Genomic DNA, 72089 nt, shown 5'->3' with positions numbered 1-72089 from the left:
CATATCATATGAGGATGACTTACCATATATTCAAACTATAAAAGATCAGACCATTCAAGATTCCATTTCAGATTCTTCCTCATATGTCTCATGTTTTGAAATGTTATTTCAAGAGGAGATCTGCTCATCTACTTGTTCAGAATTTTTTGAGGACCAGGAACATACTCTTTCTGGAGTACATGATGAAGGAAGATCAGAATCAAGAGAAAAAGACACCTTGCTCTTTCAGCAGGAGGAAAGACTTTATGTTTTTCAAGATCCAATGGCAGATCTCTTGCATTCAACAGTGAAGGTGATTATTGCAGTATTCAGTGATGAAGGAGAATATGGTCAACTATGTTTTTGGATGCCTAGTGATAGGTTTGTATTGTTGACCAGAAGATTTAATCAGGAGAATCAATCAAGAAGGCATCTGCTTGATTGGTTGCATTGGCATTTTGATATAATTTGATGTATATTGTCTTGTAAGAAACACAGGTGGTTGTCATCATGATTTCAAATCTTGATGGACTGCTGCCCTTCAATAAGCTTTGTAAGTTCTTGTTTTAGTTAAGTCAGTCATGAGTCATTTGTGAGTCATTTTTCAGTCATGATTGGTTTCATAATTGTGTCGGCTTGAGTCAGGTTTCAGTCAATAAATGAGTCAAAGTCTGTGTTGGTTGTCGAAATGATGACTCCATAGCCCAATGGATAAGGCACTGGTCTGCTCTCCCAAAGATTTGAGGTTCTTGGCACCTCCAAGGAGCTACCATCCCCATTGGAGCCAATTTTAGTGTCAGTCTTTCCAGCCTTCCTCCAGTGATCAAATATGCTCTTACAAAGTGATTTTGAAGTGTCAAGGTCAAATTTTGTCATTTCAGTGAGTTTTCAAGCAAAATTTGGTCACTAGGCATTAGGTCTAGGGTTTGCTTTCACTCCTTTCAAAATTGCCCAAATGCCAACCCATGTCATCATTCAGCTGAGTCTATCATCATTCAGAGGGTTGTCATTATCATGTCAGTGTCTAATGAATCATTTTACACCTTGTTCATGCTTCAGTTGCGCCTAGGCAAGGTCATTTCCCTCTCCTAGGGTTTTGAAAGCTAATTTCTCTTGGATGGTCAAATCACTAGCAAAACTTGTATCCAGATGTTCATACACCTTCCCCTATCTTTCATGTACCTTATCAAACACTTCCCATCACTGAGATCCCTCAAATTCCTCATTTTTGCACAAACCCTAGTTTCTAGCTACAACCTGGCAATTTTCTAGGTTTGGCCTGTGTTTTGCCCTTTTGGACCCCTTCCCCTCACTCAATCTCTGAGATTCCACTTTCCCCTACTTCCTAACATCCCTCCCCACTCCCAAAAATTTCCCCAAGAATTTAGAAGCCCCCTATCCCCTTCATTTCGCTTCATTTCCACGAAATTCCTTGTTTCACACATCGGGATCAGTTTCACTCAAAAGATGTTTCAGATAAATCAAAGATGAATTTTGGAAAACTGAGAGAGGTTTTTGTCCAAAACATGCCAAAGAAGAAAAACCTCCATCACTTTTTGCACAAGTGTCATGGTTTTAGAGAAATGTTAAAAATACAATCGCTAGATCCAAGGAGGTTGGCCAAGGCACTAAAACGACGGAAAATGCCCGATCCACTCCAAATTTTGTCCAAAGCCTCTTTGAATGAGCATGTTACTTGATTGGGGACTCTCAGCCCAAATTTCAAGAAATTTGGAGAAAATTTTGTCAATTGTGAATTTTTTGTGCCAAAAATAGGTTTTCTTCACCAACGCGTAGCGCGCCGCGCGCGACCCTTTAGATGGGCAACTCCATTACAGGAAAACTCAGCATTTTTGGATTTTTCATGCAAAAATACACCTGCTCAGAAATTACCAAGAAATTTCACCAAGTTTTGAGCCTCCAGAAGGTCAAAAAACATGCAAAAAATGACTTTCTACCACTTTTTTGACACACAGGAATCAGTCTTGGGATATTGCAATTTTGGAGGGGCAAATGGACACCAAATTCAGAAATTCCACTTGGGTTGGAAATTAGACATCCAGACCTTTTCAAAAAGCCCACTTTTGCCTCATTTGGACACCTGTAAGTGCCTCAAAAGTTGCTCCAAAGGCGCGCTACGCGTTCAGAATCAGGGTGCTACGCGTTGGGCAATTTTCACAGAAATGCACCTACAGCTCATCAAAACGTAGTTTTGACTGGATTTGACTTTTTGGAGTGGATTTTGATCCTCCTTGTTGTAAATGATGTAATTTTATGATATTTTGACACTCATTTATCTCTTCTAGAAGATTCATTCATGAGATAGGCAAAAATTTAATGAATGAATTGGTTTCCTAGCTTATAGAGGCAAGTTGTTTTGACTGCCTAGTTTTCAGTGTTCAATTTAGAATTGGTTGAAACAGCTCCTAGGATAGTGAGCTCGATCCCTATAGGCAAGGAAAGATGTTAGATTGCCTATATTATGTACTTTCTTGGTCATTTTCATGGTTGGACGCTTGAGGGAGAAGCTTCTATTGTATTACTCATTGTATCTCTGCAATTTTGGCAAAGGAAGAAAGACCAGGGTTTTGCAGTCCTTTTTGGGATTCCTGTGGTTACATGTATTGATGGTGTGCTTCTCTTTGTACTTGTAAGTTTTTTATGTGAATCATATTCTTACTTTTCCTTCTGCAAATTAGGAAAATGAAGTGTTAAAGTAGAATTCATGATTGCCATGCTCTGCTTTTAAGTTTGCTTAATATCAATGTTTTCATCTGTTTAAGGATAACTCAAGGTGTTTTCTTGCTCTCCTTAGCTCCTCACCAGTCATTCTCATCCATCCAACTCTTTCAAAGGCATCAATACAGTCTCCTATCTTGCCCCAAAGAGCCCCCTGCGAAAACTGTGTCCGATCCCCGCACCCAAAATTGCCTTTCCCCGATTTTCCACCAAAAACCCTAAAAATCCCAAATCAAACCTTTTATCAGTTTACTAGCCTAAAATCAGTGTTCTTTATTGGTTATCTCCACCCTTAGAAGATCTTTGCCGAGATATACCGGAGAGAGCCCTCTCCTGCCCCGTAGGGCTAGCTACGAGGCTAAGTGGTTTGATGTTGCCTTGGAGTTTGCCTTTCTCAGCTTGAGGTGAAATTTCAAGCGCTAACACAATGCTCCTTCCCTAGTTTTGACATAAACCTGCTCAACACTCCCACTGCATGTGCAATGTCCGGTCTAGTACAGACCATTGCATACTTCAAGCTACTGACTGCACTTGCATATGGAACACGGGACATGTCCTCTTCCTCTTCTTGTGTCTTGGACACTGTTCAGCAGATAACCTCACACCTATAGGAATAGGAACCTTCATCGGTTTACTATCCTGCATATTAAACCTCTGCAATATTGTCTCGACATGCTTCCTCTAATTTAACCAGAGCTTCCTCTTTGCCTGATCTCTTTTAATTTCCATGCCCAAAAGATAGTCTGCAACACCAAGATCTTTCATGTCGAATTTGGAGGACAATTGGGTCTTCAAATCCTGGATAACTTCTTTGTCATTTCCAACCAACAACATATCATGCACATACAAGACCAGATAAATAACACGGTCACCAATTAATTTAAAATACACACAGTGATTTGCTTTAGTTTTGGTGAAGCCAAGTCCCCCTATAAATGTATCAAATTTCTGATACCACATCCTTGGTGACTGTTTTAACCCATATAGAGACTTCTTTAACTTACATACCAGTTCTTTCTTACCCTTCACCGCAAAGCCTTTAGGTTCATGTAGATCTCCTCTTCCAAATTCCCATGAAGAAATGTTCTCTTCACATCCATCTATTCTACCTCAAAATCAAAAGCAGCAGCAACAAATAAAAGTAATCTAATAGAATTTACCTTGGCAACATGAGAAAAAATATCACCAAAATCAATTCCCGACACCTGGGAATAACCTTTTGCTACCAACCAAGCTTTGTATTTCTCCACCTTTCATTCTGCATTTGTCTTCTTTTTGAACACCAATTTGCGGCCAATGGGTTTCCTTCCAGCTGGCAACTCCACCAGATCCCAAACCTCATTTTTGTGCAAAGATGCCATTTCATCAACCATGGCCTCTTTCCAGAGTTTTCCATCCTCTGAATCCACTGCTTCCTTCACGGTTCTAGGATCATCATCAGTAACAGACAAAGAAAAATTTGAACAGAAAGCAGATGGACTATACCTTTCTGGCTGCCTTCTTTCTCAAACTGATCTTCTCACAGCCGGAGTTTGTGGCTCTTCATCTTCTTATTCCTCCTCTGCTATAGAGTCTGATTATTCTTCCTTTAGCTCAAACTCTATCTTCTCAGGTTCCTTTGGTTGGACTTCATGTTTAATAACATCTCTCACCTCTCTAAACACCACATCTCGGCTGTACATAACCTTCCTTGTTACTGGGTTCCAAAGCTTATAACCCTTTAAACCATCCTTATACCCAATAAAGATGCACTTTTCAGATTTACTATCCAACTTTGTTCTTTTCTCCTTTGGAACATGTACATATGCATCACATCCAAATACCCTCAGATGTGAAAGAGAGGGTTTCTTACCAGTCCATACCTCTTGTGGAGTCTTATCCTCCAACACTAATGAAGGTGACCTGTTGACCAGGTAACATGCAGTATCCACCGCCTCTGCCCAGAATTCCTGTCCTAACCCGACACCACTGAGCATGCTTCTTTCCCTTTCCATCAATGTCTTGTTCATTCTTTCTGCAACTCTATTTTGCTGAGGTGCATATGGAGTAGTCTTATGCCGTGCTATACCACACTTCTTGCAAAATTCTTCAAATTCCTTACTGCAAAACTCTCCACCATTATCTGTCCTCAGCACCTTTATCTTCTTCTCTGTCTAGTTTTCCGCTAGAGCCTTAAATTCTTTAAACCTATCAAAGACTTCAGATTTCTTCTTAAGGAAATACATCCATGTATTCCTTGAGAAGTCATCTATAAATGATACATAGTACACAGACTTACCTAATGATGGAACCTTCACAGGTCCAAACACATCACTGTGCACAAACTCTAATATATGTTTCGCCCTCTTACCACCAGAGGGGAAACTCACCCGATTCTTCTTCCCCTATACACAATTTTCACTGAAATCAAAATCCATAGAGCTATTACTCATACCTTCTACCATACCTTTACCATGAAGTATTCGAAGGCCCTTCTCTCCAATATGTCCAAGCCTTTGATGCCACAACATGGTCTTTTCTCCAGAGGCCACTAGATTTTCTACTCCACTTTCAGGAACCACAGAACTGTTGCACCCATCAACAACAGTGCTACCTTGCAGCATGTACAGAGTCCCAATCTGAACTCCCCACATCAATACCAGTGCTCCCCGAACCATCTTGCAGGTATCCTTCTCGAACACTATTTTTACACCTGCATCATCCAGCTTAACAACAAAAATCAGATTTCCGGCTAATGCAGGAATATGCAGAACACCTGGAAGTGTTCTAACCGTTCCACCTTGCAGCTTCAACTTTACTTTTCCATGACCAATGATTCTAGCCTTCCTGTCATCCCCCAAGAAGACATCACCACCATCATATTTCTCATACTCACAGAACCACTCTCTATGGGGAGTGAAGTGAAAGGATGCACCTGAGTCAATCAACCATGCCTCATGATCTACATGTGTACTTGAAGAAGCCAAGTACACATCCCCACCTTCATCTGAAGTGGTTTTCGCCTCTGCAGAAGGAGCCTCATCAGATCACTTTCCTTTGTCAGGAGCTTTAGATTTACACTCCCTTTTGAAGTGGCCTTCCTTTCCGCATTTCCAGCACACCACCTTTACAGGTTTTCCTAGAGATTTAGATCTCCCACTCGATGACTTATTTTTGTTTCTGTTCTGGGACCGTCCTCGTACAGACAAGGCATCACCATTTTGGTTCTCCATATTTTTCCATCTCATCTCCTCTGTCAACAAGGCTGAGACTATTTAATCAAACTGCAAGGCAGTTGCATTGCTACCTATTGCAATAACCAGACTATCCCACGAATCTGGTAGAGAACACAACAAATTGATGCACTTATATTCATCTGAAATTTTAATATCAACAGATGCTAACTGACTTACCATAGTATTAAATGCATTCAGATGCTCTGTCACCGAGTCTCCATCTTTCATCCTCTGGTTATACAGCTTTTTCCGCAGGAACAGTTTATTCACCAGAGACTTAGATTGGTACAAAGTCCCTAACTTGTCCCACAAAGCCTTTGTTGTAGCTTCCCCTGATACATTCAGCAATACTGAATCTGAGACACACAATCGTATTGTGCTCTTTGCCTTCTGACCCAACTTCTTCCATTCTTCATCGGACACTCTCGTTGGTTTAGTACCCAGATCTACCGAGATCCACTGATATTTATCCACCAAGAGATCCTCCATCTTGAGTTTCCATAACTCAAAACTTTGACCATTAAATTTCTCGATCTCTATCTTTCCACTGCTCGCCATCTTCTTTCACCACCAGAATCGATCTCGCAGATCTCCCACTGAACAGGGTCTACCATAGGCCCGAGCGAAACCCCTCAGCAACAAAGGTGTCCCCTTGAAGCCAAATCTGCTCTGATACCAAATGTAGGTTTTATCCCCATACAAAAATTATCTGCATACAAATTCTAAAACACAGAAAATAAATAATGTGAGAGCAGAACACATAAAACACATATACATAGATATTTTCCCCTGGATCCCAAAACTAGGACTACCAGCTTGATTTTTCATTATGTTCCTCTCAATGTTATAATACATATTTATACATGCCGAAGCATCCAATACCATGGACCGAAAACCATCGTGTCTAATACCATGGATCGAAAACCATCGCGTCTAAGAAACAAGTGCGAAAATCATGCACAAAACCATAGGTGGGTCTGCCCAACCTAACATAGGGTCCAAAACCAAAATTTTATGGGGCGGTGCCCTAGACCCCATAAAGTGGGGTTACGGGTGCCCCTCAAACCCACTATTAACTACGTGGACAGAATATAACACAACCCAACATCATCAACAGACAAAAGTTCACGAATCTGCTCATCAGAATGAACAGGATCAAAAAGTGTTGATGAAGCTGAGGTTGATATTGAAAGTGATTCCTCATGGACCACATTCATTAGATCAGTTTCGGTTGAATAGGAATTAGAAAACGACTGTACAGCTTGATATGAAATTTCAAAGGGACTCAAAGGCATCACGCTACCAAATGAATCCACCTCAGAATCGGAAGGAACGATCCAAGGATCATCAAAAGTAACAGTATTCGATGAAATCATATGAATAGTTGCAATAGAAGGCAATACGTTAGGAGGAGGGAAGGAAAAAGTTCCTAGTAAACCAAAATCTTTAATCAAACCTACGCCAACATCCTTGTAAGGGATAGTCATTTTACCGATGTGCTGAATACTATCTGTAGAGGCTGGGTTAGATGAAAAATAAGTCAGTTGTTCTATCGTAACAATTTTTCCATTACGAGGAAACTTGATAAGCCGAAAAACCAATGAAACAATAGCAGTCATAGCATAAGACCAACTGCGACCCAGTAGAAGGTTGTAATCTAGAGGGGCATCAACCACTTCCACATCTAGATTTACGGTTTTGCCTTCGACCCCTATAGGTAAATCCTTCAAAATACCAAAAGGATGGAACCCTCGGCCATCAAAAGCCTTTAGAATTGTCGAACACTGATTGAGTGTGGGAGAACCAAGCGATTTCCAACACTAGATCGACATAATACACGTAGAAGCCCCTTCATCAATCACAGTCCAAAAGCAAGGTCTGTTTTTGACTAAAACTGGAATCTAGAAAGCCATTTAATGAGGTAGGCGGGGTGTACTATTCTCTAAATCGAAGATTATTAGGTTCGAATCCTGAATATCGACAGCTCCTATAGCAGACAATAGTAATTTACATTGTTCTAGGCACGATTACAGCACTTCCAAAGCTGACATTGCTGAAGGGGAAATAGCTAAGTCTTCAACAATGTTATAATTCTGAGCAGCTCTCGCACGTAGATTGAAAGCTGATTTCGAAAGTATATCTTTAGCAAGCAGTTTGATTACTAAGTCAGGGTTGGGTTTCTCGATCTGTAGTGGACCGAAACCAGGAGGAGGTGTAGTTGATGTGTTTGAATTTGAAGATTTTGCTTCTTTACCACCAACAGGATATTTAATACCATAATCTTGCGATCACATCGCAATCCTGACATGAGACATCATCATAATGGGTTCTTCTGAGGCATTCGAGGAAGAACCAATCATCTTACTATCTTGAGTGGGAAAAAGATCCTTCAAGACAGCAGGCGTTTGAGAACCTTTAACGATTTTTGAAACCTCTGCTCGATGTGGGCAATCTTTGGTAAAATGATCCTCATCACAAATGAAACAAGGATAACGAGGTTTCTGTTTTGATTTGGCCGTAGATGATTCTACGACATGGATGTCGGCAGAAATTTCAGTGGAAGAATCTTATGTCGGGGAATCAGGTAAAGTTATTATAGGAGAAGAATTCTTTTAAGATTTCTTCTTACTTTTAGTTCTAACTGAACCAATCATACCATCAGTGGCATGAGACCCTGAAGGAGCTGCAGTTATTTGACCGTGTTTTGGAAGATCGGGGATTTTTTCATTTAAAGTACCTGACTGCGTATAGACGAGGTCAAGGTACTAAGCTTGAGCAATTACTTGCTCTTTAGTGATAACTCCTCCCTTAGCTACATCTTCAGTGATTTTGGGTAACAATGATTTAATGAACCATTCCGCTAAAATTTGTTCCAGAATGAAAACTTTCACTAAACGCCTTCTATGTCGCCATTCATGAATATGATCAGAAATATATGTGGACATGGATTATTTCAGTGAAGTTAACAGTTCGTGCCATTGTCATATCTGACAGGCAACTGAAAATGAGTTAAGAAAGCAGTGGCTAACTAATTGAAATTATAAAAATAGGCTCGTGGTAACTCAATGTACCATTTGGCAGCAAGACCAATAAGAGTTCGTTGAAAAAGACGCAATCGAATGGAATCATCAATGATGGAATTAGATGCACACCAGAGGTGATAAGTCATAACATAATTTGACAGATCCTCTCCTGACTTACCCTCGAATTTCGGGATATCACTAGGCAACTTACTAGTCATTGGCGGCCAATACAGAAGATAGTAAATTGGATCGTTCGTAAGGCGGAACAAATTAGGTAAATCCAAAGTTGCAATAAATGGTAACTGACGGTTAGGGTCGCGAAAACATTGAGTAGTGAGACCAGTTCCAGGAGGAGGATATCCAGGATAACATGGAATTGGATTTGCATTAGGAATGTTGTAACCTCCTGGAAAACCAAGATTAACCGGACCAAAATTGGGTTGTTGAGGCTGTTGATAAGTATAGCCAAGATACGGTTGATACTGATAAACTGGGTTTTGTATAGTAGGCACGAATTGATACTGTCCCTGGTACAATTGATATGTGAATTGTGGTTGACTTGTGGCAATTGTAGTAATTGTGCTAGCTTGTCCTGCAGGCATCTGAATCGAAGTCTGAACCGTAGGTCCTGACTGTGGCACAGAGACTTGAGGAATTTGCACTGATGCAGGGGTAGTAGAAACTGAAGCTGCAGATACTCCAAAAACAGGTGTTGTAGGTTGAACAGAAGTTGCAGTAGTTGCAACAATTTGAGGCGGAGTACGAGGTGAGCTATGCCCAGGCTGCTGAACTGTACCAGATGCAGGGATTTGAACAGTAGGTTGGACAGGTTGCTGGGTGGAACCAGAAACCAAAGGCTGTCCAGGTTGATTAAGTAACTGCACATTAGGTTGCAAAGTCTGTTGAGTTTGAGACAGATCCCACACCATGTTCATTCCGGAGTATGGACCCATAAAAGGTTGTGCATATGGAGGACCATAACCTGGTTGAACGTAGGGCTGATAATTAAGCGGTGCATTTCCAGCTCCTTCAAAAAATGGTTCACTAGAAGGCAGTTGGAAGCCTTGAGTTGGGTACTGACCTTGAGGTTGATAACCCTAAGGCACGTACTGAAACTGGGGTTGACCTTGAGGTATGTACTGAAACTGGGGTTGACCTTGGGGTATGTACTGAGTCTGAGGTTGACCTTGGGGTATGTACTGTCCTGAAGGTTGAAAAACTTGAGGAAGCCCTTCAGGCGGTAACTGACTACCTTGGGGTTGCCCCCCAAGTGGTAACTAACTACCTTGGGTTGCCCCCCAGGCGGTAACTGACTACCTTGAGGTTACCCCCTAGGCGGTAACTGACTACCTTGAGGTTGAGGATTTGGAATACTACCAGACATCATAAGGATTTGTTCTGCATTCAACATTTGAGTTCCATTACTTCCATATGATAACACTTGTTCAATCGGTCGAGGAGTTGCTCCTGAAAAAGTACCAGAGAGTGACTGGTACCCCGAAGGAACAGAAGGACTATCGGATAAAAAAGTTTCTGGTGATTGGAAAAACATAGATGATTGTCTTGACATAATCGATGAAGGATAATAACCTCTTGGTGTAGGATGAAAAGGAATTCCAGGTGGTGAAAAACTAAGACCCAGGTTTTCTAAAAAATTTGTCAATGATACATACCAAGCATCACTTCTAAAAGGACTGTAGAATATTGATTCACGCTCCCTAAGATTTAAAATCTGTTGGTTTTCGGGAAGACTTACGTCTTCATTTGGATTAACAAGTTCTTCAATAGAAATGAGGCCAGAAGGAAGATTTTGAGTAATGATATTGCTTACCCTAGGTGAACCAAGATTACTAGAAGTTGAAGAAGCAAATCCTGAAGTTGGAGTAACAGCAGGTTCAGTGTCAGGCTCAGAAATTTCAGGTTCTTCAGCTAATTCATTGGAAGGAGAAATACTACCAGAAACTTCTGAAAATGAAATTGGCTCTTGAATATACTTTGTTGTTTGTATTTGATAATCAGGATGAAAAATTAAAGATGATTCTCTGGCTTCTGGTGATCCAATTCTACTGTCACTAGGTGATACAAGAGCTTGTAGCCCTTCAAGCTGGCTTGGTGTATACTCAGGAGGTTTCCCCTAAAGTCTATGAGATTGTCTTGGTAATTCAGCCACGATTAAATTAATTAATCACACACAAACAAAGAAAATTTCAATAAAAACACCAAAAGTCTCTAAAGAAACAAACAATTGAATCACACGCCTAAAAAATCTAAGAGTTAAAACCACACACAAACAATAACTTCCCGTACTAAAAACACTAGTTGGTGATGAAATTTAAAACAGAAAGAGCGGTTGGAACAGTTACCCTGACAACCTGCTTAACGAAACAGACTGGCACAAGTTTCTTCACAAAACCATCTCGAGTGAAGAGAACCCACCAGAGAGTCCAAGTGAGTCTAGTCGACGTCTGCTCTAGGTACAGTGAGATCATTCCTTCACCGTCACCTTAGGAAATAATATTAAGTTTATAGACACTAAGGTTACCAACAGCAACAAATACAACCGAGGGAACAGTCTACGATCCAATCTATGTGCAAGGGCAAAGTAACAAAGCTCAATCCCCTTGAAGGCTCCTCGACATGGTCAATTTGAGGTTTACCAACAAGTGACCCCAGGCTCCTCAACAATGGTTAATCCAAGGTTTACTGTTTATAATACGCGCAAATCTTCTATCTTTCCCAATGAAACAGAATTGAATGTCTCAAAGGTTCGGACATGATCTCGTGATTGACTCCTTTAAGAGAAGCTTCCCAGAATGTATCAATTACAATTGGATTTATTTCCTACCATAATATGTAGCTACTTGTTTGTTTTAACTATCTTGGAGAGTTAATTACTCCCTACTCCAAGATACTAGCCTAAGCTATATTGGTGATAAGAGCCCTAGAAATAGAAAAGATTACTAGATCAATTTTAATTAAGCGTTGCTTTTATGAGTTGTTCTTTAAGTCGATAGGTATGGAAATGAAACTTTGATGGTGTGAAGACTCAACTCCAAAAACACTAAAAAGATGCACCTAAAATGATAAGCAATTCGTTTTTCTTTCAATGAAATTCTAGCTAAAAGAAAGAGTTCGAGAATGCAATTCTTTAAGAAACAATTCTTTCTTTCAACATGGAAATGGGAAGAAAATCTTTTTGTCTTTTTCAATAAGAACTCAAAATGAGACTAATAATTAATGCTCACAATAAATCCCTTTCCTTTTTTCAAAACTAGAAACTACAAGAAAACAATTTGCTTCAAAAGACATCTACAACTTCTAGAAAAACACTCAAAACTACAAATATTAATTTTGAGATCTAAAAACTTTAAAAATCTAATTAAATAAAAGCTTCAGTTCTTTTTGAGGATGTTTTACTTAGTTGTTCAGTAAACTAAGGATTCATTTGTTCAGAATAACAAACCAATAAAAAAACATCCATATATGTTTTCTTTTGTAAAAATGAAATTCAGAACTTATAACAAAGTTTGTTCAAAAATTTGCAAGGAGAAAACTAAATCTATTTCTCACAAAGGATAGATTTCACAACCAAGTCAAACTCATCAAGAAGACTAAAAGACACCAGGGTGATCTAAGGTTTCTCAAGCTTCTGATCTTTGAGTCACTACAGAGACAAAATGAAAACCACTCCAAGCATGCAAACTTCTAGAAAATCATCTAAAACAAAAATACTATCGGAAATCACTCACAAGAGATTTTTGACAGGAAAAATACAGATCTGGGTAGACACTAAAACTTCTAAATCAAACCTAAACCTAACTGGAAGAAGGTATTTTAGGTTTTTCAAAAACATTTACAGGGTCCGCAGGCTCCAGAAGCAACAGGTGCGGTTCCGCTCTGTTTACTAAAGGAAAAGTGCAAAGATGCCCGCACTGTCTGTAAATAGAAAGTGCGGTCCCCTGAAAACTTCAGAAAAAAACAAAAATACTTCCAGATTCTAAAAGCTACCCAAGCCAGTATACATCAATCAAAAACCAGAAAAGAAAACAATTTTCTCAAGTCAAAACAAAGGAAAACCAAAAAGCAAAGTCAATCCCCAGCGAAGTCGCAAATTTGTTGGCCGGATAAATCGATCTTGCGGACAAGACCAATCTCCCTAGTATCAGAAGGTAGTCTAGCAACAAATGGACAAACAAACCTATCTTTCTCTAGACATATGCGATATATAAATAAATACTATAAAGGTGTTAATATCCTACCTTAGATCTCCCGGATGCGGGTGCAGCGGCTATGTGTTGATGGCGTTAGCCATCACGTGGGCAGGTGGCAAGCCCGCGTTGTCAAGGGGTACCATGCGAGGCGAGATATTAACCCGCATGAAATTCGACAGCCGAATGCATTAATGCCTGTCTTCTCAGCTCGCGCGAGGGGCATGGCGATCGATGCAGTGGAGCGATTAAATGGGAGAGTGCTCGGTTTGCAGAGGAACATGGGAGAGCAATGTGTTGAGGCCCTGCTCCGCTCAGAGGGGAACGAGAGTGAGGATTTGAAGTGCGCTCCGCCGGTTTCAGGGCAAGGAACGAGCACACCCTGCAACTGTGCTGAGATTGAGTTTGTCTTCATAGCGGGAGGAGCTCCGGGTGCTTGTGTAAGGCTGCAACTGGAAAATTCAGAAATGCCGAGGGAGAGGCCGCGTATGGGCAGCAGACAAGGAGGAACCAGAGGCAGGGCCTTCACGCAGCGGCAAGACCACAATTTGCCCTCCTCCTCCATTGAAGTAACGTCAATGCCTCAGAGGTACCAAGGCAGCAATGAGGAGGATGGTGGTTATGATAGCAGAAGCCCATGTTCAGAGGAGGGTCAGATGGAGCTCCCCACGCTCAGGTATCGGCTCCCCTGCCCTCAAGCTAATTCTACTCTGGTTGTTTCCATTACGATTGAGCCTGGCGTTTCTCAAAACACAGAGGCAGAGCCTTTACCGGATGGGCAGCGCTCCAGAAGAGAGGAATCCCCCATTGCGTGCCTTCCGGTTGGGGTAGGAACCAGTTGTTTGGCCCCTGGACGTAAGCTCGGATCTGACCTTGCGAGCCCAGCTACTAATTGCGTCTATGCTACCGGCCCTTCAGCGCTTGCTGGTCCAAGCAGGCCAGCACAGGAAGGGAGCCCTGACGCGGTCATCCAGCTCTCAGACTCCAAAGATTCTCTCCATTTCGGGTGCCGAGTCGAAGAGGCGCCCCAGACCACCGATGACGAATGAACTCGCTCCCGGTAACCTCAGCTGTTTTCTTGGGTTTTCTGTGTATGACTCTGCCAAGCGGCATCTACATCTTTGTCAATGTGTCGGATGTAATTATTCATGTGTCGGATGTAATTGTTCAGGTGTCTGTCTGTCTTTGTCCGGGTCAGTCTATGGCCCTGGTGTCTATTCAGATTCTATGTGTCATGTCAATGTGTCTTCAGTGGTCAAGCATCAAATTCCAATTTTGAATCTGCTCAATTTTGGAACTGGAATCAGGGCAAGGAAAGGGCTGATTGGCAAAACTTCTTAGCCTTGCCCACTGTACTCTATATGTATCTCTGTTTTGTATGATAATAGAATTAGTCGCATTCAGAAAAAAAATATATATATATCCTACCTTAGATCCAACGCTTGTTCGTAGTAGTCATCCTTCAATCGTTTGAAAGAGTTACCCTCCAATCGTTCGAAAGAGTTATCTTTTAAGACCTGCAATCACAAACAAGCAAACATTAAATAGCACCTGCATAGAAAATATCATAAATCATGTCTATTATGGTGATCAAGGAATCCATAAAATAAACCATCAATCAACAGCTTATTAAGAAAAACAAACTTATTTGTATTAACTTTGAAGTAGAAGAACCTTACAACCTTTTCAGCCTTGATGTTGAACAAGCTCTTCCTGGGGTCCGAAACAAGAATTTCCTTTACTTTGACAAGCCTTGCACTTTTCCAAATGAGATCTTAGAGGTATGTAATCTCTCCTCATAAAAACTCAACTAAAGAAGACTAAGTTCCAGTAGCATTTCACCTCAAAAATATTCAGCTTCTAACCTCCCAAGTAACCAGCCTGTTACACTAAAAAATGTCACCATGGCTATTTACAGTTAGTATGGCTCTATCAACAGTCATGCTATCCTCTTAGGCAAGTCTTATGCCTCTGCTCTCCATGTCAAACTCCAAAAAGAGAGAAAGTCTTTGTAAATGTATTTATCTCTGGGTACGCAGGTTCTCTCAACCTTACCTGCGGGTACGCACCCAATGTTCACAAAAGCTGCGTACTTGTACGCTCTGTATGTAAAGGGGCAGGTGCGTACCCCTGTAAAGGTCAAAATGCGCAAGTTTCATCTTTAAAAAGTTACTTGTGGTCATTTCTAGAGCATTCTAGAAGGTTGTTCGACGTGTATTGAGCGCCTCCAGATGGTTCATGTACCCCTACCAAAGAGGAACTTATCCCATCAATAAGGGAGCTATCCCATCCAAAGAGGGGATTATCCCATTGATGGTGGACCTGAATAACTTCCTCTAGAGCACTATAAATACAGGCATTGGGCCAGAAGGAGGGGAGGTTGGAAGCTAAACATTTCTAAGGGTAGATGCTGCTGGAATTAGGACTCCCATTTAGAAGCTTGTGAGGAGAGATTGCCATCTTTGCTTGTTCTATTTGGAAGTGGGTGAGCTTTGTCAAAGTAAAGGAGAACTCTTGATGGACCCTGGGAGGGACTTGCACAACACCAAGGCTCAGGTTGTAATTGTTCCTTTTGTTTCCTATTAATGCAAATGAGTCCATTCTTCTCAATAACTTGTTATTTATGAGTTGTTTCATGTACTCCTTGGTCTATGTGTTAAATATGTTTTATTCTATGAGATTATCAAGTGCTATTTAATCGTTTGATTGTTAGTGGATGCAGGTTTCAAAAGTGAAGGAGGAGCTCATCCGGATCAGTGAGGCTGGACTGCTACAACAGCGTTGGATTACAGGTAGGATCTAAACACTTGATTTCTTATATAGTAAATGCATGTTTAGAGAAGGATTGCTCTTGTTTGTCTTGTTTGTCACTAGAGAGTCTTAGGCTCCTAGGGAGGTTGGTTGTGTCCGCACTATCGACTCTTTCCGCCTGACAAAATGGCGACTCCGCTGGGGATTCCATTGATGTGAAAGTCTTTTCCTTTGTATGCAACTTTGATCTGAGAAAAGTCATTTATTTTCTGGTTTTTGGCTCTGTGACTTTGTTTTTGGGTGGGTTAGCTTAGGGTTAGATTGAATTTAGTTTTTCTTGGTTTTTTCAGTAGTACGCACCATCTGAGTATTGCACAGTGCGTACTTGTACGCACTGTTTCTTTGTGCACAGAGCGGGCCCGCACCTGGCTTAACAGGTTGCCTGCGTACCCTGCTAAAAATTAAGAAATTTCCATTTTTTGCATTTTTTCTCTTAGATTTTGCTTTTTCTTAGTTTTTATTGCCCAGATCCATTAGTCTCTTGTCAAAGATCTTCACCTGAACTTGTTTCGATAGCATTGAGTGTTTTAGTGGATTTCATAGAACTTTAAGCCCTAGGGTTTGATTTTTGAGTAGGTCTTGTAGTGACTTTGGCGGTAGAAGTTGTCAAGCCTTAGATCTCTCTGGTTTTGTCAGCCTTCTTAGAAGTCGGACCTGTCATAAAGTCTACCTGTGAGAGCAACTTACCTTTGAGTTGTCTCTTTGGCAAATTTCGAAGTACTTGTTGATTGAGTATTGAATTCCATTTTACAAAAAGAACAAAAAGATTTGAGTTTTGTTTTGACTGGTCTTTTGATTCTGCATTAGCTGGTCCTTGGCTTGATTTTGGTCAAGTAAAACAACCTAGAATCATCTTTGTAGGCTTTTGCCTCGTTAGATTTGCTTAGAGTAAATTTCTTTTTGATTTGCTTGTGAGTCAAGTTTTCATAGATTTTATAACTTTTGAGATTGATTTTCGTTAAAATAGATTTATATGCTTTATTAAATAAGAGAAAATACAAAAACATCTCCTTTGAAAAGTTTTGTTTCAAGTAGCTTTGAAGGGTTTTGAAAGAAAAAGAGTTTTTCGTGCACGTAAGGAGTGGTCATGTTTGTATGCTTGAAAAGATAAAGAGAATTGTTTCTTTGATTGTCTTTACTAAGAAAGTTGTTTTCTATAAAATTTGCATTTTCCAACTCTCTTAGTTAGGAATTTCATTGAAAGAGAAAAGTAGCGTAAATCATCTTAGGTGCATCTTTGTAGTGGTTTGGGTCGAGTCTACACACCATTGGTTTCATTTCCGCTACCTTTTGTCTTTAAGAAAAGCCATAAAATTAACGCTTAAAGTAAAATCAACGTAGTAACTTTTATTTACTAGGGCTCTGAAACACCAATTTAGATCAGGCTAGTGTCTTGGAGTAGGAGAGTAATTAACTCTCCAAGACAACAAAACCAAACAAGTAGCTTATCTTGTGATAGAATAAATCCAATTGTCTCATTTGTACTCTGGGAAAGCTCCTCTTAAAGGAGAAGCACGAGCTCGTGTCCGAACCAGTGAGGGGATCAATCCTCCCTCGTTGGGAACGACGCCAGACACGCACGTATTACAAACGGTAAACCTCGGATTAACCATTGTCGAGGAGCCAGGGGTCACTTGTCGGTAAACCTTGGATTATTGTCAAGGAACCGGCAAGGGGATTGAGCTTGATACTCTGCCCTTGCGTGCTGTCGGAGTGTAGACTGTTCCCCCAGGTGCATTTGTTGCGGTTGGTAACCTTAGTGACCATTATCTTTAGGATTCTACCGAGGTGACGGTGGAGGGAAGATCCCACTGTACCTGGAGCAGATGTCGGCTAGACTCACTTGGATTTTCCGGGGGGTTCACTTCACTCGAGACGGTTAAAGTGGAGGAACTTGTGCCGGTCTATTCATTAAGCAGGTTGCCGGGGTAACTGTTCCACCCGCCACTTCTGTACTGAATCCGGCGATGTTGGGTTTCATCTCCAACTAGCGTTTTCGGTCTGGAAGGCTACTGTTTGTGCTTGGTTTGACGCCCTAGATTCTTTAGGCGTGTGATTCAAATTTGTTTGGTTCTTTAGAGACTTTAGGTGGTTTTGATTTGAGATTTTACTTTGTTTTCGTGTGTAGTAGTTAAAAGTTTTTAGCTGTGGCGGAATTACCGAGACAGTCCCGTAGACTTCGGGGCCAGTCTCCTGAAGTTGTTTCTGTGGCCGAATTGTTGAGAAGATCCCGTAGACTTAGGGGTGAACCTCCTCGAGACGACCCCAGTAATCTAGAAGGTTTGAAGGTCCTTGTAACTCCTCCTAGTGGCAGTAGAGTAGGTTCACCTGAAGAAGGAGAATCTTCCTTGGTAGTCCATCCAGATTACCAAAGTCTAGAGACAGGTTATAATCCCGAAGCTGTTACAGTTTCTGAGCTTGTTGGTAGTTTTTCGTCTACTAGTGATACAGGCGAAGAACCTGAAATATCTGAACCTGTTACTCTGACTTCTAGTGTTCCAGATTCACCAAGAGTAGAACGAGTTATCACCGAAAATCTTCCTACTGGTCTGATTGCTATCGAAGAACTTGCTCCAGAGGAAGAAATAGGCATCTCTAACCTCGAAGATCAACTTACTATTGAGCTCAGGGAGCGTGAATCTATCTTTTACAGTCCTCCTAGAAGTACTACTTGGTACCTTTCGTTAACCAATTATTTAGACAACTCAGGGGTAGGTTTTTCTACACCTCGTACTCCCTTTCCACCTGGAGGTATTTATACTCCTGTAAATATGTCTGGTCAGTCGTCCGTGTTTACTCAAACTCCTGAATCTTTCTTACACGGCGGTCCTTCTGTTCCCACCGGGTATCAATCACTTTCTGGTACCTTTGCGGGGGCATCTCCTCAACCCGTTGATCATGGGTTATTAGCTGGAAACAATGGTAATATACCATTGGGTGTAGGAGACATTTACATGATGTCAGGTTCAGTTCCCGTTTCCCAACCTCAAGGTGGCCAATTACCGCCTGGGGGGCAGCCTCAGTTAACGCCTGGGGGGCAACCTCAAGGTACACAAATCGTGTCTGGGGGGCAACCTCAAGGTCAGTATGTACCTATGGTGCAATACATGCCTCAAGGTCAACCCCAGCCTCAATATGTACCCCAGGGTCAACCTCAGTATCAATATTTACCTCAAGGGTATCAACCCCAAGGGTATCAACCTCAAGGTATCAACCTCAAGGTCAAGGTCAACCCCAGTATCCGTATTTACCTCAAGGTTATCAACCTCAAGGTCAATACTCAAGTCAAGCTTATCAACCTCAAGGTCAGTCATATGTTCAAGGTATGGGAACTGCACCTTTCAATTATCAATCCTATCCTCAATCCGGTTATGGATCTCAGTATCCTCAACCTGTTACGGGTCAATACCCCGGAATGTTAGTGTGGGATCCATCACAGGGTCAACAGGTGATGCAGCCAAGTATACAGTTGGTACCTCAAGCTGGACAACCCGTGGTTTCTGGTCCACCCCAGCAACCGCAACCTGTCCAGTCAAATGTGCAAACTTCTGTAACTTCGGTAGTTACTCAGCCGCCAATTGCACCTAGTACTCCATCTCAAACGGCTGCTGCAACTACCGCTACATCTGCTGCACTTACTTCTGGAGTATCGACAGCTCCGGTTTCTACTGTCTCTGTAACCACTCCTCAGACATCTTTACCGTTGTCTGGATCTACGATTCAAACCACGGTCCAGATGCCTACAGGTCAACCTGGTATAAGTACGGTTGTCACTACTCAACCTCAATTTGTTCAACAACCGTACCAGGGACAGTACCAACATGGGCAAGCTGTCCAACAGCCGGTTTACCAGTATCAACCGTATCCTGGGTACACTTATCAACAACCTCAACAACCCCAGTATGGTCCGGTTAATCCTGGTTTTCCAGGAGGATATAATATCCCTAATGCGACTCCTGTTCCTAGTTATCCTGGATATCCTCCTCCTGGGACTGGTCTTGTGACCCAGAGTTTTAGAGATCCTAACCGGCAGTTACCGTTTATCGCAACTTTGGATTTACTAGACTTGACGCGCCTAACGAACGATCCAATTCAATATCTTCCGTTCTGGCCGCCAATGCCAAATAAGTTGCCCAGTGATATACCCAAGTTCGAAGGTAAGTCTGGAGAGGATCCGTCCAATCATGTGATGACTTACCACCTCTGGTGTGCTTCAAATTCTATCTCGGATGATTCGATCCGCTTACGTCTTTTCCAGCGTACACTCATTGGTCTCGCGGCCAAGTGGTACATTGAGTTACCACGGGCCTCTTTTTACAATTTCAGCCAGTTAGCTACTTCATTCTTAACTCACTTTCAGTTGCCGGTCAGATACGATAACGGCACGGAGTTATTAACTTCACTAAAACAATCAACGTCCACGTATATTTCTGATCACATTCATGAGTGGAGACGTCGAAGAAGGTTAGTGAAAGTTTTTATCCCGGACCAAATCTTAGCTGAATGGTTTGTTAAATCATTATTACCGAAGATTACTGAAGATGTAGCTAAGGCCGGAGTAGTTACTGAGGAGCAAGTCATTGCTCAGGCGCAGTACCTTGACTTAGTTTATACTCAGTCGGGTACGTTACACGAGAAGATTCCAGATCTCCAAAATCGAATCAAATCGCTGCTGCTCCTTCGGGATCTCATGCCGCTGATGGTATGATTGGTATCGTGAATACAAAGAGTAAGAAGAAGTCTTCCAAGGCTTCAACTACTCCTATAATCACTTTGCCTGATTCCCCGACAGGAGAGTCTTCTCCTGAACTTTCCGCCGATATTCACGCTGTAGAGTCATCTACGGCCAAATCAAAAAACGGTGGAAAGAAGAAAGGAAAGAAGAAGGCTAAAGCAGACAAGGCTCCGAAGGAGAAAACAGAAAAGTCGAAAACCAATGAAGAAAAGCGCAAACCTCGATATCCTTGTCTTATTTGTGAAGAGGATCATTTTACAAGAGATTGCCCTCATCGGGCCGAGGTTGTGAAAATAGTCAAAGGTTCTCCCACTCCTGCTGTGTTAAAAGATCCATTTCCAAAGCAGGAGAGTAAGATGATAGGTTCTTCCTCGACTGCCAGTGAAGAACCCATTTTGATGATGTCTCATGTGCGGATTGCGACTCGATCGCAAGATTATGGTAGTAAGAATCCTGTTGATGGTAAAGAAGCAGAATCTTCTCATTCTAATCCATCAACCTCAGCTCCTGGTTCCGATCCACTACAGATCGAAAAACCTAACCCGGACTTAGTAATTAAACCACCCGCCAAGGGTGTACTTCGAAGGTCTGCTTTCAATCCACATGCGAGAGCGGCCCAGAATTACAACATTGTTGAGGACTTAGCTGTTTCACCCTCAGCAATGTCGGCTTTAGAAGTGCTGCAATCATGCCCAGCACAACGAAAATTACTTTTGTCGGCTATCGGAGCTGTTGATGTTCAGGACCCGAACCTGATAATCTTCGATCTAGAAAATAGTACACCGCGTCTACCCCATCAAATGGCTTTCCAAATTCCAGTGATAGTCAAAAACAGCCCTATTCATCGGACTGTAATTGATGAGGGAGCTTCTACGTGTATTATGTCGATTCAATGTTGGAGATCGCTTGGTTCTCCTTCGTTGAACCAATCCCCGACCATCCTTAAGGCCTTTGATGGCCGTGGGTTCCGTCCGTTTGGTATTCTACAGGAATTGCCTATAGGGGTAGAAGGTAAAACCGTTAGTCTGGATGTGGAGGTGGTTGATGCCCCTCTAGACTACAACCTTCTTTTGGGTCGAAGTTGGTCATATGCTATGACAGCAATCGTTTCATCGGTCTTCAGAGTAATAAAGTTTCCATATAACGGTAAGATCGTGACCATTGATCAGCTGACATACTTTTCATCCGACCCAGCCTCTTCAGAGAGTATCCAGCATGTCGGTAAGACGACAATCCCTTATAGGGACGTTGGCGTAGGTTTAGTTAAAGATTCCGGTTTACTGGGAACTTTTCCTTTCCCTCCAATCAACGCAGACCCTTCATTTGCATCAATTCATATGATTACATCAGACAACATTATTTATGATGATCCTTGGATTGTCCCATCTGAATCTGAGATAGACTCATTCGGTGATGCTATGCCTTTGAGTCCATATGAAATTGCTTATGAAGCTGTCATGTCTTTTACCGACTCGCATTCAACCCAAATCGACCAAATGAATGTGGTCAGTGAAGAATCACTTTTCACATCAACCTTAGAACGGATAGCGTTTCCCGAAGTCGTGTCATCTGACGAGCAACTTCGCGAAATCCTAAGTGTAGACGATCTACCATGGGAAGATCTTCATCACAGATCTTCGTTTTTACCTAAGGATGATGTTTTTGAAAATGATTTTTCATCTATCTTTACCGCTGAATATGTCAAAGACGCTCAGAATCCAACGAAACATTCTGATTCAGAGTTGAATTTAGGGAATATTTCTCGCACTATTCCCATTGATATTTCAGTGAAGCCCGGAATTGAGGAAAACATTCATATAGGTGCCTCATGTACAGAAGATGAAATCCAAACTTACAAGGCCCTATTCCAAGAATTCCGCGATGTGTTTGCCTGGTCTTACGAGGAAATGCCGGGAATCGATCCTGCCATTGTTGTTCATGAAATAAAGACCTACCCGGACGCTAAACCCGTCCGGCAACGGTTGCGTCAGATTCACCCTCAGAAAGCGGCTGCAATTAAAGCAGAAGTCGAAAAGCTGTTGAAAGCAGGTTTCATTTATCCAATCCCGTTAACGGATTGGGTATCGAATATTGTTCCGGTCAACAAGAAACAAGGAACAATAAGAATCTGTATCGACTATAGGGATATAAATCGAGCTTGTCCAAAAGACAACTATCCTACACCCTATATCGATCAAATTATTGATGATTGTGCCGGAAGTGAAATGTTTTCCTTCATGGATGGTTTTTCGGGCTATAATCAAATCAATATTCTACCTGCCGACCAACCAAAAACGGCATTCATTTGTCCATGGGGGACATTTGCTTATTGCAAATTACCTTTTGGGCTTAAGAATGCCGGGGCCACTTTTCAACGGGCGATGTCTTATGCATTTCATGACATCAAGCACATTGTGCAACCGTACCTCGATGATTTGCCTGCTCATTCTTTACACCGAGCTGATCACCTTGTCCACTTACGAGCAATCTTTATGAGGTGTAGGCATTATCGAATTCGGTTGAATCCCCACAAGTGTGTTTTCTGTATAGAGACGGGTCGATTGCTGGGATTTGTTGTTTCAAAAGCTGGCATTCGTGTCGATCCCTCGAAGGTCGAAGCTATCATCAAATTGCCTCCTCCTTCGAGTTTGCGCCAACTCCAAAGTTTGCAAGGGAAAGCGAACTTTTTACGCCGATTCATTCCAAACTACGCCGAGGTCACTAAAGGTTTTACACGGTTGTTGAAACAGAACGCTTGGGATGAGATTGCCCAACAATCTTTTGATGCACTTAAACACGCGTTGACCCATGCACCGTTGTTGCATCCTCCCAACTACAACCAGGACTACTTCTTATACCTCGCAGCTTCGCATTCCACCATTGGAATGGTGTTAGTTCAAGAAGATGAATTCGGAGCAGAACATGTGATATATTATCTTAGTAGGACATTAAATCCCACTGAGCTAAAATATTCGCATGTGGAGAAATTGGCCCTGGCAGCCGTTCAAGCTGTCCAGCGTTTTCGTCACTACATTCTTCTCCGTAAAACTACAGTTATTTCAGATTGCAACCCTATGATTTATATTTTGACAAAACAACTGCTAGGGGGCAAGTACTCTAAATGGATCGTTATCCTGCAAGAGTTCGACTTGGAGTTTGAGAAGTCCAAGTCTAAGAAATCCTTAGTTTTTGCGGAATTGATGTGTGATTTCCCACATGCTGACACAGAAACTGTGGCAGAGGAGTCCATTGCGGACGAATCTTTGTTTCTTATCAGTACTTTAGATCCGTGGTACGGGGATATAATCATCTATCTCCAAACCCAAACCTTTCGGCCTGAAGCTTCAAAGTCGGAACGTCGAAAAATTCGGTTTCAATCCCAGCAATACAAGATTATTGGAGATACACTTTATCGCCGGGGGGCAGACTTAGTTTTTCGACGTTGCTTAACTCACGAAGAGGCTGAGAGGGTTTTGAATGATTGTCACTCTGGAGCATGTGGCGGTCATATGTCTGGGTATGCCACAGCTCAGAAGGTGTTGCGCGCTGGCTATTTCTGGCCGTCCATGTTTAAAGATTGTATCATTGCAGTCCGGAAGTGCCACAACTGTCAAGTGTTTGATCGCAAGATGCGCGCACCACCTGCTCCTCTCCATCCTATAATTGTCGTTGGTCCATTCGCCAAATGGGGTATCGATTTTATTACTTGTAACCCTCACTCGGCCGGGGGGCATGCGTATATCATCCTCGCGGTTGATTATTTTACTAAATGGGCCGAGGCGATGCCTACATTCGACGCAAGCGGCAAAACAGCTGCAGTTTTCGTATTCAATCATATTATAACTAGGTTTGGTGTCCCACAAGCAATCATCACTGACCATGGGAGCCATTTTCGAAACATCATGATGACTGAGCTTACAAGCCAGCTTGGTTTGCGCCACGATAGCTCTACTCCTTATTATCCGCAAGCCAACGGTTTGGTTGAGTCTATCAACAAAGTTCTGGTTATCATGATCCGACGAACCATTGGTATTCATCGGTCGAATTGGCACAACATGTTATTTTCAGCGCTATGGGCATACCGAACCTCAGTGAAAACTTCAACAGGGTTCACTCCTTTCCAGCTAGTTTATGGCTTGGAAGCTGTGTTACCCATTGAATGCGAAATCCCATCACTTCAAATGGCTGTCGAATTACTCCCAGCTACTTCCGAAGAGGAGAAACGTTTGTTATACTTAGCTCAATTAGATGAGACTCGACGTGACGCTGCATTGGCAATCGAGACTCACGCGAAGCGAATGAAAGCTCAGTATGATAGAAATGTAACCCCTCGAAGTTTTTCGGAGGGAGACCTAGTGCTATTATATGATCAAGCTAACGATAAGCTAGGTGCTGGAAAATTCGTTCCTATGTGGCATGGACCCTACATTGTAAAGCGAAAGCTAGCAAAAGGGGCCTATGAGCTGGTAGATTTTGATGGGGACTCTTTGGGTAAACCCAGAAATGGACTTTACCTAAAGAGGTATTATGCTTAAATGGTGGGTATGGAGAATTTTTAGTTAGGTTAGGTTTTCTTTCTAGCTAGTATGTTTGTTAGTTTAGATAGTGTGCTTAGCTTAGAAAGTGTGTTTTTAGTCGTTATTCTGGCTTATCTTGGTTTTACTCTTGATATTGCAGATGTCGACGCCTCTCCAAACATACATTGGATTTGCTGATGGTGCTTGTCGTAGTACACGGAATATCTCTTCCGCAGCTTGGGTTATCTATTCGTCCTCTGACGAGTTAGTTTCTATGCATGGGGTAAGCCTCGGTCAAACGACGAACAACATTGCAGAATACAGTGCAGTGGTTGAATTATTATCTGAATCTATTTCATTTGGAATTCGACGTTTGATAGTGAGGTTAGATTCTGAACTTGTTGTATTACAGCTTAATAGAGTATATGCCATTAGAAATCCTGTGTTATTAAGGTTGTTTTGGAGAGTGCGTCTCTTGGAACGTGAATTTGATTACATTGAATATCAGCATATTCCAAGGTCTTTAAATACATTAGCAGATGCAATTGCTTCTCGAATGTTGGACAGACATTTACGATAATCATGCAAGTAAATTTAAAAACATTTCATCACATATGTTAAACAAAATGAGCCGGTAATAATGATATATATATATAGATAGGAGTGTGTCAAAAAATATACATCGTCTTCGATCATAGGTTGAAAAACACCTTATGATCGGCAAAAATGATAAGTACAAAAAACCAAAAATGTCATATGTGTCTACAAAAGCGACTAGCCAATCACTGGTGGTGCTCTCTATACGAGACCACTGCCCGCGCTACCCTACACAAGAACCTCCTAAAAGGTCCTGGGACTGCGACCACATAGCGCTGAAGTCGAATGGGAATGTCATCTATGGTGGTCTCTGGTATATCCGCCGTCAGACGCTCTAGATCCTGTTCCAGCTCGGCTAAGGTCTCTGCGGCCGCATCCTGTGGGACTGGTGCTGGTACAGCTGGTACTCTCCTCTCAAAAGCCCGGAGGTTGGCTGGACGCCGTGGACCTACATCTGCATTTTGAAAATTTGTACTGTCAGTTTGAGGCTATATATATAAAAACAAACAAACAAACAAAAAAATATATAATTTGAAAACTCGTGAAAAATGAAATACCTCTGTCGTCCCACTGTTCTCCCTGTGGAAGAACCATGTCCGGATCATTCCGAAAATCCATTCCGGCATAAGGAAAGTCCTGAATAGCAAAGACCTGGCTCTCTAGCCAGTGAAAGTAACCATCAGGAAATCGAACAACTGCTGCGCCCTCATCAGGATGCCGGGCCATTACCGCAACCCATCTCGTCAACTTAGGCTCCCGAGGCGCCCCAACTGGAACTGTAAGATGCTGGGGGACCAGCATTGGAACTCTCTCTAGGGCAAAGCTGACAACTATAGGCCCATATCCAAAGGTCTTCAGTTGTCCTCTCTTTGCCCTGGTTAGTTGGCCCTTCAAATTAGCCAACACAGCATCACACCAGTTGAAAATGGTGCCATGGAAACAGTCTATAGCCATCCGCATTTGGGACCCGGTGGCTTGGTGCAAAGCGGCCGCGCCGCAAAGTCTGGTAACAGTAAAGGCTATCACCATAAGTTCAGGTCGGGATATGTATTTGATTTCTATCCCCTTCTCATGGTTTTGGTTGTTGCACCACTCTAGTCGGAGACTAGCAAGGGATTGGCCACCCGGCCTAGTCCCGAATAGAGAAAGTTGCTCGCCCCTGTTAGGCAAGCCAGTGAGAAAATATATGTCGGAGGGCTCTATCTCGAGCTGGTGCTCTCCGATGTAGAAACATTGCTCCTGAATGTTCCACCTTTCAACCAGCCACTCAAGAAAAGGCACTTGGCCCCTCATGCCAGGTATGGCCCAGTATTTGTACAGTCCGCATGCTTTTAATGCATCAATGGAAGGTTGATGACCTATCGCGGCCAAATCAACATCCTCGTGCTCTCTTTCACGCCAATCAAGCATGGTGTGCTCCCTGCACATCATAAAACATCAGTGAGAATCCATAAAATTTAAAAAATTTGGTTTATTTTGGAGGGCCAAGGGTTTCAAATTGTGTTTTGCGGGGTACGCACCCCGGCCTTTAGAGACAGAGCGCCGGTACGCAGGTTCCCTTAAGGACGGGTGCGTACACCCCGTAATTTTCCCATTGGGAAAATATCGGGGTACGCAGGTCAGCAGTGCATGACCTGCGTACCCCGAAGGGCGCATTTTGAAACCCCAATGCTCCCAAAAAAAAAAAACAAATAAAAACTTAAAACTAGATTCTAAACGGATGAAAAACAAGAGAGGGGTGTTGTAGAATACCTGGTGAAACGGCGTTCGATTCTGACGGTCGGATTCTCCGCAATCTCCACGGGAAGTTTCTTGTCAAAAGCCCTTTTCTCAACCTCAACAGTAAAATGGTAAAAATGACATGGTAAGAAGTCTTTTTATAGGTTTTTTGGATAAATAAATGCTAGATTTGTTTATTTTTCACCATGAAAGGACATTTTCGATGAATTTTTGCCCATCTTAAACAGGTATGAGTAATGTGTTGTTTCTGTGCAGGACAAAGGGACTTTAGGGTAAATTATCATTTTTCACGTCAGAGTCATCTTTTAAGCTCTTTTCTGACTCCTAAAAAATGAAAAGATCGCCGAGCGTTTCTTTTACACTCGTTAAAACGGAATTAAGAGACGGTCCCCTTATAGCTCTTTTCTGACCGTAAAATCAGGAAAAGATTGCCGGGTTTTTGTCGTTTCAAACTCGACACGGAAATAAAACGACATGTCCTTGATCGCTTTTTACTTTTCAGGTCAGAGACACTAATCATGAAAGTACTCCTTGGTCGCAAGATCAAGCGGTTCTCCCAGGTATTATTTTATACTTTTTCGGACTTGGGGGACACAAATTTACGAAAAAGTTCAACTCGGAGTCTTCTTAAGTTTTTCAGACTCTCTAAAATTGAAAAACGCCGAGTTTCTCCTATACTGGGCTCGTTAAAATTTCACAGTAAAGGACCTGTTCAATTACAAACAGGAACGAACCACTCCTTCCTAGGGTTCGAATCAAAACTAGGTTGGACTCATCCGAAGGATGAGCTTATAATCAAGCATATGTTATCCTCCTCAAGCTTGTTAAAAATAAAGAGGTACTTGCCAGAAATGGTGGGGGAAAAGAGAGAAGAATGAGCCTATTTGTTATCTTTTGTCTCAGAAGAAACTCTATTACCACTCTTGGGCACGACACTTTTCATTCACCTGGGTTTGGAAATCCTTTACCTCACAGTTGATCAAACCACTTTGAAAGTCTTCAGCCGGGTTCTGGGGATTAACTTTGAGTCGTTTATCACCAAGCCATCTGTTGTGTCGTTATGTGTTCAAGAGGTCTGCAAGCAAAATTTTCATCTGCAAAATACTTGTCATCCATTTGACCATCCCTGAGTCAGTCCTTACAACAACATTTCTTCAACTTGAACAAATGATTTCGTGTTGTGGGCTTGCCTGCAACGGGTCGCTTTCTATCGACATCAACACATTATCTAGAGAGATGACTTAGAAATCGTCAGTACCTTGAAGTCTGCATGCATCAATGGCAGGTTTCTCGCCTTTGACGTCAGTTTACATCATTGACTTTCGATCGAAGGATTCCGTGAAATGTTCGACATCAACTCATTCATTCACATCTCATGGATTGTACTGGGTACTTTGAGAACCATTGACATTACTGGTGGTTTCTCTCACACTTGTTAACAGTTTACATCATTGACTGCTAATCAAGTGGTTTCTACCATGTTCGACATCAACTCATTTATTCGCATGGCTAGAATCGTACCAATTCGGGAAGCAGAAATGAAGACCCTGGATCTAGTTTCCACCATCCAGGCTGCGAGGATTTTTGTATTCATTATCTAAGTAGACTAATCATAAACAGATGGCTGCGCCCATACTGTGTCTACAAAAGTCTATGATTATGATGTACTGCAAGATCATTCCTGTATCAGAGTAGTTAGTCTGTTAGTTAAAGTTTTGATCTGAGTATGGGAATGCCTACCTCAGTGATGATATAATCTTATACATGTATTTTGTGTTGAAAATTGCAGGTTCTGACCAGGCTCTCCATGAGATAATCCTTGAAATGATAAAGCGCTTCACCCTTCCTAGATAATACAAAACCCTAATCTATTACAGGCTTCGCACTTTAGGGGGCAATCTGTTACACTAAAAAATGTCACCATGGCTATTTACAGTTAGTATGGCTCTATCAACAGTCATGCTATCCTCTTAGGCAAGTCTTATGCCTCTGCTCTCCATGTCAAACTCCAAAAAGAGAGAAAGTCTTTGTAAATGTATTTATCTCTGGGTACGCAGGTTCTCTCAACCTTACCTGCGGGTACGCACCCAATGTTCACAAAAGCTGCGTACTTGTACGCTCTGTATGTAAAGGGGCAGGTGCGTACCCCTGTAAAGGTCAAAATGCGCAAGTTTCATCTTTAAAAAGTTACTTGTGGTCATTTCTAGAGCATTCTAGAAGGTTGTTCGACGTGTATTGAGCGCCTCCAGATGGTTCATGTACCCCTACCAAAGAGGAACTTATCCCATCAATAAGGGAGCTATCCCATCCAAAGAGGGGATTATCCCATTGATGGTGGACCTGAATAACTTCCTCTAGAGCACTATAAATACAGGCATTGGGCCAGAAGGAGGGGAGGTTGGAAGCTAAACATTTCTAAGGGTAGATGCTGCTGGAATTAGGACTCCCATTTAGAAGCTTGTGAGGAGAGATTGCCATCTTTGCTTGTTCTATTTGGAAGTGGGTGAGCTTTGTCAAAGTAAAGGAAAACTCTTGATGGACCCTGGGAGGGACTTGCACAACACCAAGGCTCAGGTTGTAATTGTTCCTTTTGTTTCCTATTAATGCAAATGGGTCCATTCTTCTCAATAACTTGTTATTTATGAGTTGTTTCATGTACTCCTTGGTCTATGTGTTAAATATGTTTTATTCTATGAGATTATCAAGTGTTATTTAATCGTTTGATTGTTAGTGGATGCAGGTTTCAAAAGTGAAGGAGGAGTTCATCCGGATCAGTGAGGCTGGACTGCTACAACAGCGTTGGATTACAGGTAGGATCTAAACACTTGATTTCTTATATAGTAAATGCATGTTTAGAGAAGGATTGCTCTTGTTTGTCTTGTTTGTCACTAGAGAGTCTTAGGCTCCTAGGGAGGTTGGTTGTGTCCGCACTATCGACTCTTTCCACCTGACACAGCCCAATGCTTCTTTTTATAGTGTAGAGGAGTAGGTTATAGGTCCACCTATGAAGGGATAGAATCCTCCTTCAAAGGGATAAGCTCCTCACATCAAGGGGTTTGCTCCTTAAGGTATGGGATGCATGAACCTTAAGAGAGCAAACTTACCACCTCAAGATTCCTTCCAGAAGCTTCTAGAAATGACTAAAAGTGAGTTTTTCAGAATGTACTCATGCCTTTTTAACTTTTACAGGGATCTGCACCCTTAATACAAAGACAGTGCGGTTAGGTGCGCATGAGACTTGACCATTAGGTGCGGGACCGCAGGTAAGACAAAGAGAAATTGTGAAACCATAGTTTTAAAGACTTGAGGGCTTTTCTCTTGTTTTCAAGGCTTGATATGAGGAACTGATGCTTTAGACTTGCAAAGGAGGCAAGTATGAGTGGTAATGAACTCACACAGATGGCAGAATGTCAAGGTGACAATTTTTAGTGCAACAAGTTGTCGTACAAATGCAGCAGTGGCAGTCGCAGAACCATGGACAGTAGTATAGGAGGCAGGAGTGCAGAGGATGGTGGGCAGAAAGGCCTAGCATCAGCACAGGTACCGATGCCGAATGATCAGAGTAATACTCAGTGAGGAGTATTGCTAGAGCACAACCCTCGCTAAGAGGGAATGTTGATTTGGGGTAGCATCGAATGTGCTCTAGCCACAAAATTTGGTGGAGATGTTGGGGAACATGAGATCTCCAATACCCATAAAGGGTTTTGACAGATTCTAAACAGATCAGGAGATATTAAAATAATTAATATTTTTAATGGAGTCCCTAAGTCTAAACTTAGGGAAAATAAAATATTAATGTGTATTAATATGAATCTGTGTTAGAATGGTCCAAAATACATGGATCAAGCCAGATCTAATCTTAGCCGTTGATTAGGGACTTAATCTTGGCTGTTGATATGTTAACAGGAAAAGTATAAGAGGATGCTTGAGGGTCACTTGGAGAACACACCAGATGATCGGTCATTCTATTCTCTAGAGAGGGGTTTTCTAAGAGAGGTAGAATCAGTGATCGGGAGAGAAGCTGAGGGGCATTAAGTATAGAGAAATAGAGAAGGCGGAGATTGTGTTGGGAGAGCAGCACAGCAGCCAAGGAGGCTGATGTAGAGCCAACAAGGGCTCACGCAGAGGCAGCCAAATGTTGTGCAAATTACCAGAGGGGCTAGCGCAGCTGACACAGAGGCTCCCAGAGTTGACGCAGGGCCTCCTGGGGCTGATGCAGGCCTAGAAAGGCTGACACAAGGCCAGCGTGAGACAGAGAGGAGATGACGCAATCCAGATTGGGTAGACGTTGGGGTTGCAGGAGTAGGTTTGTGTTGAGGAGCTGCCGGAAGGGTTTTCCGGCATTTCAGCCATGAGCTTTCTCTCAAACTGTGAGGTATAGGTGCTAAGGAAATTCTCTATTGGGTAGGATAGTTTCGGCACCCATATTGTACTCTGATATTGCTTAATAAGAAAACCCTCAGGTAGCTATACCAGTTTTCCCACATTGGGTTTTCAGGGGACATTGGTCCAAAAATAATGGTGTCATGTGGTGTGTTTGTTATTGTTTCTTTTAGTTGTTGATTTGTAATATGTTGAGCATGCACTGGTGTTTATTTTCAGTATTTACTTTGTAAATAACTTGTTAAAGAAAAGTAACAAGTAGGTAGGAATAAATCAGAAAAAGTGCATAAAGGGTTTCTAAACTAAGTAAACTTAGAAACTTCAACACTCAGGTTTTCCCTAAATAGTCATGAGGATTGTGCAGGTTTTCACAAAACAATAGAAACGATTGCACATGTTTTTATAGTACAGCTACAAGGATTAGTTGCGAGGTATGATTTGATGTGTTTATGTTGAGTTGGATGCTAGATGGATGAGGTCCTAGTGTGGACAGTTGTATTATGCATTTGAGATCTATTGGAGCACAGTGTAAAAGTGCCCAAGTGTGAACCCTAAGTGTAGTGTAAGGAAGGAAACTTGCCTGCTAGGAGTGAAAGTTTGTTGGAGCTCAACTTTTGGCCAGCCATAAGCAGTTGTTGAGAAGTCGTGTTTATTGTTGGAGAAGCAACATTCAATGATGACAGGTGGCAACCCTCTTTCCCTATGTTAGTCTTCATTGGAGTAGTGCAAGAAGACTATAGTAGGAACAAAAGTCCCAAAAGAGCTAAGGAGTAGTAGTGGGCAGAAGTCTTGAAGTGTTGTTGCCTTGAAGGAAGAAGGAGCAACTAGTGAGTGTGAAGAACCTATGTGTTGGTTGTAGATGGACTTAGGATCAACTAGACGGCAGATTGGATAGCCGAGAGTCAGCAGCCAAATGGACTTGGGGCATTGATAGAGGTAGGTGCTGCCAAACGGAAGCAAAGGACCCGCAGTATACAAGATATGACAAAGAAGTTGTGATAGTCGACTACATCAATTAGACCATCAAAGTATCTTGTATTTTGTATTCTTGTACTAATGGATATTTGAGGGTCATTGCCCTTGGTATGGGAACCCTATACCGTTGTATTATTCAGTTGGATTAATATACGAAAGTTGGGTTATTGTACATATTTGAGTATATTTTATGCACTAGTAGATTTACTGTTGTATATTATTTCGTTGTGCAAAATAGATTTATTTTGATTCTTGGTTTGGTAGTGTCAGTGATTTAAAATTATATCCTAGACACCAGGATTGTGGAACAATAATATGGTATTAGAACATGTTTGAGCTACTTTGAAGGGACAGTGAATCAGGGTGTGCACAACGAAGTACAACTTAAGAGGGAGTTAGTAACATTGTAGGTGAAGGGCTCACTACAATGTTGAAGTTGTAGTTTGGTCTCTGGTATGAGGATAGGTTGGAAGCATTTTCCAACTATAGTCCATGGAAGGAAAGGATCAAGTTAGTCTTGCAGGTAAATAGAATCTGGAAATTCACTAAGAAAGAGATGAAGAATCCAACAGACCCCAAGGAGTTGGAATTATACAAGGAATTGGATACAAAGGCAAGATTCATCATCATAAATGGTGTGAAGGACTCCTTAATACCTCATTTTTCCGGGAAGCACTCCACACATGAGATGTGGACGACTCTTATTGTCGCACCTAAAGACAACCCTCAGGTTCAAGAGAAGGGTCAGTGCCTATGTCATCTTAGAGTCTCTTGTAGATAAATCATTATTCCTCAAGAGTTTAAAATATAAAAGGATTCGTATCTAGTTCAATAATCGTACTAAGAGACCAAACACATTGCACACATTGACAAAATTTTGTTCCAAAGAAGTAAAGTCCGACCATGGTGGCCTACACACAAATAGTGAAGCTTCTTTAGCTGTTTTAATATAGTGGTGAGTATACCCACTTATCATGCATGTCACCCGAGAGGCAATTTACAAATATTTTGAAGATGAAGGTCCCCGGGTGACCGTTAGGAAAGTCATTGTCGTCGATCAAACCCCCACCTCAGAAGCAACTCCACAGGATGAAACCAATTATTTCTTGCACAGAATTGTAGTGAGGCCTCACATTCTGCCTTACACAAACATGGTCAAATGGGTTATTGAAACAATGGATATCATGGAGAGGAAGTTCCACACCCAGAAGGGCACCACAATTGGTCTATTTTTAGCACCGACCTTTCGGGAGAAGTACCACTTACTAGACCCTCAATGTGTCTATGAAAAGGAGTCTGTGGAGGACTTCTATAAAAAGCACGAAGATCTAACTGATTCAATTAAAGATTGGAGGAGTGACTCAAACATGCACAAGAAGGATCAAGATGCTAAGTGCTCCATAAATTCTCCTTTCAGTCAAGTCGTTTCCATGCTTTGCAAGCTACACTCATTTCCAAGTGTCTCTAAATTACCTCAAGGTTGGGTCCCTCTAATTGATTAGGCTTCTGAGGGGTACATGTTCAACTGAGCCACTATATTATCCAATAACCTGGCCAAACACATGTTATCTTTTCGCTCTTCCCGCAGTGTCTCAGAGAAAAAAACCCCTCTTCTATATGTGAGCCTATGTAATGGACTCCCTTTGTTATTTCCTTGATTTTCTATCCATGGGATGGAAGTGGAATATATATGATCCCACACCAATCCACATTTACCACGATGTACTCTGGGAGACCAATTATTTTGGTCATTTCTATCAAATTTGTCACAATGTTATTATTCCAATTTATGAAATTATATTTGAAACCAAGCCCCCCATAATGTCTCAACAAGCTATGTAATATCTTAGGAATGATTGGGAATTGGTTTGGTGAAGAGTCTTTCACCTATATCAGAGTCTTAGGCAGCCGTACACCCCCACGTGACTTACCACTCTATGCTTCTGACAAGCTGTTATGCAAACATGTAGCATAGCAAACAGTTGGCCATGGGATTACCAGATCATTGAAATAATCCAATAAGAAGGTCTGGCCTCAATTCCCTCTGCCTTTTGGTATTTTCTCTTTGGAAAATTACAGACACGCTAAAAGGAGCTCTGACCTATGGAAGTATTAAATTTAGCCACCATTCCAACCAGGTTCTATGATCCAGATGGATTAGCAAAGAAAATGGCCATAAATTCTGGTGTCATAAGATTCCTCCATGGGGGGGACACTTAAGTTGAAGGATTTCAAGCAAGAGGCCCATGAATTAAATGAATGACTACAGAGGAAGAAACGATTGTTCTATGAGAAGCTTAATTTGATTCAGGAACAATGCAGGCTGGGAAATTCTCTGACTGATGAGATAATGGAGATGATTTCATATTTTGGTGAATCTAAGGACCTAAATGAAATGTTGGAATGGAAATACAGTGTCGAGAGGAGGAAACCTGAATTTCCTAAAATTGATGTAATGCATAACTCAGTTATCCTTAAAGGATGGAAATTTCGGATACAATCAGTAAAAACCTCATCGGTGATGCACGAGAGATGTAAAATGCCTTGGTGGAATCCATTAATTATTCCTTACTTGAATTGAATCAAATCTCCAACTATCCCGAAGATTCCCTTCCAAATGTGGAGAGCCTTCTTAGGAATTGGCTTGAATAGAGGGCTAAGTTCACAGAGAGGGTTAACCAACTGAGCAAAATTGATCTCGAATCCAATTGGCACTTTCTGGTCAAACCCCACGCCAATTGGTTGGTTTTGAAATCACTTACCAATGTCTGCACTCAGATGCTACCACTGTTACAGTAGACTATCTATAGTAGTCAGACATAAATCAAACCTCATTCCCCTCCCGAGTTGTCGATACTCCTTAATCTTCAAAAATATTGGCAAAGGTGGATAATGGACCATGGGTCCACTTCAAAGGATCAAGTGAGGTAACATTGAAGATCTTTTGTGATCCAAAATCATGTCATATCTCTGCCATTTTGGCAATTTTGTATATATTTTATTTTCAAGAAAGAATCAAGTTGTTATGTAATGATTAAAACAGTTAGGCCTTTGGCACACTCGCACAACTGATTAGTTTAGACAATTGTCGCACTAGGATATATTTTTGTAGCTATTTTTGTTAGGACTCTCCCTATAAAAGGGAAGAGGAACTCATTTGTCACGGTTCGATTTTCTATTCTAGAGACTGCAATATCTTTGCAAGTTTTAAAAGTTTTGAGACTAAATGACATGTATGATGTTATGAAAGACTAATGAAGAAAACTTTGGTGATTCCAAGAATTGATATGTGAAGTATGTGTTCCTGTCTCAGTTTATCATTTTCGTATGTGTTTCTTTCCTCTTATAAATAGTGTAATTGTAGCTGATGTAACTCAATCTTGTATGTCAGGTTTTTCTATGTCATGTTATGGCAGATGGTACCTATAAAAGATTGAAAGCCTTAAAATGTGTTCCATGGTTTCTAATTTCAATTCCTTTGTCTATACATTATTCTGCTGAAGTTTAGTACACAAGATTTTACTTTTAGTACTCTGCACCAGATTTCTTTCTTTATCTCTTCCCTCACCTATACTAAAATGGATAAACAAGCTTCATTATTTGTGTGTAGGCCACCATGGTTGAACTTTACTTCTTTGGAACAAAATGTTGTCAATGTGTGTAATGTGTTTGGTCTCTGAGTACGATTATTGAACCAAATGCAAATACTTTTATATTTTCAACTCTTGAGCAATAATGATTTATCTACAAGAGACTCTAAGATATCCTAGGCACTAACCCTTCTCCTCAACCCGAGGGTTTTCTCTAAGAGTGGCAACAACTCTTCAAAATTTGTTCTAGAATAAGAATGAGAACCATATATTGGTATTGGAGGATAATTTGAAGTCCACTAAGATGATTCGGGGTGAATGGGTGACTTCCTATCTAACGAGGTTGTCACAAGTTTAAGATGAACTTGCCACCATCGGTGTGACTATTTCAAATTCTGATATGGTGAGGATTAATTTGAAAGGGTTCACCGAGGAATGGAATCCCTTCATCAAGGGGATCGTTGTTAGAGAGAAGTTGCCAGACTAGAATAATATGTGGGATGACTTCATTTAGGACGAGTTGCGAGATGAGGATCTTCATTCGAAGAAGAAGGCTTCAGATGATGATGTGGCACTTGCATCATGAATGAAGGGAAATTAGAAGAAGGAAATGAGCAAAATAAAGTGTTTAAACTATGGCAAGATGGGTCATTTTTCGACAAGATATACAATGATCAAGAAGTAGGGAGATGACAAGAAGAAGAAAGGGAAGTAGGTCATCGGTGTTTCCACTTCTGTCGAGATAGATGATATCTCCATTTGGTTGGAAAAGGAGGGCTTTGATTTTGTCTCTCATTTCTCACAGCATACCATCAATGATGCTGCATTGTATGTGGACAATGGAGCGTCAAAGCATATGACAGGGTCACAAAAGGTGTTCGAGACTCTAGCTGAGTGGGACTCAAAGTTGCACATGGTGTTAGGAGACAAGAGTCAAAACAAGCTCAAAGGATCAAGTGTTGTGTCATTCAGGATGGAGTCAAGACAAGTGATGTGAGTCTAGGATGTACAATTTGTATTAGGACTCAGATATAATGTGATATATGTCTCAACGATTGAGCATAAGGGGTTTGAAGTTTTGTTCCAAAATGGGAAGGCAAGACTCAGGCCCATAGGCTCTAACTACATAAGGGTCATGATTGGAGTTAGAGAGCATGTTCTACATAGGCTAACGAGAAAGCCTATGGATCATTAGAAGAAGGAGGAGGAGGACCAAGTGCATGTTCCAGAGAAGTAGGTGCATGTGTAGGCTTTAGACGAGCGGGTACATATTCCATAGGCTAAGATCTAGTTTCCAGAGGATTAGAGGGAGTTGAATTCTAGAGGGAGATTGCAGGTTTAGAGGGAGACTTTGCAGCCAAATAAGAGCGAATGGTCAATGGGGGGAAAGGGTGCTTCTTCATCTGGTAAGAATGAATCATGGAGGGATTAGGAAATGATACAAGAGAAGAAGAAGAAGAAAGAGGCTTCTAGTGACAATGACATTTCTGAGAGAGGTGTAGTCCATGCTACAAGATTGCTATAGTTTTGGGCACCAAGAGTTGGGGGAGTGTTGCAAGCAATGATGATGATGATGATGAGCTACTTCCTTGTCTTGGAAGTACCTCCCTCACTAAGAGGGAGTGTTGATATTTGTAGTTTGGGAGGTACTCCGAGCCATAGGGTACAAGGTTTGGAGGTTGGAGTGCCACAAAATCACTTTTTGGGCTTGGAACCCAACATGTTGGCTTTGCACCCAAGATTTTGGGTGTGAATATGTGAGTATTTTTCAACGTCTGGCGATTTGAGGTGATAAATGATCTCGAGAGAAACCAAGAGAAATGGAAATCACTCAAATCTGAGTTGGATGTCATGAGATATTAATTTTTGAATATAGCTAGTGGGTTTTTTGGCACCTAGAGCAGATTAGCCTAGTGTATTTGTGTGTCACAAAACATGTTGGAGCACACCACATGATGCCCTTATGTTTTGTATAAATTGTTAGAAATGTAAAGTGGAAGAAATTATATCTTATTTTCTTTATCCTCAATACTTTCTTGTGAATCTTTAGTTATATTATTTTGATCTTTATTTATATTTTTTCATCAAATGGACTACCAGATAGATTTTTCATTATATTCATTTCAATGTTACAATATATATATAAAATATATATATATATATAATATATATATATATATATATATATATATATATGTCAAAGCATCCATAAACCCCAATCCATTAACCCTATATTAGAACACAATCGTAGTTCCTGTTGTCAAAAGATTCCTCCATAGGGGGGACACTTAAGTTGAAGTATTTCAAGCAGGAGGCCCATGAATTAAATGAACGACTACAGAGGAAGCAATGATTGTACAGTGAGAAGCTGAATTTGATTCAGGAACAATGCAGGTGTGAAATTCTCCTCAATTGGGAGATCTAAATCTCCAGGAAAACCTGTAAAGGGACTAATCCTCTTCGAGCACTCTTCTCTTGGATTCTCATCCCATCCTTAAAGAGTGTCGATCCCTTTTCTTTCTTGAAATTTATATCCTCAAGGAAACCACAAATGCTTATGCAGTCCTTCGTCGTTCTCTCTTCATCGTTTGAAGAAGAGAATGCACATTTGATATCAAATATCACTCCCACTCAAACTGAGAGTACACCCCTATTCTCCCTTAATCTTGAGAATATATCCCTTCTTCTATATTAGGAGACTCTTTTTTCTCCCTCTCAAAACTAGAGGAGATTCTAGATTTCCTTCCAATGATGGAAGCCAACGCCACAAGTCTATAGCTTGTCTTTATAAGAGTATCAACTACTAGTTCTCCATAGCTACATGGATCTCTCTTTGTTTTGCATCTCTTGCATCAACCATGCATCTTTTGAGGTATCATGGAACCATCTCCACTATTTATACTTGTGACAGGATCCAGGTCATCTTTCTTGCTCATTACTTTCTTCTTTAACATGAAGGCATTGCATTCATCCTTTCCAATCTTCAATCTGATCATGGATTCCTTACGAAAGTGATCTTCCTTGACCTATAAGTTGTCTTCTCATACAACTACCTTTCTATCCCAAGATGAACTCATCTTGACTTCATAGTTGCCAGGTGCGAGATATTGAGCTTCCTTGAAAACTACTCAACTACCATCATTCATTCCTGCAACATCCTTTTCCTGATAGCCAAAAATGATATGTTATCCAGATAACCAAACCATAAATGAAATAGACTTACCTCACCATGGTGACCTTCTCATGCCATCAACACCCTTATCAACCATCTTCACTTGATATCTCCTTCTTGCATTAGAGTGCCCAAGGATCGAACTTGATTACCAAGTTACAACTTTTCTTCCGAAGATTATAATAGATGTTAATCAATATCAAATACTTATTCTAGAGAAACTCCTAATCCTTTATGCATTCTTAAGTAAGTCACATTCTAATCTTTTTTAGCATCATAAACATTTATGTGTATCTTTACAATATTTATTTCACAAGATTCTTATACACATGAATCTTATTCAACATCAACATGCTTTCCTATGATTTTATCCAATCATCTATATATCCATATAATTCACAAAAGGTTTGTATCTTGACCCATTACAATCCTTCATCCCTCTTTTCTAGCATGTTTCCATATTATGTAGAATACATACTATTCCAGTAATGATGCTCTTCTAATGTTGTTAGAATGGTTCAAATTCAAGTTAACATTCAACTAGTAGAAAGTAAGTTTCATTGCCAATTGAATAGAAATTGCTAGATGTGGTTAATTGAATGCAAATTTCTAGACGTGGTTAATTGAATACATATTTCTAGATGTGGTTAATTGAATACGGATTTCTAGATGTGGTTAATAAACAATCAAGATTTTGTTGGAGATTAAATCTTTATATATATATATATATATATATATATATATATAATTTGGGAAGAAGCAATAACATTCATTGGATCAATGGGAAAGACTCTTTAGAAAAGTCATTATAAAGTTCGTAATTCTAGACTCAATATTCCATTTCAAATTTTAGAATGGAAAAGGAATCAACACCATATGAAACATATGATTATTTTTTAGTTAAAGATGCATTAAGTGGTTTGATTTTCGTGCATTAAAGTCAAATGAAAGATTATGTGATATAATTAGTGCTTATTTGGAAAGTTGGTAAAATGGATTGCATTTATTTATTTTGTGTGAGAGGAAAAGATTTGGAAGTTTTGTAAGAGGGGATTACATTGTCTTTTATCTTCTATTTGAAAATTTTGATTAATTGAGTTTTTGAAGGTCATAAGTTTTGAGGTCAGAGTCATAATTGTGAAAGCCAAGGGAGCTTACGTATGTAAAAGGAATTTAATTGAGTGCTTAAATGGTCAAAAGTCCTTGCACGAGTTGAGTTAAAATTAACTCAAGTTGAAGCTGAGAGTATCTCAATGTAAATTCAAGTGAAATTATTCATTGAGGTATAGAGTTATGACAATGTCAAAGGTGCATAGTTAAGTAAAGTTGAATCTAAAATGGATTCATAAGGACATTAGTCATAATTAGGTGTGTAATTGGTGGAGCTTGACACCGAAAGTTTGGTCCATGTATTGTAAAGACAATTTGAAGGGATATTGCACCAATTTGTAGCAAGGAAATCATAAATAATCTTATGCAAGGTAAGAAGGAGATAATGATGACTATGGATAGTCATTTGTATAAATCAAAGGGAAGCCATAGAGATGCCATAATAGTTGACATAAGGAATATGAATGAAGAAGAGTTTGAGAAAGAGATCGTCGAGATGAAGGCACGACTTAATGTGTTGATGGAGATGCTAAAAAATAAGAAACATTGATGGATAATGAAGAAGATAGCTAGATGGCCAATCAAGAAATTGATTGCAAGAAGAGAAAAACAAAAGCTAAAATTTTTGTTAAGGGACGCGGAAAAACTCCAAATAACCGAGATGAATGTGTGCATTCATGAACCAGAGTAATGACTTACACTTGGCGTGGATGATGAGGAAGCAATTCGTATTAGTGAACATAGACAAGGGTCAATATTAGGCAAAGAAGATGACAAGAATGAATATTGTTTGGAAAATCAACATTTGTTGAAGCTATAAAGCCTTACGTTTTCAAATCTGGCAATTGGTGTGTGGATGCAGGATGTGTTGCAGATGATGGGCAGAACACTATTTTTTTTCTATGAATGGATGAAGAACAATCTATTGAAATGATTTTTTAAAGTGAATGTAAAATTCTTATGAAATGTGAAGAACAATTACAGTTGCTAGAAAAGATGTTGATGGAACCTAAATCTAAGAAACTTGCAAATAAAGAAGAGAAATGTCCAAGCATTAAAATTGTGGAACCTGAGATAAAATTTAGTTTTCAATTTAATTCTAGGGATGCAAGCATAGAAAATGTTGATGAATATGAATTGATGTTCCAAAATAACAATATTAAATTTCAAATGAAAACTAGATTGGATATTGAAATTGAAGAATTAAGGAAACTAATGGAAAAAGTACATATATCGAGATGTTGTGAGATGAGGCAGACTGACAACAACGTAATACATTTGACTGCTCAAGTGTACATCAAAAAAATAAATGGAATACTGCAAAACAAAGTTTGTAAGCCTGGAAGACAAGAAAATACAACCACAAAACATCAACAACATAACATAGTACATGATCAACGACAGACTAAATTTTGGGATCCACGGAGAGTTTAATCATTTATGAAGACATATGGTCAAGAGACCATGAATTTATTTTACCTGGGGAGTTTGATGCATGAGCATCTAACCTATGGTTTCATTTAACCAAGGGAATGGTTTCTCAAGTTAGATTTGATTATTTAATTTAAATGTATTTTCCTATGTTTTTAGGACAATTGTATGAGAGTGAGAATTAGAAAATGTGGCAACTCGGCCATAATATCGCCAACATAATTGCTACAAATATACATGAATCACAATAGAAGATGATAACTCTTATTAACATATGAAGATACCAACTAAGTCAAGGACTTCCACGTACCACCCGGCCATAGATTACGCTGAACCAAATCTCTCTTTCAGCCAATCACCTGCGTGCCATATTCCAAGAATGAATGCGGGATCTCGTGGAATAAATCGAACAAAACCAAACCAGGGCTTCCAGAGGCAAAACCACCTCAACCCTCAACCAATGATTCCACCTCAAGGTCGGACATTTCTAACACCAACCATATTGGTCTCTACCCAAGTTGTCTAGGGCTCGAGGAACTAGTAACTCAACCCACAATCTAAAAGGGCTCCACAACGTTTGTCCAACCTGGCTCCAGGGACTAGTAACCAACCCACCAAGGGCTCCATATAATATGTCCCAACTTAGGCTCCAGGATTAGTAACTCAACCCAAGTTATTCCAGGGCTTCCAGGGCGTTTGTTCCAACCCATAGCCACTAGGAATTATGAGCACCAATAAGAAAACAATCAAGTGGAAAACCCACAACATTATGGCTATCTAAGAAATGGTAAGGAAAGGCTAAAACCATTGTCAATATAGGCATATATCCATGCCAATGACAACACATAACCATAAAATCACATGCATATACCATGCATCCATAAATCGACAAGGAAATCACACATGCAACCTGTTACCTGCAAAGCAATCTAGATGTAGTTGTTGATCCACCTGTACCCTTGCGCTTTCCTAATTTCCCTTGCCTTATTTCTCCAAATACAAGTGAATACTAGAGTGCTCCAAGCATGCTCCAAGAATTCTCTAAGTGTGCAAGAGTATGAGAGAATGAGTGAATAGAAGAGAGCTGCAAAACTAAACTGACAAAAGGTGTAATGACCAAAGTTGTGAACTGATCCTCAGAAGCCTTTTTATTATTGAGGCCTCTATTTTCTTCATTTCCCTTCATTTTTCCTTCAATTTTCTCCTTATGCAAATATGTGACCCCTCATCTCCCTTTTCTCTTATTTTCCTTAATTTTCATAAATAAATGCCAATTCATGCCTCTTTCCCTTTGTCAATTCCCATAGCCATTAATTAATCGCAAGTGATACCCCATCATTATGTTTTTCCCAACATTCAGCTTGGAATACGTCCCATGACCTTACCCTTATTTTATTTACACAAAAAATCAATCAGGGGTTGATACAAACCCCTCCCCCTTGGGGGAACACTATCCTCAATGTTAAATGACATTTATAAACCAACAAAACACATGCTTCCCATGGAGCTTTATAACATAGCTTGATGCAACATTTACATCATATCATACTACCGATACCTTGACCATCATACCATGAACACCATACCGCTTATTGGAGCTTTATAGCACAACTCGATGCGGTATTTACATACATGTGCATATATAGACATAACCAAAACACAACATCAAAACATATATCAAAATACATCCACTCAACCAGTGAATAGAGAAGGATACATAGCCTGCATCTGATCAACCATCTCCCATGTAGCTTCATCGGGCCCAAAGTGCTTCCACTGCACTTTAACTTGCTCGATTGCTTGATTCTGGAGCATGAGCATCTTTAGCTGCAAAATTCACTTAGGTTTCAACTAGAATTCTCCTTATGGCTCCACTTGCAATATAGACCAGTCAATCACATGATCAAAATCCTTCATATATCTTTTAAGCAATGGAACATGGAAAACATCATGGTATTTCACTATCGGAGGTAGTGCAAGTCATTAGGCCACTAGTCCAATCCTCTCAACAATCTCGAAAAGCCCACAATACTAAGGTGCTAGCTTGGCACATGATCCAATCCTCAAGGAGCTCCTCTTGGGATCGATGCACAAGCACACATGCTCCCCATCCTGAAAATCCTTAATTACCCTATGCTAGTCTGAATAACTCTTATGCCTATCCTGTGTTGCCTTTAGATTCTTCTTGATAACTTGCATTTCATGTTCCATCTTTTCCAACATATCCAATTCAATCAATACCATGTTCACTGGATCACGCCAATTGATAGGAGTATTAAAGCTTCACCCATAAAGAGCTTTAAACAAACTCATCTTCAATGCCTCATGATACCCATTGTTATATGCAAACTCTATGAGTGGAAGATACTCTTCCCACTTCCATTGTTCATGCATGACATACATCCTCAACATGTCCTCAAGGATCATGTTAACCCTATTTGTCTGTCCATCTATCTGCAGATGATAAGTTGTACTAAAATCTAACTTTGTCCCGAAACCTGCAAACAACTCTTTCCAAAACTTGGAAGTGAACTAGGCATCTTTGTCTAAAACAGTCTTCTTTGGAGTACCGTGCAACCTCATTATCTCCCTAATGAAAATCTAAGCTATCCCACTAGTTGAGTTCGTAGACTTAACTGTGATTAAATGAGCTACCTTGGTCTACTGTCAACCACATCCATAATAAAATCATGTTGCTTCATTGTCCTCGGCAAACCTGTAATGAAGTCCATGGAAATGACATCCCTTTGGCACTCTTGAAACAAAATCAGATGCAATAAACCACTTGGATTCTTACACTCTACTTTTACCTGCAGAAATTCCAAACATTTTACAACATACTCAACCACCTCTTTCTTCACACAGTGATAGAAATTCTTAACTGCTATCAATGTATTCTAATATCTTGGGTGACACGAATATGGCTTGACATGAAATTTCCTCAAGATAAGCATCTTGAGCTCATTGTTGTCCAACACTTAGATCATGTCCCTAAATCTGACCAAACCATTGGTTGTGAGATGATAATCCACGTCCTAATCACCTGTACCTTGCTACTATAACATGTGCTTAAGTTGTTGGTACTTGTCATCCTGTTGTCCTGCCTGCAAGATCTGCTCCTGCAATTCTATCCCATATAAACTCATAGCTGCAATGTGATTCACCAGCATTCTTCTGCTAAGAGCATCTGCATCCTTGTTCTCTTTACCCTTAATGTACCTGATCTCAAAGTCAGACTCACTAAGTGTGGCCAAGCACCTAGCTTGCCTAGCATTCAGATTAGGTTTTCAAACAAGTACTTCAGTCCACTATGATCGCTCATCAAAATGAACCTCCTGCCAAGAAGATAGTGTCTCCACATATTCAATGCATGAATGATAGTTGTCAACTGAAGATCGTGAGTCACATATTTCTAATTCTGCTCATTCAATTTCCTTGACTCATAGCATACCACATGTCCTTCCTGCATCATAACTACACCAAGTCCTCCTTGCAAGCATATGTACATACTGCAAACTCTTTATCTGGATCTGCAATGTTCAAGACCAGAGCATTTGTAAGCAAATACTTCAACTACTCAAAACTAGCCGCACGTTCCTCTGTCCATTCAAAATTCTTTCCTTTTCGTTGCAAAAGAGTTAATAGGATAGGCAATTCATGAGAATTTCCTAATGAATTACCTGTAATAACCTACTAGTCCCATAAATGATCTGACCTCATCTACATTCCTAGGGCTTTCCCACTCCATGACAACTCTGATCTTTTATGGGTCCATTGCTATACCTTACTTGGAAACAACATGCCCCAAGTAATGAACTTATGTCTGAAAGAAACTACACTTACTAAGTTTGGCATACAACTAATGCTCTTTCAACAATCCTAACACTATTGTTAAGTGTTTTGCATGCTCTTCCTCATTCTTAGAATATATCAATGTGCCATCAATGAATACAATCACAAACTTATCTAGATAATGACACAACACACTATTCATCAAACACAGGAAAGTAACATTAGTCAAACCAAAAGGAACCACAACAAACTCATAATGCCCATACCTGGTCCGAAAAGCAATCTTGTAGATGTCCTCTTCTTTGATGCGTACCTCATGATATCCCAATCAATCGATCTTCGAGAACAGTGTTGCTCCCTGCAATTGATCAAACAAGTAATCAATCCGCGACAATGGGTACCTGTTCTCGATTGTTACTTTGTTCAATTGCCTGTAATCAATGCACAACTTGAGAGTACCATCCTTCTTCGTCACAAATAATACTAGTGCACCCCAAGGTGGCACACTTGGCCTAATGTATCCATTATCAATTGTTTCCTTAAGCTGCAACTTCAATTCCACCAACTTTGAAGTGCTCATCCTGTAAGGTGCCTTTGATGTCGGTGCTGCTCCCAACATCAACTCAATAGAAAAGTCCACTTCCCTATGAGGCAGTAACTATGAGATCTTTGCTGGAAACACATCCTGAAACTACTACAAAACCGGATACCTCTTTAAGACTTCCACATCCTCAACATCCTTCCCTCTAACACTAGAAATATGAACTGCAAACAATACACATCCTTTCCTACCACTATGCTTTTCGTGCATAGCTGCAACCATTCTCACTGATGTAGGCTTCTTTTTGCCTTTTAATATTCTCCTCTCTCCATCATCATCCAAGCACTCAATAGTCTTATCGTAAAAATCTACCATAGTCCTATGAATGTCCAACCAATCCATACCCAATAATATATTGTATGATCCCAATGGAAGCACATTTAGATGTGCTGATGTAGACATTGTAGAGAAAGAGTTTTGATTTCCTACAGTGGTAGATGAAATATGTCAACGTTTCGAATCCCAAAGAAAGTCCATCATCAGGATAGAGAGTGATGAAAGAAAACAAGACTCCAACGGAAGATGCATAAATAGATCAATAAACAAAAAACAAAAACAAAACCTAAAAAATCAGCTAAAAACTAAATATTGAAAACATATACTAAAAAACAAACAAACAACTACTACTATGTAGAAAATAATGAAATAGTTATTATTAATAAATAATTATGACTCATAATGCTAAAACTTTTAAAATTTAAACTATCCTTTATAATCAAATAAAAAATAACACAAAAACCTATAAAATGAAATAAGATTTTATATATAAATAATTATTAATAATGATAATTTATAATTTATAATAATTATAATAAATAAATAGTTATTAATAATAATTATTATATTATATATTTATTTAATGTTATAATAGTTAAATAAAATTAATAATCCTAAAAATCTAATTTATTGAGAAAAAATTAATAAAAAATCACAAGATTCTAAAACTAAGTAATGAGATAAGATATAAATTAATAATTAATAATAATTATTATTAATATTATTATAATTCATTATAAATAAATACATAATTATTAATAATTATTAATAATATATATATATATATATATATATATATTTTTGTCAAGTTGGCTGTGTTTTTTTAGGCTTGAGAAACCACAACCCAGGGGCATCTAAGTCGTCAAAATCACCCGGGAATCACACCTGGCCTGGACCACACTGACCCTAACCTGACTGGATTTTAACATGTCTCCTTCCCCTAACACAGGCACAACAACCTCCGTGAGGTTTAATCTTGGGTCGCCTTGCTAATGAGGCCCATCCTCAACCGGTTATGCTAGTGCGACTTAGACAATTTATTTATAAATAAATAAATTATTATTATTTATTTAATCTTAAAGTTAAAATTTTAAATAAAGAAAATTAATTATCCTAAAGATTAAACTATAGAAAAATATAATTTATTTTATTTTATTAAAGAGTAGGGTTAAGGATAGATAAATATACCTAAGAAGTTATACCTGAGATGAGGTTGTAGAGTTAATCTCATTGATTAGAGGAAACCAACTCCCGCTGATCTCAATGCCATTATCTCTATTGAGATTATGTGGATTTTTCATAATCTCCAAAGCTTCCCTAATTTTCCTCTTTTGATAGTGATCCTCCCTGGCGATAATCCTAGCATTCTATAAGCACACGTGATGTTTAGTCTTTGAGGAATGCCTAGCAAGAGCCGAAGAGCACAATATTTCATTCTTAATGTCAGCCCCATGCTCCTTCAATCTTCTTTGCAACGAGCATCATGTTTCTCCAATGTAACTTTTACCACAAGAACAATCAATTTTGTAAACTCCCTTAAGTTGTTGTTGATCAATATTATCCTTCACAGACCTCATTCTTTACCTAATAGTTCCAGTTATTTTGAATTGAGTGAATATATCCTTCTTGCCCAAAATTCTTGCAATTCTATCTGTGACTCCTTGAATGTATGGTAGAAAATCTTTGCTACATTGTGCATGAGGCCTTTGGGAATTAACCTTCGGTTCGTCTCTTTTTATAGCCTTCTTAATGTCCTTATCCTTATAGCATATACTTTTAAATACAAAGGTTAAGTGTTTATTCTCCTCATTTAGGTGCTTAGAGTCATAAATTCTAAGAGCCCTAATATTAAGAGTGTTAAGGACACCAAACTTTTGAGAAGGGTGGTGGTATGATTCAACATGGAGATAACTTTCTGTGTGGGTTTTCTTCCTGAAGACCTGATGTCCCAATGTACCATCCTCCTTCTTGGTGATAAGGACATCTAGGAATGGAATGCTCTTGTTTTCCTCTAGTTCCATACTAAAATTTATCTCAGAAGAGATAGAATTAAGGTGATTGATATTTTTTTCAAGTTCTACCCTATCGTGTGTTGATTTTACGTTAGTGTCATCAACAAATCTCTTCCACCATGTTGGATTTAAAGGGTAAGAATCAATGGCTTTCCTCTTGAAGTACTTCATGAATAATTTTGCAACAATTGGTGAGAGTGGGAATCCCATTGCGACTCTAGAGGTTTGCTCATAATAGCACCCTTGAAAATAATAATAATAATTGGAACGTAAACATATTAGACATGTCATTCAACTCAAATGCACAAGATCTTACCTGAGGATGAACTATTTTCTTGGTACCTGTAGCCAACTGCACAAACCAAGACTTTGCATGCACTTCTTTATTCAAATAACACTTATCCACCAGGTCAGGGCTGATATATCTATAGCTAGATTTGTTAGAAAATGTAACTATGTTCGATCGTCATTAATGTACCTGAGTCATCATGTAATGTACTTGTCAAAAGAATAAAGAAAAAAAATATTATTAATATTGTGACTTATTAAAGCACGGGTTTCATGCTTGGGTCACCGTGTTTTAGGTAAAACTCCACATTGTGGACTTCTAGGATTTATTCTGAGTCTATAGAGTCATTGTACATTTAAAGAGACCCTTATTGGGCTTTTGAATCATGTAAAAAGGTTAAGTATTGAGTCAAATATGAATTATGTAACCTCCACACTATGACAGTCTAAGAGAATATCAAGTCGACCTAAGGACCCTATTCAACCCCACAAGAAGTCTATAAAAGAAAGGTCATCGAATTCATTTGGAGCATCATTCTCTCATCAAGTTCGAATTCTCTTGTTGTTGGGCAGAAGTGCGAAGTTCTCTTGTAGCTGGGAAAAGGTGCGAAGTCTATTGCCGAGAAGTTGAAGTGAATGCAAGTTTGGGGAAGTCTAAGGAGAAAAGAAAAATCGAAATTTTGGTGCCTCTCTCTCTGTATTTCATGTTTTGGATTAGGAGAACGAAGTCTCCTAAGTTTCATTGTTGTTAGAAGCTGCTAGTTGCCGTAAGTTGTTGCCCTAGTCAAAGTTGTTGGAAAGAGGTCGAAATTCTGGGAGGCTGACTTGTTGTGGAGGGAAGTTCTTGTCTTGGTCTAGGGTGAAGAGTCTCGAGGCATAATATTGAAAGGAAAAATTATCTTGACTAGTTGTTCCCCTCGAGGGGGGTTTTGCCCTAGCATGTGCCTACGTCTTGTGTCTATTGTTTTATGTGCTACTACTTTTGGTAATTGCTTGATGAACAAAAGAAAGAAGATATAAAGAATCGTAATAATAAGAAACATCACAAGTAATTACCAAGATCAAGAAAATCTTTACTACCTTTATGATTTTCTAACATGGTATCAAAGCTTTGGTGAAGAAAGAAAAAAGCAATCTCAATCACTTGATCCATTCATAGGTACTATCTCAAGGAAGGAGTCTATTATATTCAAGGAAGATGTCTAACTCAATCAAGGGTGAGAACAAACTTGAAGGATCATCTAACTTCAGATCCTGGAAGAATAGGATTGACCTAATCCTTGAGAAGAACAAGGTGTTGGATTTCGTAAAAGGAAATGTAAAGAAGCCTACAGAAGAAGCCAGTGCTGCCGACAAAGCGAAATTTAGGGATTTAGAATTGGTGGCTATGACTTTGATGGTAGAAGGGATAAAATATAATATTGTCCTATCCATAGCTAACATCAATCATGCTCATGAGATGTATGAAGCCTTGTCAAAGTTGTTCACTATTAAGAACGTTTGTCAAGTAGAAAGTTTGAAGAATGAGTTGAGGATTACAAAGATGACTAAAGAAGATATTGTGGCAACCTTCTTTGTGAAGATAATTATTTCATGTCTTTTTAGGTTTAAGAGGGAGTGGTAGATATGATTCTCTGCTTCATGTGTCATGCACTAGACCAGTACTAACATCTGTAAGTCCTAGTGAATGTCATGAGTAGGAGAAGGAAATTGGAGAATGCATTTTGAGGTGTTGCTGAAAGAAGGAAAGTAGGATCCAATTGAAGAATATGTTGGTTCATATGAAGTAGGAAGGATAATGTATGATTAAGGAATCTTCTGTCAAATATTCAGTTGATATTCCTACTATGGAAGTAAAGAAACAACATATGTTGTTTGAAAGACCTCGGAGGTTTGTATTTGATTATGTACATGTGAAAGTATATTATTGATTCAGGCTATGTTTGTACATGTGAATCTCTCAAAGGATTTGATAGCATGTTGGTTACCAATCAAGTTTGATTGGGAGAGATTGGTCATTGTTGATCTGTTGGATCAAGGGGTGTTGAGGCTTTGTGAGTGAAGCATTTCCTAGGAAGACATCTGGCTCACACTTTGTGCTGATGTCTGAGTCCCAAAGTTGGAAAGATGGTATTGATTATTGGACCCAGTTTTGGACACACGCCTAGATTTTTGGGTTGATGGTTAGCAAGTAAGCTAAAGGGTACCTAAAGGGGTTGAAAGCTTGAGTCCATCTTAGTCCCACTTGGATAGATTTCCTTTGTTAGGAATCTAGTCCATGGCATTGCGGTGCCTAAACTGTTGAGTGATTGTTTGGATATATTGCCCTCATCAGGAATCTATTCCATGATATTGCAGTGCCTAAATTTCTTCATGGTTCATATAGTTTGAGATCTTCCATTGTATTTTCACATTATGAATACCTCCCTAGTTAAGAGGGAGTGTTAGAAAATGTAACTATGTTTGGTATTCAATAATGTACTTGAGTCATCATCTAATGTACTTGTCAAAAGAATAAATATTTATTATTATTATTATGACTTATTAAAGCATGGGTTTCATGCTTTCATCGCCATGTTTTAGGTAAAACTCCCCATTGTGGACTTCTAGGATTTATTCTGAGTCTATAGAGTCATTGTACATTTAAAGAGACCCTTCTTGGGCTTTTGAATCATGTAAAAAGGTTAAGTATTGAGTCAAATATGAATTATATAACCTCCACACCATGTCGACCTAAGAGAATATCAAGTTGGCCTAAGGACCCTATTCAACCCCACAATAAGCCTATAACAGGGAGGTCATTGAATTCATTTGGAGCATCATTATCTCATCAAGTTTGAATTCTCTTGTTGTTGCGTAGAAGTACGAAGTTCTCGTGTAGCTGGGAAAAGGTGTGAAGTCTATTGTCGGGAAGCCGAAGTGAATGTGAGTTTGGGGAAGTCTAAGTAGAAAATAAAAATTGAAATTTTGGTGCCTCTCTTTGTGTTTCATGTTCTCAATTAGGAGAATGAAGTCCCCTAAGTTTCGTTGTTGCCAGAAGTTGCTAGTTGTCGTAAGTTGTTTCCCTAGTCGAAGTTGTTGGAAAAAGGTCGAAAATCTGGGAGGCTGACTTGGTGTGGATGGAAGGTACTGTCTTGGTCTAGGGTGGAGACTCTCAAAGAATACTATTGAAAGGAAGAATTATTCTCTTGTTGTTGCGCATAAGTGAGAAGTTCTCGTGTAGCTGGGAAAAGGTGTGAAGTCTATTGTCGAGAAGTCGAAGTGAATGCGAGTTTGGGGAAGTCTAAGTAGAAAATAAAAATTGAAATTTTGGTGCCTCTCTTTATGTTTCGTGTTCTCGATTAGGAGAATGTAGTCCCCTAAGCTTCGTTGTTGCCAGAAGCTGCTAGTTGTCGTAAGTTGTTGCCCTAGTCGAAGTTGTTGGAAAAAGGTCGAAAATCTGGGAGGCTGACTTGGTGTGGAGGGAAGGTATTGTCTTGGTCTAGGGTGGAGACTCTCAAAGATTACTATTGAAAGGAAGAATTATCTTAGCTGGGTTTTCCCCTCGAGGGGGTTTTTCCATGGCATGTGCCTACATCTTGTGTCTATTGTTTCATGTGCTACTGTTTTTGGTAATTGCTTGATGAACAAAAGAAAGAAGATATAAAGAATCATAATAATAATAAACATCGCAACTAATTATCAATAACAAGAAAATCTTTATCGCCTTTATGATTTTCTAACAACATCTAGGATCAATCAAAATAGAAACAACTTGATCACAAAGCTTACCTTCCATCTCGATAATAGATGTCTGATGTTCAACCTTGCCTATTATCCAATGTCGCATAAATATGAGGGATACTATATCCAACATCCCCTATTGTCTATGCCTCTTGAGCACTGTAAATCTGCGGTCTTCCACCCTGATGTTGTGGACAATATCTCCTGCGATGATCCTTGCCACAAGTCCAACACTACAAAGGCTTCCTATAATCACCCTTTTTCTACTCCTCAAACTGAAATCCATGTCCTCTGTCAATTGCATTGAGCTTCTTGTGCGACACTACATTCTCCTTGTCATTTGTATCCTGAGGTTTTCCTCTCTTCTTAGCCCACTTTCCTTTATTCTTCTCATTACCTTTACAATCATGTTTAGACTCAGTCTTGCACTTCGATTGATCATAAGAGTGCTTCAAATTTTTTATGGCTTTCTCCAACGATCTAGGCTAATCAAACTCAATCATGTCTTTGAATGATATTGACAACCCACTGATGAATCTTTGAATCTTTGCTTTCTCATCCTTAAGATAAGGCACATATCTCAACAACTTTGAGAATCTGCTAGTATACTCCTCATCGGTCATAGATCCCATATTCAACTCATAGAACTCCTTTGCCTTGGCATCATAGTATCTTTCAGATAGATACTTTTTCCTGAAAAGTCTCTCATACTCACTCCAAGTCAGTTTCTCCTCTCAAATGCTTATGAAATTCTTCACATCTTCCCACCAAATGTCTACTTTTCCTTTAAGATTAAAAGTAGTTAATATGGATTTCATATTTTATGAATAATCATGCAATCTAACAAACTTAATAATCCCAAGCAACAAAATCTTTGCATCTTATGACTTCTTAATTTCTCCATAAAATGTAGGAGGCTTTGCTTTCCTGAACTCCTTTGTCAAGTAATACTTATCACTCCTCCTATACGGATGGTGGAGGTGATGGTGATGATGTCTCTTTGAACCAAAACTAGAATAAAACCCATGGTCATTAGCCCTCCTGTCAGGTGTATCCAAGAAACTACCATCTCTGGCTGTGTCATCCCTATCAAACTTATATCCTGATTGAGACATGCTGCCATATGCCCCATTGGTCTTTTCCTCCTGTCCATGACCGATCTTAAGTGGTCCCTTTCTCTACAAATTTGATAGACTTTTAAGGAAGATTGCATTAACTTTCACTTGTTTTTCCTGTGCCCTGGCAAGTCATTCCTGTCACTAAATGATCCTTGTCACTATTCGCCTTACAACTTCTGATCTTTTCTTTCAAACTTCTGATCCTTGTCAAGGGAGTACTCTTCGCCATGTTGTTCATCTGATCTGTATGGAGAATCGCGTGAATTGTAGTCCACCATTTTGTTAGTCATCTTGATCTTCTACTTCTTGCAAACATACCATGTTAGATAAATCAAAGATAACGATGATCAAACATACATAATTGAAGTTCAGGGGATGCTATCTCATCTGCACAATCAATTTGGATTAGCACAACATATGTATATATAATGAAATCAACATATCAATCACATGACATCAACATCATCAACCTCTACATTATGGCACAACTGCAACAATGACTATCACAATGCTTACATAACAACACATAGACAACTAGCATGCATGCATGACAAACACATTCTTCCCATCCAGTCTAAGTGTTTTAATCCTGGAACTTTGATACCATCTAGTAACAACCCTCCCACATTTATCCAATTTCACTGCTCAACCAGGGTAAACATGAAACGAAGAGTTACTGTGACATGACCTGACCTCCAAACTCCAATTAAGGAAGTGGGCCCTACAAACTGACCACAAACTGACAACTCACAACAACCCTCAGGGTTACAGGACACTTAGGGGCCAAAGAACCACCCCAGGTGACCAGACGTTTTGTTGGGGATCCTTTTCAATGGCATGGGTTCCCAACCACACCCTTAACACTGCCTAAATGCGGTTAAAGGCCTCCAACCACACTCATAAGCCTTGATCCATGTAGCTGTGACCTAAAATGCTCAGTTTAGTGCCTGTGGTCCAAGATTTGAGCCACAATTCCAAGCCAATATCCAGACCCCTGCCCAGAGCTTTCTGAGACTTACCAAAATGATAAATGACATAGGGACGATGCTAACCATGCAAAACTTGAACAAGAAAATCACCTAACCAGGCCTAACCATGACAATCATTTTGTCAAACATATGGCAAACATGTAAGCTACAGGTCATGAATGCATATATGATCATAGGAGTTTGAGACTTATCTGAGAATCACCAAGAAGGTCTAATGCCCTATCATAATAGTTGTAATAACATTTTTTAGTCCATGCATTCATCAACCATTCATATATTCATCAAAACATGTCAAGAGCCATAAGTAATATACATCACATCACCAACATATAACCAAAAAGTAACCAACATAGAAACCATGGCAACTCACCCATAATATCGCTAACATAATCACTACAAATATACATGAATCACAATAGAAGAATAACTCTTATTAACATATGAAAATACCAACCAAGTCAAGGACTTCCACATACCACTTGACCATAGATTGGGCTGAACCAAATCTCGCTTTTAGAAAATCACCCCCGTGTCATATTCCAAGCATGATTGTGGGATCTCATGGAATAAATTGAACAAAACCAAACCAGGGCTTTGAGAGGCCAAACCACCTCAGCGCTCAACTAGTGATTCCACCTCACAGTTTTACACTGCCAAAACCAACTAAAACAATCTCTACCCAAGTTGTCTAAGGCTCCAGGAACTAGTAACTCAAACCACAACCTTCCAGGGCTCTAGGGTGTTTTTCCAACTCGGCTACAGGGACTAGTAACTCAACCCACCAAGGGCTCTAGATCATTTGTCCCAACCTATGCTCCAAGGCTAGTAACTCAACCCAAGCTATTCTAGGGCTTCTAGAGTGTTTGTTCCAACCCACAACCATAAGGAATTATGAGCACCAATCATAAAACAATCAAGTGGAAAACCCACAACACCATGTTTATCCAGGAAATGGCAAGGCAAGACTAAAACCACTATTAATCTAGGTAGATCTCCATGCCAATGACATTACATAACCAAAAACTCACATGCATATACCATGCATCCATAAATCAATATGGAAATCACACATACAACATGTTACATGCAAAGCAATTCAATTGTAGCTACTCATCCACATGTTCCCTTGTGCTTTCCTACTTCCCGTTTCCTTCTTTCTCCAAATCCAAGTGAATACTACAGTGCTCGAAGCATGCTCCAAGAATTCCCTAAGTGTGCAAGAGTATTAGAGAATGAGTGAATAGAAGAGAGCTCCAAAACTGAACTAACAAGAGGTGTAATGAACAAAAGCTGTGAACTAATCCTCATAAGTCTTTTTATTATTGAGGCCTCTATTTTCTTCATTTTCCTTCATTTTTCCTTCAATTTCCTTCTCATGCAAACATGTGACCCTTCATCTCCATTTTCTCTTATTTTCCTTTATTTTCATACTTATATGCAAATTAATGGTTCTTTGCCTGTGCCAATTCCCATAACCATTAATTAATCACAAGTGATACCCCATCACTATGTTTTTCCCAACATTCAGCATGGAATACGTGTCCCATAACCTTGGTCTTATTTTATTTACATAGAAAATCAACCAGGGGTTGTTACACTAATTGAATCGCCTCCACAATGGAGGTTTCATGTGGGGCTTTGAAGAGATGACTGAAGTGATTTTCCCCCATTTTGGATAGTTCCTCAAAATTTGAGGCCTTTCCCCCTCCCAATTAGACAAAGTCCATATTGCATTAAATAGTTTCCTTCCTTTAGAAAAATTATGGAAGAATTTTGTGTTCTCATCCCCACATTCCAACCAAATACCTCTGCTTTTTAATCTCTAGAGGGCCTCCTTCTGCTTTAAAAGTTTCCTTTTTGTAGATTCTAGTTGCAATAATATTTCCTTTGTCTCCTCTATGGTTAAACCTGCTTCCTCTAATTCTCCAAGGATACTCAACTCCTCTTCCATAATCCTCAGTTTGAGTTCATCCCTTTGCCTTTTAAGCACTGGCCATTGTAGGGTTTCTCTCTTGAGCTTTGTGAGATTTTTTGCGAACTAGGTAGTTGTTGAAACCCTAGAAAATGGGTTATGAAGAGCTCAACTCTCTTGAACTAGGGTGAGAGAAGCCTCATCCTTTAGCCAAGAAGCATTGGGTTTGAAGGGGCTTGCTAACTTCCTTCCACACCCTTTAATCTCTAGGTCCCCCACTTCCTACCCATTTCGTTAAAAGGGGCATATTTCCATCAAAGGTTCTACTAAGAGAGAACAATCGAGGCACTTAACAATCCATGCATTCCTAGTTCGCTTGTTCCTCCAGATTGGCTTACTTTTAATCAGTTCCACATTGATAAGTTTATGCTCCATTAAAAAATGGGAGAATAAAGTAGTGAGAGGGTACAAACTATCATGCAACCCCCATACATTAGCGACTCCAATGGAGAAATTGAGTTTCCCCCCTATTATGAGGTTTTCTGAGGAGAGAAAAGATTTTTTCATCAATAAATTCCAAAAATGCACTTTATCTTCGAAATGGACATATACATTTAGAATTACCAATTCTAGGATCAACTTGACCAAGAATACTTTTACCTCGAGGGAGGATTCTATCCCCCATGAAATAAAAAACTTCACACTCTATCCAAAAACCAACCTACCCGATCTACATTGAGCATCCAAACATATGGAATTCTAACCCGAGAGTAAGGCTTCTAGTGAAAATGCTACCCTATCCCCTTCTACCAAAATTTATTGAAGGAGTAACACATTCGGGCTGCATGAGTTTAGTAAAATTCACAAGGCAAATTTTTTAAATGGGCTTGCAAAACCTCTTCAATTGAAAGATCATATGATCATGAGAATCTCCTCCCTGGGTCCTTGTTGTTATAAGTGCCCCATTTATGGATAACTGTTTGCTAGAAACTACATTAAGTCTGTCATTTTTTTGTGCTTTTGACAAGTAGGATTCTTGCCCTAACTTATCCCACCTAAAAGGATCAAAAGAGAGGGGCCCAGGCTCCCATAACAATGAGAGGAAGTCCCTTCAGATATCCATGTTTTGAGATTATAATGGGAGAGGGAGTCCACTGACTCATGTTGTCCATTAGACAAGGAGATTCGTGGGGAAGGGATATGAAGGGGAGCTGAGGGGCATGGAAACTATTCTTAAGACAAAGATTGTAGGGAATGAAAGGTCTCTCGTTGAGGCTCATGTTGGGAGGAAGATGTCACACCAGCCATATCCAAACTAGATAAATAATCAATCAAGAAAGCAATAGAGTGAAGGGATGAGGACGTAACCGGACTGTTAGAAAGACATGGAGGCAGAGCTATGATCTTAACCAAGGTCTTTAGCTCAGCTTCCTTCTCTATAAGTGGTTGAATTCCAAATTCTACTTCCCCTTATGGACGTTGAGGGGCTATGGGATCTTCCAAAGGTATTTCCATCAAATGTTGCGACTTCTCATGGTGATCCTTCTTCTCTTGTATGGCCAGGCCCCTTTTCTTACCTTCCCTTTGGTCTCGTGATCCTTTATGACCCTTAAAAGATAGTGCACAATATCAAATAATGTATCCATGTTGATGGCACTACTTGCATATGAAGGGATCCCTTCATAACACAGAATCTATTAGTGCATCATTCTAAGATTACCTAGTTGTAATTAAGCATATAAAACCTCACAAGGAAATTTACAAGAATGCAATCTAATGACATAAGGTTTGTAGAGATGAAAGACATCTCCACATCCAAAAACTCTCCCAACTTGTTCCCTATAACACAAAAAGTCTCCATCGACTAGTACTGTATATGTAGCCTAGGAAACCACACCCAAACTAGAGCCATAACAATCCTCTCTCTGTTGTCATCAAATAGGGGTGTTGATTTTTTCAAAAGAATTGGTGTTGAATCGATGCTATAGTTTCACTCCAAAGCCCATGTGGCCTCATCAATTGTCCTCAACGAAAACATAAAACGTCTTTGTGCTAAGGTCACCATCGATGGTTGGACTACAGTCCATTGTCCCCACTCTCCATCAACCCATTCTCGTAGGGTTTTAATAAAAATTTCCAACTTCTCGCTCAACCTACCACCACCAATTCGACCATACGAAGGACCTTAGGAAGTTGAATGTCTTCTCCCATAACTAGTTTAGGTCCCCATTTTTTATCCCACTGCGTTGTACCTTTTTCCTCTTGGATCCTAAAAATTTTCGCCCTTTCGAGTTCGCCAATTCCCCTTGGGTGTCATGCATTCCTTTCAGTTGTGAATCCTGACCCTATAGAGCTTCTCCTACACAACAAATAGTAGGCTCAACTAAACCATTCGAATGGGGTTTCCACCCCAAAAAACCCAAAGAGATTTTCCCAAAGGAGAAACCCTTAAGGTCGTGGAGATTCTTAGGGAGTAATAGAGCAACAAAAACCCTACTACCAACAAAACCCTCCACCCTCTGAGATGCCTCCAACCCCTTCAAGAAGTAACTCTACAACCTACTTCCCAAAGAAAAATCCAAGTCATTCTTTGTATCCACCACAAACTCTGATTGAAAACCATCCTTAGAGAATGTCAAAGTGACTATCAAAACCTCTCTATGGGAGAAACACGTGTGTTCCTCCACCAAATCCTTTCCCCCTACTTCGAGCTTCAAGATCCCTGTCTGAGCCTGTGAGTGTGGGTCGAAAGTCTCTATCATATCACCCATTAGACTTGTGACATTTAATTGAAGCTAGGGAAATCCAACCAACACTCTCACCACTTGCCTCCCATCATGCTCCAGAGACTCTTCCTTTGGACCCACATCAACTATGCTAAGTAGATCCCTAAGTGGATTTGTCTACACTTGGAAAAACTCGCAAGTGTTGGAGGAATAATTGACGACAATATCATCCATATGGATGTTCCTATGACGCCATCACCACTCTAGACAGGAGAACCCCAAGTAACAGCCTCTAGGGATAGTGCGAGGATTACAGATATTCTCAACTCTATCCTACATCGAAACCTCCACAGTAAAAGTTAGTTCCCTACAAAAAGCCCTATACCCAATTTCCCAAAATAACAGAACTACTATCAACTTCCAAAATTTGAATATATACTCTTGATTTATGTTTCCTTTACCTTTTAGTTATTATTATGTAATATAGTTGTTTTTTTATTAAAATATTTTTATTTTAGTTAAAAAAAATGAATTAATTTATTAAAATTCTCAATATTAAAATATAAATAATTAATTCCACCCAACCATCTAAGTTAAATTAAATTAACATATTCTGAAAATTTTAAATTTTTAATAAAATTATAATTTTTTTAATATTAAAAACATTTTTTTCAATTTTAATATTGATAATTATATTTACGACATAAGGTGTTTCCCTCTAGAAAAAACTCCCCCAACTGCCACTCTGTACCATTTGGCACCGTTTATATTGTGTTAGACGATTGGAATGTTATGCAGTGTCGGATGAGTTAGTTAGGATATGGTAGTTGTCGCATTTCCAATTAGTCAATCCCCCCGTTGGATGAATTTTGGTGGTATAGAAGAAAAGCGGTTGTGGCAACAAACCCTACCCTGCTCAACCCTCTTGGTCGTGCCTCCTGGCTCACCTATCTCGACTACACCACCCTCCTCTGCAGCGATTGTCTTTGCCACAATATTATTCAGTTATAATTTTCCCTAGTCTTAACCGCTCATTTTACCATAAACTAGGGCATCCTTGAAGCTTTTGAAAAAAACGACAACATCCATGTTATATACTAAACTTTAATTTCATGCATGCCTTGAAATAGTCGACTTTGAATCAGGCCTGACGGACTGCGTCTTTTGACAGTAACAACCATTGGACCCCTACAGTCTGATGGCAGAGATGTGTTGTAAGAAATAGCGATGAATTTGGCTAAACAATGTGGTGAAGGCCTTGATGTGGGATCATTGCTCGCCACTGGACTTCGTTTTGATGTTTGATCTACTCTACGATGTAGAAACCATGAATTCCCTCTGCAAAACTATGAACCAACTCGTTGATGGCCGAACAAAGATTTTAATGGCCTACGAGCTTTGTTACAGGACCGTTGAATGCTTCAAGGCTCTTCGTGAGGAGGGCTTCAGGTGGACCAAGGGAGCTTCATCGTCAATGGAAGAGTGAGGATATTGGTATTTTCAGAGTCTTTAAGAAAATTTGAGGGCTTTTGTGTTAACCCTCGTTCTGTCATGCAAAACCTAACTTATAATTTATGCTTTTTTATGTAAGGTTATTTAGGTTTATGCAAGGTTATATCAACTGTTGGGTTGATAGTTTCATAGGCAGATATTTGGATATTTCCCATTATTCCCTTTCCATTAGATAGAATTGTCATGAGATCTGGACCATAGACCTGGTGAAAACAACAAAAGTGGAGTTCACGAGGGTCTTTGGAGATCAATGAAATAACCTAACTAAACTAATTTGTATTAGTTAACTAGGATCAAGGTGATAAACAATGGCCTACTAGTAGTATGGGAGGAAGGGGTCTCTGCAACTTACCATAAGTATTTGTGTTTTGGAACCTCCTTCTGGTGTTCCCTTATGAGAAGCGTCGAAGCTTAGGCCTGGACACTCATTGTGGAAAACCTCCTCATGCGGGAGATCCCAAGCAATAGTTGAGTTGTTGGTGTTGTGCAGTGTTTTGATGTTCACAGTGCCTCGATGACTTGGACAACGTAAGTGTAAATCCCAGATTTTGAAACTTCTGGGGTTTCGTAACAGTCAAGCTACTGGAGTTGTTGGGCCTTGAATATCGTATGAATCTTTTCCTAAAAATGCGGGTTAATCTTTCTCTTGAAAATTGTAAATGATGTCGTAAGCCCTACTAGCATTGAATATAAGAATTGGTCTAGATTCTATCCTTTGTTGGAATTTGTAATGTTGCATTAACTAATGTAGTTATGTGAACTATTGAACTGATTATCCACTGTCGGAGCACGAGTGTACTTGATTGTAATTTGTGGATTGACTTCGAGTTATTTGATGATGGTTTGTTGAATTATACAGTGGGAATTCTTATAGCAATGTGAACTGCTCAACATTCTTCAACACCAAGCCCCAAAACATCTTTTAGCTCTTCAACGAAGTTTAATTTACAAAATACAGGAAAAGAAACAAAGCCAAATCAAAATGACTGTCAAATTCTCTAGACATGGATGTCATGAACAATCTACAGATGATTTGTAGGAACCATGGCCTCTTCTACTTGAGGTATTTACCAATCGCAAAGTTTTTCATGACTGGTTCTCAAAGACCTTTCAAAGGGATGGGTCGTCTTCTCAATCCCTTGAAGATGATTGGCTTGAAATTGAGAAGAAAGTTATTATAATTCACCAATTGCACCAGATATTGGAACCTTTTATGTTGCGTCGTTGGGTTGAAGATGTAGAGGGGTCACTACCACAAAAGGTATCAGTGGTATTGAAATGTAAAATGAATGTCATCCCTTCAAGGTGCTATTTATGATTGGATCAAAGCAACATGTAGTATTAGGCTTGATCCTCATAATGAGGCCAAGAGAATATCAGACAGTTCCAAAAAACAAATTAGAGCATAGGTTCCACTGCAGAACAGGTGTATGGAGCTGTGAAAGACAACAAATTTAAAAAGTGGTGTTTTTCACTATAATATCCATTATTGGCTTGACAAAGGTACAAGTAAGGATGAAGTTGGTGCAATAGCCATGAAGACCATTGAATGCAACTCTTGAAGGACATGTAGTGCAACATAGAGAGAGTCAATGACATGAAACATATAAGTTTCTATCATATTTTAAGCCTTGCATCATACCGGATGAAGGTGGTGTTTCTTCAGGATTCAAACATGTCGAGAAGAAAACATATTCAGTTTACTTATTTTCATGCAAGGGAACACATGTTGTGTATGTGACGGAGGTGCCTTATTCTTGGTCATCTTTAAATCATGATGACATTTTTATTCTTGATACAAAATCCAAAGGATTTCAATTTAATGGAACCAACTCATCCTCTCAAGAGAAGGCAAAAGTTTTAGAGGTTGTTCAATATATGTTCAATATATCAGAGATAATTATCATGATGGGAAGTGTGAAGTGGCTACAATTGAGGATGGAAAATTTGTAACTGATCCTGAGACAGGGGAGTTTTGGGGTTGTTTTGGTGGCTTTGCTTGTTTTGCCAAGAAGTCCAATAATGACGACGAATCACAACCTGAAGCTCTTCCAGCGAATCTATTATGCATCCAACAAGGTCATGCAAAACCCATTAAAGGAAATTCATTAACAAGAGAAATGTTGAACACAAACAACAACTTCATGTTAGATTGTGGAATTGATATATTTATTTAGATGGGTAGGAACACATCACTTGAGGATAGAAAAACAACAAGCTAAGCTGCAGAAAAGGAAAGTTGAAGCAAGCTCATGTAACTTGTATTATGGAAGGATTTGAAACTGTCATGTTTAAATCAAATTTTGATGCATGGCCTCAAAGTATAGATACAACTATATCTGAAAATGGAAGAGGAAAATTAGTAACCTTGCTGAAATGACAAGGATTTAATGTTAAGGGCCTTATCAAAGCAGCTACACTAAAAGAGGAAAATAAACCATTTATTGATTGTATTGGTAATCTTCAGGTTTGACGAGAAAATGGTAAAAACAAATTGCCTATGCCATCGAGTGAACAATGCAACTTTTACAATGGTGATTGCTATATTGTTCAATACACTTATCCTAGAGAGGAAAAGGAAGAATACCTGCTTTGCACTTGGATTGAAAAAGGGAGTGTTTCAAAAGAAAGAACTATTGGCCTATCACTAAAGAGTAAAATGGTTGATTCATTGAAAGAACAACCGGTTTAGGCTTAATATCTTTGAGGGCATGAGCCCATTCAATTTTTTGTTATTTTGCAAAGCTTCATTGTCCTTAAGGGTGGACTTAGCTTTAGATATAAGAGGTTTGTTGTTATACACGATGATGCATTTACGAGAAATTTGAAAAAAATTCTTATAATATGTGCAATTTTTTTTATCTCAGCTATATCTGTTACTTCAATATTTTGTTGCTTTTAATGGTGCGGTATTCAATGAATTGGAACCAGCATATGCTAGGTCCCCAAAAAACGGCTCGGGACCTCAGGTTTGGATTTTGGTGAAGCATTAAGTATTACTGTTTTGACTTCATTTTCAAGCATTTGAACAAGAGAAACACTGTTTGAAGTATTATCTGCATCTTGATTTCAACTACTATTTATAATCGTTTGATGAATCTATTATGAAATATTTTTTCTCTCATAGAATGTTGAAGCATAATTACACAACATTGTAGAGAATTGAAGAACTAGTCATGATATTTGTTTTCTTGATGTTCACGTTTTTGACGGCCTGAAATGAAAATGTGTTTTTGATACTAATTTTAGGTTGTCTTGGAGGATCGTTTCGAAACCATTTTGCTAATTTTTGGATCATTTTGTTTTATAATTATTGCCTGGTAATTTGACTCTAAAACCCTCTATCGAATGTGTAGTTGTGAATGCAATGGAATGGAGGAACCAAAGTTTGAAATGTAGTTTGACCCTTTACACTTATATCAACAATAACAATTAATTCATAAAAAGATTATTTCATTTGGTAGAAAAAGATTAGCATGAATTCTATTATCTGATTGAAAATTCTCTTGATAGTTGACATAGGCATATATTTGGATATTTCCATTATTCCCTTTCCATTAGATAGAATGGTGATGAGACCTGGACCATAGACCTGGTGAAAAAAACAGAAGTTGGAGTTCAAGATGGGGCTTTGGAGATGGATGGACTAACCCAACTGAACTAATTTGTATTAGATAACTAGGATCAAGGTGTTAAACAATGGCTTACTAGTAGTATGGGAAGAGGGGGTCTCGACAATTTAACATACGTATTGGTGCTTTGGAACCTCCTCCTGGTGTTCCCTTATGAGAAGCGCCGAAGCTTAGGCCTGGACACTTGTTATGGAAAACCTCTTCATGTTAGAGATCCCAAGCAATAGTTGAGTTGTTGGAGTTGTGCAGTGTTTTGATGTTCTCGGTGCCTCGTTGACTTGGACAACATAAGTGTAACTCCCAGATTTTGAAACTTTCGGGTTCTGAAACAGTAGAGCTACTTGAGTTGTCAAGGCTTGAATATTGTATGAATCTTTTCCTGAAAATGCAGGTCAGTATTTCTCTTGAAAATTGTAAATGATGTTGTAAGCCCTAGGAGCACTGAATATAAGAATCGATCTAGATTCTACCCTTGCATGAACTAATGTAGTTATGTGAACTGTTGAACGATTATCCACTGTCGGAGCATGAGTTTACTTGATTATAATCTGTGTATTTGACTTCGAGTTATTTGATGATGGTCTGTTGAATTGTACAGGGGGGATTCTTATAGCAATGTGAACTTCTCAACGTTCTTCAACACCAAGCCCCAAAACATATTTTAGCTCTTCAACAAAGTTTAATTTATAAAATACAGGAAAAGAAACAAAGGCAAATCAAAGTGTTTGTAAAATTCTCTAGACATGGATGTCATGAACAATCTATGGATGATTTTCAGGAACCATGGCCTCTTCTACTTGAGGTATTTGACAATCACAAAGCTTTTCATAACTGGTTCTTAAAGACCTTTCAAATGGATGGGTCGTCTTCTCAGACACTTGAAGATGATTCACTTGAAATTGAGAAGAAAGTGATTATAATTCACCAATTGCACTAGATATTGGAACCTTTTATGTTGTGTCATTGGCTTGAAGATGTAAAGGGGTCGCTACCGCAAAAGGTATCAGTTGTATTGAAATGTAAAATGAATGTCGTTCCATTCAATGTGCTATTTATGATTGGATCAAAGCAGCAGCTAGTATTAGGCTTTATCCTCATAATCAGACCAAGAGAATATTAGTCAGTTCCAAAAAACAAATTAGAGCATAGGTTCCACTGCAGAACATGTGTATGGAGTGGTGAAAGACAACAACTTTAAAAAGTGGTGTTTTTCGCCATGATATCCATTATTGGTTTGGCAAAGATACAAGTAGGATGAAGCTGGTGCAATAGCCATCAAGACTATTGAATTTGATGCAACTCTTGAAGGACGGTCATGCAAAACCCATTGAAGAAAATTCATTGACAAGAGAAATGTTGAACACAAACAAGAGCTTCATGTTAGACTCTGGAATTGAGATATTTACTTGGATGGTTAGGAACACATCGCTTGAGGATATAAAAGAAGCAAGCTAAGCTGCAGAAGAGTTGATTGCCAATAAAGGAAAGTTGAAGCAACCTCACATGGCTCATATTATGGAAGGATTTGAATCTGTCATGTTTAAATCAAATTTTGATGCATAGCCTCAAAGTATAGATACAATTATATTTGAAAATGGAAGAGGCAAAGTAGCAACCTTGCTGAATTGACAAGGATTTAATGTTAAGGGATTTCTCAAAGAAACTCCAGTAAAGAGGAAAATCAACCATTTATTGATTGTACTGGTAATCTTCAAGTTTGATGAGTAAATGGTAAAAACAAATTGCCTATGCCATCGAGTGAACAATGAAAATTTTACAGTGGTGATTACTATATTATGCGATACACTTATCCTGGAGAGGAAAAATGAAGAATACCTGCTTTGCACTTGGATTGAAAAAGGGAGTGTTTCAGAAGAAATAACCACTGGCCTATCACTAATGAGTAAAATGGCTAAGTCATTGAAAGCACAACCAGTTCAGGCTAAGATATTTGAGGGCAATGAGCCCATCCATTTTTTTTCTATTTTGCAAAGATTCATTGTCCTTAAGGGTGGAATTAGCTCTAGATATAACATTTTTGTTGTTGTACACGATGATGCATTTACGAGAGATTTAAAAAAAATTCTTATGATATGTGCATTTTTTATTATCTCAGCTATATTTGTTACTTCAATATTTTGTTGCTTTTAATGGTGCATGATTTGATCAATTGGAATAAGCATAAGCTAGGAAAACCTCTTCATTTGAGGCTCACTAAATCTACAAGTATAGTAGAGTTACATGGTTTCAACGGGAAAAAATATCAGACAGTTCCAAAAAACAAATTAGAGCACAGGTTCCACTGCAGAACGGGTGTATGGAGCTGTGAAAGATAACAACTTTAAAAAGTGGTATTTTTCACTATGATATCCATTATTGGCTTGGCAAAGATACAAGTAAGGATGAAGCTGGTGCAATATCCATCAAGACTATTGAATTAGATGCAACTCTTGGAGGACGTGCAATGCAACATAGAGAAAGTCAATGACATGAAACATATAAGTTTCTATCATATTTTAAGCCTTGCATCATACCATAAGAAGGTGGTGTTGCTTTAGGATTCAAACATGTCGAGAAGAAAACATATTTAGTTTACTTTTTTACATGCAAGGGAACACATGTTGTGCATGTGACAGAGGTGCCTTATTCTTGTTCATATTTAAATCATGATGACATTTTTATTCTTGATATAAAATTCAAAGGATTTCAGTTTAATGGATCTAACTCATCCTCTCAAGAGAAGGATAAAGTTTTAGAGGTTGTTTAATATATCCTAGATAATTATCATGATGGGAAGTGGATAAAATTGAGGATGGAAAATTTGTAGCTGATCCCGAGGCACAGGAGTTTTTTTGGTGGCTTTGCTCCTCTTGCTAAGAGGTCAAACAACGATGATGAATCACAACCTGAAGCTCTTCTAGCAAAGCTATTATGCATACAATAAGGTCATTTAAAACCCATTGAAGGAAATTCATTGAGAAGAGAAATGTTGAACACAAATAAGAGCTTCATGTTACACTGTGGAATTGAGATATTTATTTGGATGGGTAGGAACACATCGCTTGAGGATAGAAAAGCAGAAAGCTAAGCTGCAAAAGAGTTGATCGCTAGTAAAGGAAAGTTGAAGCAAGCTCATGTAACTCATATTATGGAAGGATTTGAAATTGTCATGTTTAAATCAAATTTTGATGCATGGCCTCAAAGTACAGATACAACTATATCTGAAAATGGAAGAGGCAAAGTAGCAACCTTGTTGAAACGACAAGGATTTAATGTTAAGGGCCTTCGCAAAGCAACTCCAACAAAAGAGAAAATCAACCATTTATGGATTGTACTACCAATCTTCATGTTTGACGAGTAAATGGTAAAAACAAATTGCCTATGCCATCGATTGAAGAATGCAAATTTTACAGTGGTGCTTGCTATATTATGTGATACACTTATCCTAGAGAGGAAAAGGAAGAATACCTACTTTGCACTTGGATTTAAAAACAGATTGTTTCAGATGAAAGAACTACTGGCCTATTACTAATGAGTAAAATGCTAGAATCATTGAAAGCACAACCGGTTCAGGCTTAAGATCTTTGAGGACAAGGAGCCCATCCATTTTTTTGTCATTTTTCAAAGCTTCATTGTCCTTAAGGGCGGACTTAGCTCTGGATATAAGAGGTTTTTTGTTGTACACGATGATGCATTTACGAGAGATTTGAAATTTTTTCTTATGATATGTGAATTTTTGTTGTTGTTGTTGTTATCTTATCTTAGCTATATCTATTACTTCAATGTTTTGTTGCTTTTAATGATGCATGATTCGATCAATTGGAACCAGCATAAGCTAAGAAAACCTCTTCATTTGAGGCTCACTAAATATAGAAGTATAGTAGAGTTACATGGTTTCAACTGGAAAAAATATCAGACAGTTCCAAAAAACAAATTAGAGCATAGGTTCCACTGCAGAACATGTGTATGGAGCTGTGAAAGACAACAACTTTAAAATTTGGTGTTTTTTGCTATGATATGCATTATTGGCTTGACAAATATACAAGTAAGGATGAAGTTGGTGCAATAGCCATCAAGACTATTGAATTGGATGCAACTATTGAATGACGTGCAGTGCATCATAAAGAGTGTCAATGACATGAAACATACAAGTTTCTATCATATTTTAAGCCTTGCATCATACCGGAAGAAACTCCAGTAAAAGAGGAAAATCAACCATTTATTGATTGTACTGGAAATCTTCAAGTTTGACGAGTAAATGGTAAAAACAAATTGCCTATGCAATTGAGTGAACAATGCAGGTGATTGCTATATTGTGCGATACACTTATGCCGGAGAGGAAAAGGAAGAATACCTGCTTTCCACTTGGATTTGAAAATGGAGTGTTTCAGAAGAAAGAACTACTAGCCTATCACTAATGAGTAAAATGGTCAAGTCATTGAAAGCACAACTGGTTAAGGCTAAGATCTTTGAGGGCAATAAGCCCATCCAATTTTTTGCTATTTTGCAAAGCTTCATTGTCCTTAAGGGTGGACACAGCTCTAGATATAAGACATTTGTTGTTGCGCACGATGATGCATTTAGCCAGAGATTTGAAAAATTTCTTATGGTATGTGCGCTTTTTTATTATCTAGGCTATATATGTTATTTCAATATTTTGTTACTTTTAATGGTGCGTGATTCGATCAATTGGAACGAGCATAAGCTAGGAAAACCTCTTCATTTGAGGCTCACTAAATCTACAAGTATAGTAGAGTTACATGGTTGTTACATGGTTTCAACGGGAAAAAATATCAGACAGTTCCAAAAAATAAATTAGAGCATAGGTTCCACTGCATAATGGGTGTATGGAGCTGCGAAAGACAACAACTTTAAAAAGTGGTGTTTTCGCTATGATATTCATTATTGGCTTGGCAAAGATACAAGTAAGGATGAAGCTGGTGTAATAGCCATTAAGACTAATTGGATGCAAATCTTGAAGGATGTGCAATGCAACATAGAGAGAGTCAATGACATGAAACATATAAGTTTCTATCATATTTTAAGCCTTGCATCATACCGGATGAAGGTGGTGTTTCTTCAGGATTCAAACATGTCGAGAAGAAAACATATTCAGTTTACTTATTTTCATGCAAGGGAACACATGTTGTGCATGTGATAGAGGTGCCTTATTCTTGGTCATCTTTAAATCATGATGGCATTTTTATTCTTGATACAAAATCCAAAAGATTTCAGTTTAATGGATCCAACTCATCCTCTCAAGAGAAGGCTAAAGTTTTAGAGGTTGTTTAATATATTAGAGATAATTACCATGATCGGAAGTGTGAAGTGGCTAAAATTGAGGATGGAAAATTTGTCGCTGATCCCAAGATAAGGGAGATTTGGACTTTTTTTGGTGGCTTTGCTCCTTTGCCAAGAAGTCCAACAATGACGATGAATCATAACCTAAATCTCTTCCAGCAAAGCTATTATGCATACAACAAGGTCATGCAAAACCCATTGAAGGAAATTCATTGACAAGAGAAATGTTGAACACAAACAAGAGCTTCATGTTAGACTGTGGAATTGAGATATTTATTTGGATGGGTAGGAACACATCGCTTGAGGATAGAAAAGCAGCAAGCTAAGTTGTAGAAGAGTTGATTGCCAATAAAGGATAGTTGAAGCTCATGTAACTCATATTATGGAAGGATTTGAAATTGTCATGTTTAAATCAAATTTTGATACATGGCCTCAAAGTACAGATACACTATATCTGAAAATGGAAGAGGCAAAGTAGCAACCTTGCTGAAACAAAAAGGATTTAATGTTAATGGCCTTCTCAAAGAAACTCCAGTAAAAGAGGAAAATCAACCATTTATTAATTGTACTAGCAATCTTCAGGTTTGACAAGTAAATGGTAAAAAAAAATTGCCTATGCCATCGGTTGAAGAATGCAAATTTTACAGTGGTGATTGCTATATTATGCGATACAATTATCCTGGAGAGGAAAAGGAATAATACCTACTTTGCACTTGGATTTAAAAACGGAGTGTTTCAGAAGAAAGAACTACTAACATATTACTAATGAGTAAAATGGCCAAGTCATTGAAAGCACAACCGGTTTAGGCTTAAGATCTTTGAGGGCAATGAGCCCATACAATTTTTTTGCTATTTTGCAAAGCTTCATTGTCCTTAAGGGCAGACTTAGCTCTGGATATAAGAGTTTTTTTGTTGTACACGATGATGCATTTACGAGAGATTTGAAATTTTTTCTTATGATATGTGCATTTTTTTAAATTATCTCAGCTATATATGTTACTTCAATATTTTGTTGCTTTTAATGATGCGTGATTCGATCAATTGGAACCAGCACAAGATAGGAAGACCTCTTCATTTTCGGCTCACTAAATCTACAAGTATAGTATAGTTATATGGTTTCAACGGGAAAAAATATTAGACAGTTCCAAAAAACAAATTAGAGCATAGGTTCCACTGCATAACATGTGTATGGCGCTGCGAAAGACAACAACTTTAAAAAGTGGTGTTTTTCGCTTTGATATCCATTGTTGGCTTGACAAAGATACAAGTAAGGATGAAGTTGGTGCAATATCCATCAAGACTATTGAATTGGATGAAACTTTTGAAGGACGTGCAGTGTAGCATAAAGAGAGTCAATGGCATGAAACATATAAGTTTCTATCATATTTTAAGCCTTGCATCATACTGAAAGAAGGTGGTGTTGCTTCAGGATTCAAACATGTCGAGAAGAAAACATATTCATTTTACTTGTTTACATGCAAGGGAACACATGTTGTGCACGTGACATAGGTGCCTTATTCTTGGTCATGTTTAAATCACGATGGCATTTTTATTCTTGATACAAAATCCAAAGGATTTCAGTTTAATGGATCTAACTCATCCTTTCAAGTGAAGGATAAATTTTTAGAGGTTGTTTAATATATCATAGATAATTATCATGATGGGAAGTGTGAAGTGAATAAAATTGAGGATGGAAAATTTGTAGCTGATCTCGAGATAGGGGAGTTTTGGAGTTTTTTTGGTGGCTTTGCTCCTCTTGCTAAGAAGTCCAACAATGACAATGAATCACAACTTGAAGCTCTTTGATCCAGGAGGATCTCGTTAGATCATTACATAGGTGTTCAAGTGTCGTCGTTAGTGTTCAGAGTCATCGTCAATTCAGTTCGGTGTCGTCAGCTTTGACAATATTGGTTATGGATCAGGTTGTTCAGGTAATGTTATGGTTTCATGGCATTCAGTTGATATGGGTTTGTACATGACTG

The 72089-nt window shown here is 39.2% G+C and overlaps 2 pseudogenes; both read left to right on the top strand.

The window, feature by feature from the left end:
• The first annotated feature begins 14257 nt into the window (after nt 1-14257).
• LOC149254034 (villin-4 pseudogene) lies at nt 14258-64076 on the top strand (annotated as a pseudogene).
• Nucleotides 64077-65569: 1493 nt separating this feature from the next.
• Nucleotides 65570-71084, top strand: LOC149254033 (villin-4-like; annotated as a pseudogene).
• Nucleotides 71085-72089: the final 1005 nt, after the last annotated feature.

Source organism: Pinus tabuliformis, chromosome 7, assembly GCF_031772625.1.
Source record: "Pinus tabuliformis cultivar Carrire ecotype Pingquan chromosome 7, CPIR1, whole genome shotgun sequence".
NCBI lineage: Eukaryota > Viridiplantae > Streptophyta > Pinopsida > Pinales > Pinaceae > Pinus > Pinus tabuliformis.
Note: the sequence above shows the minus strand (reverse complement) of the source record. Positions and strands in the feature narration are given on the sequence as shown.